The sequence below is a fragment of the Podarcis bocagei genome (genome assembly GCF_964188305.1).
Source record: "Podarcis bocagei genome assembly, chromosome: 18".
In the NCBI taxonomy this organism is placed as follows: Eukaryota; Metazoa; Chordata; class Lepidosauria; order Squamata; family Lacertidae; genus Podarcis; species Podarcis bocagei.
In genome coordinates, this window is record NC_138144.1 from 3,643,553 (window position 1) to 3,714,265 (window position 70,713).

The 70,713-nt window shown below is 49.4% G+C and overlaps 2 protein-coding genes across 3 annotated transcripts; both read left to right on the plus strand.

Moving 5' to 3' along the window:
• Positions 1-445: 445 nt before the first annotated feature.
• On the plus strand, positions 446-8,260 carry CIMAP1D (CIMAP1 family member D; the record flags this gene model as incomplete). The annotated part of the gene is made up of 4 exons (XM_081178042.1): positions 446-561; positions 2,576-2,686; positions 6,327-6,440; positions 7,776-8,260. Exons 1-4 carry the CDS (start codon positions 510-512, stop codon positions 8,258-8,260), a joined length of 762 nt encoding a protein of 253 aa, XP_081034168.1. The 5' UTR covers positions 446-509.
• A 6,468-nt stretch (positions 8,261-14,728) lies between these two features.
• Positions 14,729-57,555, plus strand: SHC2 (SHC adaptor protein 2). 2 transcript variants are annotated; one of them, XM_081177762.1, is made up of 13 exons: positions 14,729-15,354; positions 21,926-21,996; positions 25,160-25,220; positions 25,388-25,507; positions 29,683-29,736; positions 42,844-42,895; positions 45,434-45,560; positions 47,421-47,601; positions 48,543-48,609; positions 49,593-49,757; positions 52,312-52,628; positions 54,164-54,295; positions 57,183-57,555. In XM_081177762.1, the coding sequence occupies exons 1-12, from the start codon at positions 14,797-14,799 to the stop codon at positions 54,290-54,292; spliced, it is 1,902 nt and encodes a 633-aa protein (XP_081033888.1). In that variant the 5' UTR covers positions 14,729-14,796; the 3' UTR covers positions 54,293-54,295; positions 57,183-57,555. The 2 variants fall into 2 exon arrangements, with proteins under 2 accessions (XP_081033888.1, XP_081033887.1); XM_081177761.1 differs by having other exon boundaries at positions 54,164-54,274.
• The last annotated feature ends 13,158 nt before the right edge of the window (positions 57,556-70,713 follow it).

Here is a 70,713-nt window from a genome sequence, read left to right on the forward strand (position 1 = left end):
GCCCGTCGGCTGGATCCAGCAGGGAGCTCTTTTGACGTTCTCTTTGTTTACCTGCCGCTCACCCATTTCACGAGCGCAATGTTTAGAAACATGGAGCAGCCCAGCTCCCCGAGGGCATTTCAGCTGTCTGCGCCAGCGTTCCTTTTGTGCCACCCTATCGCTCTCTTCGGAAAGATCAGGAAGATACATTTACAGAGACAATCTCTCTCCGGCCACCTGCCGCGTATCCCCTTTCAGAGCATCCTTTTATCGGCAGATCGCCGGCAACCCGAATGACATCTCGCTGTCCCTGACAGCGAGACGTGAGCAGGCGCAAAGTCACTTCTCTTCTTCCTCGTCACGGGACGGTCCACCTGGAGAGAGAGAGAAACTATTCCCTACCCGTGCAAACGCCAAAACATTTGTGTCTTACTGGAAAGAAGGGTGTTTGTGTGTTTTTCCTGGGTTGGGAGGACAGACACAAGAAAGCATTATTGACCCCCGACGAACACCATATTTGCGGATCCAAGATGGAAGACTCTGGACTGAAAAAGACGCCAGCAATTGCTGCTCGCGAGACGGGTATGGAAGACCATTGCTTACTTTGTTTATACTGAACATAAAGGTAAAGGGACCCCTGACCATTAGGTCCAGTCGTGGCCGACTCTGGGGTTGCGGCACTCATCTCGCTTTATTGGCCAAGGGAGCCGGCGTACAGCTTCTGGGTCATGTGGCCAGCTGGACTGAGCCGCTTCTGGTGAACCAGAGCAGCGCACGGAAATGCCGTTTACCTTCCCGCTGGAGTGGTACCTATTTATCTACTTGCACTTTGATGTGCTTTCGAACTGCTAGGTTGGCAGGAGCAGGGACCGAGCAACAGGCGCTCACCCCGTCACGGGGGTTCAAACCGCTGACCTTCTGATCGGCAAGCCCTAGGCTCTGTGTTTTAACCCACAGCGCCACCTGTGTCCCTAACCAGAGGTACCACTGTATATTAAAAAAACAGAAGATTTTTTATTAGGAGTTGTAGGTACTGATACCCCAAAGGACCAGAAAAGACTTTTTATGTATGCAATGACAGCTGTACGGATGCTACGAGCCCAAAGTTTCTACCAAACGCAGCTCTAGGAACTGCCGAGTTCGTCAGAAGCCTGAAAGGAGCTTGTCAATATGATGATCAACAGCGTGATATGTGCCTCTAAAAGCTTCTGGGGTCCACGTGGGGTGACCCTGTTTCCCCCTGCTGCAGGAATCAAATGCCTTTTCCAGGTTTTTGGCGAGAGCGCCGTCCAAAGATAGAGCTGCGTGTGATAATAGGCTGTTCTGGATTCTCTGTTGTAATTTGTGGGGCAGAGGAATTGCGGGCAGCAGGGACGGGAAGGTGTTTCGCTGACATTCTCCGAGGGAAGGAGAAATAATAATAATAATAATAATAATAATAATAATAATAATAATAATAATTTATTATTTATACCCCGCCCATCTGGCTGGGCTTCCCCAGCCACTCTGGGCGGCTTCCAAAAGAATATTAAAATACTATAACACATCAAACATTAAAAGCTTCCCTAAACAGGGCTGCCTTCAGATGTCTTCTAAAAGCCTGGTAGTTGTTGTTCTCTTTGACATCTGGTGGGAGGGTGTTCCACAGGGCAGGTGCCACCACCGAGAAGGCCCTTTGCCTGGTTCCCTGTAACTTGGCTCTAGAAAGTCTCTAGAAAGCCTTTTGGCAGTGAGGGGAGTTAGCAGTGGCAGGAACACAGCTGAAGCACACTCTCCTATTCCAAAGACCTATTCCAAAGACCTTTGTTGCCAAGTTAAAGCCAAGGTTTTCCCAGTAGTGATGCATGGAAATGAGAGCTGGACCCTAAAGAAGGCTGATCGCCAAAGAATGGATGCTTTTGAATTCTGGTGCTGGAGGAGACTCTTGAGAGTCCCATGGACTGCAAGAAGATCAGACCTCTCCATTCTGAAGGAAATCAGCCCCGAGTGCTCACTGGAAGGACAGATCCTGAAGCTGAGGCTCCAAGACTTTGGCCACCTCATGAGAAGAGAAGACTCCCTGGAAAAGACCCTGATGTTGGGAAAGATGGAGGGCGCAAGGAGAAGGGGACGACAGAGGACAAGATGGTGGGACAGTGTTCTCGAAGCTACCAGCATGAGTTTGACCAAACTGCGGGAGGCAGTGGAAGACAGGAGGGCCTGGCGTGCTCTGGTCCATGGGGTCACCAAGAGTCGGGCACGACTAAACGACTAAGCAACAACAGCAACATTCCTAAGACGCGGGTGGCGCTGTGGTCTAAACCATTGAGCCTCTTGAGCTTGCAGATCAGAAGGTCAGCAGTTCGAATCCCTGCGACGGGATGAGCTCCCGTTGCTCCGTCCCAGCTCCTGCCAACCTTGCAGTTCGAAAGCACACCAGTGCAAGTAGATAAATAGGTACCACTGCAGCTGGAAGGTAAACGGTGTCTCCATGCACTCTGGTTTCTGTCACGGTGTCCTGTTGTGCCAGAAGTGGTTTAGTCCTGCTGGGCACATTCTTAGTCACTGAAACCTGTTTCTAAAATGTTTCCCCCCCCATCTTCATATACCATGCTAGGCCCCGGACCGGGATGCTACACCTTGCCCCCCACAGTTGGGTTTGTCAACCACGACTACACTCGATTCACCAGTCCAGCTTACTCCTTCCACCAGAGGTTGAAAAACAGACGTGAGTAGTTGAACCGCCGAGTGGTTACCTGTAAGGTAAAAGAGCAATGCTTGAGGAGGAGGAGGTTGTGGCTTCTATATGGGCTGTTGTTGCTTGAGTGGGTGGGTAGCAGTTGTTTGCAGTGATTAACAGCCATTTGTGAGGTGCTTTCACATGCACATGTGTGCACGCACACACACACTTTTCCAGGTGATCTGGGTAATGAAGTTTGATCTAGCAGAATTCATCTAAAAGCCCTAAACAGCCTCGGTCCAGTATACCTGAAGGAGCGTCTCCACCCCCATCGTTCTGCCCGGACACTGAGGTCCAGCTCCAAGGGCCTTCTGGCGGTTCCCTCCCTGCAAGAAGCCAAGTTACAGGGAACCAGGCAGAGGGCCTTCTCGGTAGTGGCACCCGCCCTGTGGAACGCCCTCCCACCAGATGTCAAAGAGAAAAGTAACTACCAGACTTTTAGAAGACATCTGAAGGCAGCCCTGTTTCGGGAAGCTTTTAATGTTTAATAGGTTATTGTATTTTAGTGTTTTGTTGGAAGCCACCCAGAGTGGCTGGGGAAACCCATCCAGATAGGTGAGATATAAATAATAAATTATTATTATTATTATTATTATTATTATTATTATTATTATTATTATTATTATTACAGTGTCAAGGAGGAGGGGCATGCTTAGAGAGGGCCCTACTGAGGCCATCTTACCCACATGGCCGCTTCTAAATAACACACACACACACATTCAGATACAGCAGTGCTGGGAAACTTCATGCAACAGGCTGGGAAACTTCCAAAATGCTTTTGAATATTTCTTCCAGGAAGTTCAAATGGGGTGTCCAGATGTGGACAGATGTGTTGGATTGTGTGGAAGGTGTGTGCATTGCCTCCAAAGTCAGAACAGAAGAGCACTGAAGGGGTGATATGATAGCCATGTTCAAATATATAAAAGGATGTCACATAGAGGAGGGAGAAAGGTTGTTTTCTGCTGCTCCAGAGAAGCGGACACGGAGCAATGGATCCAAACTACAAGAAAGAAGATTCCACCTAAACATTAGGAAGAACTTCCTGGCAGTAAGAGCTGTTCGACAGTGGAATTTGCTGCCAAGGAGTGTGGTGGAGTCTCCTCCTTTGGAGGTCTTTAAGCAGAGGCTTGACAACCATATGTCAGGAGTGCTCTGATGGTGTTTCCTGCTTGGCAGGGGGTTGGACTCGATGGCCCTTGTGGTCTATTCCAACTCTAGGATTCTATGATTCTATTCTATGATTCTATGCAGCGCAGCGGGATGAAGCGACGAAGCACAGGCAAAACTTTCCTAAATCCGCAGAAGGCACGGTTAAAATTAGCACATGAAGAGGAATAAAGGGATGTACATGTTCTCAAAGTTAACGGAGCTTTGCTTATAAAACAAATGAACATAACTGCAATGGAGACGAGATGAACATTTGACAGGTGGCATGAATAGCTGTCAGGATTCAAGTCTCCATGACAATTTTCAGAGATGGGGCCCAGAAACGTCTCTCTGCACTTGGCAGCCTTTGCCACAAACAGTATCCAACTTTAGCACTGCTCAGAGTAGTCCCATTGAGATTAAAGGACCTGTGTGCATTTTTGGCAGTGAGTCATCTCTGACCAGGGCCGGATTTTGGTTTGATGAGGCCCTCAGCTACTGAAGGTAATGGGGCCCCTTCTATGTCCAGCTATCCTTTGACAACAACAAACGGTCGCTGTTTTTTGTGTTGAATATAGGCTATATGGCAGGGGTCACCAACCTAAGGCCCGTGGGCCGGAAGAAGAGGAGGAGTTTGGATTTGATATCCCACCTTTCACTCCCTTTAAGGAGTCTCAAAGCGGCTAACATTCTCCTTTTCGTTCCTGCCCCACAACAAACACTCTGTGAGGTGAGTGGGGCTGAGAGACTTCAGAGAAGTGTGACTGGCCCAAGGTCACCCAGCAGCTGCATGTGGAGGAATCATAGAATCCTAGAGTTGGAAGAGACCACAAGGGCCATCGAGTCCAACCCCCTGCCAAGCAGGAAACACCATCAGAGCACTCCTGACATATGGTTGTCAAGCCTCTGCTTAAAGACCTCCAAAGGAGGAGACTCCACCACACTCCTTGGCAGCAAATTCCACTGTCAAACAGCTCTGACTGTCAGGAAGTTCTTCCTAATGTTTAGGTGGAATCTTCTTTCTTGTAGTTTGGATCCATTGCTCCGTGTCCGCTTCTCTGGAGCAGCAGAAAACAACCTTTCTCCCTCCTCTATGTGACATCCTTTTATATATTTGAACATGGCTATCATATCACCCCTTAACCTCCTTTTCTCCAGGCTAAACATGCCCAGCTCCCTTAGGAGCGGGGAATCGAACCCAGTTCCCCAGATTACGAGACTACCGCTCTTAACCACTACACCACACTGGCTCTGGTGTAGCCAGAAAAGGTCATTTGACCAGCCCATGAGCCACCCCCGAACTGAGCTGCCCGCTCACACACTGCTCAAAAATCACGTCTGTGTCTGCGTATGCACAGGTTCTGAAAATCGCAGGTGCACACACGACCTAGCCCTTGAAGGGATCTCTGCGGGACCGATCCAGCCCAGGCAAGATAAACTTTGCTGACCCCTGCTATACGGTAATGCAACCAGTCCATGCAGAATGTAGGCACCCTATATATAGAAAGGAGCAAACCAGGGATATTTTAGGGAGCAGGCTAGCAGGTGAGGCCCATGACTTACATCACAGGAGCCTACACAACACAAAACACTGTTGCTGTATGTAGGTTTTATTTTATTTGTTTTTTTATCTTATATCTTGGAAAGGTACATCCAGTTTTTCCCCCTTTAAATTTTTGTGGGGGCCTGAGGCTCCAAGACTTTGGCCACCTCAGGAGAAGAGAAGACTCCCTGGAAAAGACCCTGATGTTGGGGAAGATGGAGGGCACAAGGAGAAGGGGGTGAGATGGTGGGACAGTGTTCTCGAACAGTGGCGTAGCGTGGGTTGTCAGCACCCGGGGCAAGGCAAGTAATTTGCGCCCCCTAACCTGTGGATTTGCTCCCCCTAACCCTAACCCCCAGATGTTGCGCCCGGTGCGGCCGGCCCCCCCTGCACCCCCCACGCTATGCCACTGTTCTCGAAGCTACAAACATGAGCCTGACCAAACTGCGGGAGGCAGAAGACAGGAGTGTCTGGCGTGCTCTGGTCCAGGGGGTCACGAAGAGTCGGACACGACTAAACGGCTAAACCACAACAAAGCTATAGCTTGTTTAGTTTATACAGTGGTACCTCGGGTTACATACACTTCAGGTTACAGACTCCGCTTACCCAGAAATAGTACCTCGGGTTAAGAACTTTGCTTCAGGATGAGAACAGAAATCGTGCTGGGGTTAAGAACTTTGCTTCAGGATCTGTCCTTCCAGTGAGCACTCAGGGCTGATTTCCTTCTGAATGGAGAGGTTTGATCTTCTTGCAGTCCATGGGACTCTCAAGAGTCTCCTCCAGCACCAGAATTCAAAAGCATTAATTCTTCGGCGATCAGCCTTCTTTATGCTCCAGCTCTCACTTCCATACATCACTACTGGGAAAACCAGAGCTTTAACTATACGGACCTTTGTTGTTTCTAGTATATCCACTTTTGTTGTTTTTCCTCCTCTCCAGTAGACCTGAAGGATTCAAGTCCTGGGCCGTGTTACTTCGTGCACCCTGAACTCACGCGCTTCGGCCGGGCGAAGGGACCTTCCTACTCCATGCTGGCACGAGCGAGACCCCCAGGTAAGGGGGCAGACGGGCTTTTGAAACACCCATGAAACAGAGAGCACGCAAGATAGGGGAGGTTGGGTACCAACTAGATTGCTGCAAGACGCTCAGGCTGGGGCTGCCCTTGGAGACGGCATAAAAGTTGTAGCTGGTTCAAAATGCAGCGGCTAGACTATGAGCTTTACCCGGCTGCCGGTTTGTTTCTGGGCCCAATTCTGGTGCTCGTCTGGGCCCAATTCTGGTGATCAGCAGTTCCTCCACCCTCAGAGGCTTGAGGTGGTGCTGGCTTTGCAGGAGACGGTCTCTAAGTGGGAGATCTCCCCACAAAAGTGCTTCTGGTATCTTCATCGTACCGCTTTCAGCAAACCGCTGACGACAGACCTCTTTACCCCGGCTTTTGACACTTGAGATGGATATTTGGTGATGGGGAGGGGCTGCCGAGACCACATAACACCGGTCCTGAAAGACCTCCATTGGCTCCCAGGACCTTTCTGAGCACAATTCAAAGTGTTGGTGCTGATCTTGAAAGCCCTAAACGGCCCAGTATCCCTGAAGGAGCGTCTCCACCCCCATCGTTCTGCCCGGACACTGAGGTCCAGCGCCGAGGGCCTTCTGGCGGTTCCCTCCCTGCGAGAAGTGAGGTTACAGGGAACCAGGCAGAGGGCCTTCTCAGTGGTGGCGCCTGCCCTGTGGAACGCCCTCCCATCAGATGTCAAGGAAATAAACAACTATCTGATTTTTAAAACCCCATAGTCACCTTTGACTTAACCGTCCAGGGGTCATTTGCCTTTTTTTTTACTTAGTAATAATTTGACTCCTGGGACGCAGGTGGCGCAGTGGGTTAAACCACAGAGCCTAGGACTTGAGGATCAGAAGATCGGCGGTTCAAATCCCCACGACGGGGTGAGCTCCCATTGCTCGGTCCCTGCTCCTGCCCACCTAGCAGTTCGAAAGCACGTCAAAGTGCAAGTAGATAAATAGGTACCGCTCCGGCGGGAAGGTAAACGGCGTTTCTGTGCGCTGCTCTGGTTCGCCAGAAGCGGCTTAGTCCTGCTGGCCACATGACCTGGAAGCTGGACGCCGGCTCCCTCGGCCAATAAAGCGAGATGAGCGCCGCAACCCCAGACTTGGCCACGACTGGACCTAATGGTCAGGGGTCCCTTTACCTTAATTTGAGCCCCACATTGGGCATAAGATTCCTGCATTGCTGGGGGTTGGGCTGTATGACCCGCACAACCCCTTCCAACTCCTCAATTCAGCTCTGTGCTAAGCTACTTCCTGTTCTCTGACCACTACACCACACTGCCTCTGTGCCCAAGCTGTGTTCAATGGTGTGTATTTTCCCTCCAGGTCTGCCCCAGACTCCTGGGCCGGGGGCGTACAGCCCTGAGAGGGCCCCTCCTCCGTCACAGCCGAGACCGCCTTCCTTTTCCATTGGGGCCCGCACCAAAAGCCGCCTGGTGGACCCCGTCCCGGCCCCCAACAGCTACACCCTCCCCTCGCTGCTTGGCCCGCGGGTGCCCAGCAAGCCCTCAAGTCCATCCTTCACCATCCGTGGCTGGAACGCCAAGGGGAGCTACGCTGAAGACCTCTCCCAGACCCCCGGCCCGGGGCGTTACAACACCACGGACCCCAGCGTCTATCTCTGTCGGCCCCCGTCGTTCTCCATGTTGGGGAGGTTGAAGAAGCCCACACAGGTCTCCCACACCCCGGGCCCCGGGGCCCACAGCCCAGAGAAGGTGAAGGTTCATAGGGCGAGAGCCCCTTCCTACTCCCTCGGGGTCCGCCACTCGGAATTCCTCATGCCCCTCATCACAGATGTTCCAGAGTGGTAGAATCATAGAATCATAGAATCATAGAGTTGGAAGAGACCACAAGGGCCATCGAGTCCAACCCCCTGCCAAGCAGGAAACACCATCAGGGGCCACTGCCTCACCCGTCGCACATCTAGGACATGCGGATGATACCCAGCTCTACTTCTCTTTCAAATCAGAAGCAGTGAAGGCGGTGAAGGTCCTGTGTGAGTGTCTGGAGGCGGTTGGAGGATGGATGGTGGCTAACAGATTGAGGTTGAATCCCGACAAGACAGAAGTACTGTTTTGGGGGGACAGGAGGCGGGCAGGTGTGGAGGACTCCCTGGTCCTGAATGGGGTAATTGTGCCCCTAAAGGACCAGGTGTGCAGCCTGGGAGTCATTCTGGACTCACAGCTGTCCATGGAGGCACAGGTCAAATCCGTGTCCAGGGCAGCTGTTTACCAGCTCCATCTGGTACGCAGGCTGAGACCCTCTCTGCCTGTGGACTGCCTCTCCTTAGTGGTGCATGCTCTGGTTATCTCCCGCTTGGACTACTGCAATGCGCTCTACGTGGGGCTACCTTTGAAGGTGACCCGGAAACTGCAACTAATCCAGAATGCGGCAGCTAGACTGGGGACTGGGAGTGGCCGCCGAGACCACATAACACCAGTCCTGAAAGACCTACATTGGCTCCCAGTATATTTCCGAGCACAATTCAAAGTGTTGGTGCTGACCTTTAAAGCCCTAAATGACCTTGGTCCAGTATATCCGAAGAAGCGTCTCCACCCCCATTGTCCAGCCCGGACACTGAGGTCCAGCTCCGAGAGCCTTCTGGCAGTTCCCTCTCTGCGAGAAGTGAGGTTACAGGGAACCAGGCAGAGGGCCTTCTCCGTGGTGGCACCCGCCTTGTAGAACGCCCTCCCATCAGATGTCAAAGAGATAAACAACAACCAGACTTTTAGAAGACATCTGAAGGCAGCCCTGTTTAGGGAAGCTTTTAATGTTTGATGTATTACAGTATTTTAATATTTTTTTGGAAGCCGCCCAGAGTGGCTGGGGAAGCCCAGCCAGATGGGCGGTGTTATAAATAATAAATTATTATTATGAGAGACACAGACTGATTCAAAGCTGCAATGATACACTGGGCAAAGGATTTGGGAATGAGTAAATGAATGAATCTTTATTTGCGTCAGCCATCGGCCATTGCAATAAAACAACACTGCGATATGCAAAGAATGGAAATGAAAAGTCAATTGTATAAAATACATTTTAGGGTTTTGAGTCAATAGTCAAATAGTGGATCTTGTTCTGATTGCCCCTGCTAAAGACCTTGCCACCTTTGCTGTCGCCTTCTTATCTTGATCTGCCAAGAGAAAGGACACTGGGGCAGTGGTTGGACGACCCGGAATGGACAATAAAAGAGGGGTGATAATCTTATTCCTGTTGTCTTTGTCCATGGAGTTTTCTTGGCAGGGATACTGGCGTGGCTTTCCGGTTCCTGCTCCAGGTGGATCATGTTTGGTCAAAACTCTCCACTATGACCTGTCCATCTTGGGTGGCCCTGCACGGCATAGTTCATAGCTTCTCTGAGTTATTCAAGCCCTTTTGCCACGGCAAGGCAGTGATCCATGAAGGGGATGAAAGATGGAGGGGATGACAGAGGATGAGATGGTGGGACAGTGTTCTCGAAGCTACCAGCATGAGTTTGACCAAACTACGGGAGGCAGTGGAAGACAGGAGTGCCTGGCGTGTTCTGGTCCAGGGGGGTCACAAAGAGGCGGACACAACTAAACGACTAAATAACAACAACACAATCTTATTCCTCGTCTTTATAAAGGGGGCAAGCTAAAAGGGCATGTGCAACCAAATCCTAGTTGCTGTTGTGGCATACATAAATAGATTTTTCTGAGACCTAGCTGCGCCATTCCCCAAAAAAGTGCCTCTGGTTGTTGGGGTGTGTGTGTGTCTTTTAAACATGTTTTTCATCTTGTTATATATCATTTCCCAATTCTCTAACTATTTTGCATGTCCACCACATGTGGAAAAAAGTCCCTTCTGTATCCAACACACTGACACAGTCCCTACCAGAGAAGAATAGCAGATTAAACTGATGGACTATGCAGAGATGGCAAAACTGACCGGAAGAATCAGGAATCAGGAAGACCAACATTTCAATAAGGAAATGGGGGAAAATATATAATTTACCTATACATATAAACAAATAATTGTAAGCGATTAAAATTAGTAGTATTGGAATGATCCTTGCAGTTAAACATTGGGCTGTGGTTTTATTGGAGATTTATTAGAATTGGATTAACGAAGGAGATGCAGAAGGAAAAGTTAACATAAGGGTTAAATAAAGGTAAAGGACCCCTGGACTGTTAAGTCCAGTCAAAGGCGACTATGAGGTTGCGGCGCTCATCTTGCTTTCAGGTCAAGGGAGCCGGCGTTTGTCCACACACAGCTTTCCGGGTCATGTGGCCAGCGGGACTAAACAGCTTCTGGTGCAATGGGACACCGTGACAGAAACCAGAGCGCACGGAAACGCCGTTTACCTTCTTGCCGCAGTGGTACCTATTTATTTACTTGCACCGGTGTGCTTTCGAACTGCTGGGTTGGCAGGAGCAGGGACCGAGCAACGGGAGCTCACCCTGTCGTGGGGATTCGAACCGCCGACCTTCCGATCGGCAAGCCTAAGAGGCTCAGTGGTTTAGACCACAGCGCCAACTGCGTCCCTTAACATAAGGACCCACAAATTGGAGGAGGGAAGTCCAAGGGAACTTATGGGATGTGTTTTATTTGTTTGTTTGGTGTACGTTTGTAAATCTGAAAATTTAAACTATTTGGTGTTGCTTTTTTTTTTGAGATTTATGGGGTTTTATTTTTATTTTTTTATAATCATATTTATTAAAATTTCCAATAATAACAGAATAGAAAAAATAGAAAAGATAAAGAAAAGAAAGAAAAAGAAAGACCAATTTTAAACCCTTATTTTCATGACCTTCTTTCTGGGACTCCCTCCTTCCCCTCCCGGCTGTATTCCCCTTTCCCTACGTTGGTTCCACAAGTTCTCATTCCCAATTTAAACCTAATATGTTATACCTATTAGCCAATTTACATTACAATCTTCATCTTTAACAAAATAGAACAAAGATTTTTCCCCCAAGATCTGCCCCGTTTCCTTCCACGAATTCCCCCTTTTTTTTCCAAAACATATTAAATCAAAATACTAAAGTTATATAGAAAGATAAAAGATAGAAGATAGAAGAAGATTCCAAAAGTTGGTTACATAGCCTTTGGATTCTAGAATTCCCCCTCCCTTCCCCGGTTTGGATTCCCCATGTCCATCAGTCTGTATGTTGTCGGCCTGGAGGTCTCAAGTCCACAACCAAATTTTCCTCAGTCCATCTTGCCGGTTTTCTTTGAATTTGCTTGTTTTGATAATGTTTAACTTCAAAAATCCAGTCTAATAGAGGCCTTTAATTTCCCTTGGTCATTCAATTTGGTGTTGCTTTTTAAGAGCAAAATGGCACAAAACCTCGGGCAGAGGAGTAATTAATTCATCACTTGCTTTTTCCATCCCTCCCTGTTGCCTGGTCCCTCGACCTGCCGAGGAGAACAGCTTTCGCCTGTTTTTCTTGGCCTGTGACTGTGCTGCAAACTCAGAATCGTATAGCATCTCTCTCTCTCTCTCACCGCCAGAAGATAATCCGAGCCTCTGAGACGACAGGCCAGCTTTCTTCAGGCACCAGAGCATGTCCAACTTCGGACTGCGATTCTCTTTAATGAACTGTCTTTGATCCACTCTGAAGATAGCAGGGATTTAGAGAGCCAAAGATTTTGCTGCTTTCAGAATCACGACGCCCATCCTGCTGGCGAAGGAAGGAGCAAACAGGCCTGGTTTCCAAAACCAGAGGCTTACGGCGGATTCGCAGCGGCCTTCTTTGCTGGGGAGGGACGCGGGTGGCGCTGTGGGTTAAACCACAGAGCCTAGGACTTGCCGATCAGAAGGTCGGTGGTTCGAATCCCCGCGATGACGGGGTGAGCTCCCATTGCTCAGTCCCTGCTCCTGCCAACCTAGCAGTTCGAAAGCACGTCAAAGTGCAAGTAGATAAATAGGTCCCGCTCCGGCGGGAAGGTAAACGGCGTTTCCGTGCGCTGCTCTGGTTCGCCAGAAGCGGCTTAGTCCTGCTGGCCACATACCCGGAAGCTGTACGCCGGCTCCCTCGGCCACTAAAGCGAGATGAGCGCCGCAACCCCAGAGTGGGCCATGACTGGACCTAATGGTCAGGGGTCCCTTTACCTTTACCTCTTTGCTGGGGGGGTCAGGGGGAAGCTAACAGGGGGGTGTCCTAGCAAGGCAGGCAGACCCACACCCTGTATTCCAGACATATCAGTTCTACGATATTGTGTGGCCAAACGCCGTTTGCGTTTAGCCATGCATCAACGAAACCGCTTGTGTGTTTGCGAAGCTAAGCAGGGTCCGGTATGGATTCAGATTGGATGGGGGACGAAGTGTTGAGATTCCTACATTGCAGGAGGTTGAGCTGGATGACCCTTCCAGCTCTACAATTCTATGGTTCTTAAATTGAGTTCATTGTGTGTTTGTTGTTATTATTTTTTAAAATCATTCTCCCGACTCAGAAAACCCACGGGAGGCCAGTTGACTTCAAAGCTGGATGAAACCATCGGAAGTCAAATAAATTTAAGTCCAACCCCTGTTTTTTGCACCTAACTCCTTCCTTCCTTTTCTAAGCAATCAGAAGTCTATTTTATCTTTATCTACAAAGGGGACGCGGGTGGCGCTCTGGGTTAAACCACAGAGGCTAGGACGTGCTGATCAGAAGGTCGGCGGTTCGAATCCCTGCGACGGGGTGAGCTCCCGTTGCTCGGTCCCTGCTCCTGCCAACCTAGCAGGTTCGAAAGCACGTCAAAGTGCAAGTAGATAAATAGGTACCACTCCGGTGGGAAGGTAAACGGTGTTTCCGTGCGCTGCTCTGGTTCGCCAGAAGCGGCTTAGTCCTGCTGGCCACATGACCCGGAAGCTGTACGCCGGCTCCCTTGGCCAATAAAGCGAGATGAGCACCGCAACCCCAGAGTCAGTCACGACTGGACCTAATGGTCAGGGATCCCTTTACGTTTTTACAAAGGAACCACCATTTTTCAAGGCAACTCCCATCACAAGCCTGACAAATCAGCAACTCAACAATCAAATAATGGGAATATCTTTATCTGACGGCATCGTTTTTCCTCTTTCATGGCAGTTGTGGTCCACAACATTGAGACAGCACCAGGTCATTGCGGCGGAAAACTCTATGAAAGGGCTTTCTTAAAGGCACCAAGTTGGGCTACATAATCTTGGGAGGGGGGCAGAGGTGAATCCTGGTGGCAGCTCTCCCGGGGGCCAGGAAGAGTTAGTCCGCTTTGCCCCCAAATGGCAACAGGATAACCTGCCACCTGGCCTCCTCGTGGTTAAAAAGAGGCAGTGCTGTGCAGTGGTTAGAGCGTCAGACATCAGGGTTTGAACGTCACGGCGCTCGCTGGGTCTCGATCATTTCCCCAAATACAGCCGTACCTTGCTTCTCAAATACCTTGTGACCCGGACGTTTTGGCTCCCAAGACACCGCAAACCCGGAAGCGAGCGTTCTGGTTCGCGAACTTTTTTTTGGAAGCCGAACATCCGACGCGGCTGCCAATTGGCCGCAGGAAGCTCCTGCAGCCAATCGGAAGCTGTGATTTGGTTTCCGAACGTTTTCAGAAGCCGAACAGACTTCCAGAAGGGATTTTGTTTGAGAACCAAGGTATGGCTGTAACATCTTTTAGATAACCAAGCAGAAATATGGTTACAGTGGTACCTTGGGTTACATACGCTTCAGGTTACAGATGCTTCAGGTTACAGACTCCGCTAACCCAGAAATAGTACCTCGGGTTAAGAACTTTGCTTCAGTATGAGAGCAGAAATCGTGCTCTGGCGACGTGGCAGCATCAGGAGGCCCCATTAGCTAAAGTGGTGCTTCAGGTTAAGAACAGTTTCAGGTTAAGAACGGACCTCTGGAACGAATTAAGTACTTAACCCGAGGTATCGCTGTATATGAAACCCCTAAGGTAAACAAAAAACCCAACACACCTGAATCTTTAAAGTTTCCATAATGAAAAATAATAATAATAATATAAATTTTATTTATATCCCGCCCTCCCTGGCCGAAGCCGGGCTCAGGGCGGCTAGCAACAATAAAATTCTAAAATCTAAAATTCTAAAAAGGTGGGGAACGACCCCTTCTTTTCTTGGGGATGGGGAACGGCCGCAGGAACAGCGAGTTTATTTTTCTGCCAATTTGTCTGGGCAGCCTCCGATTCTGCAGCGGTTGTGTGTGGAAAGAAATAAATAAAAGGTAGCCAGAGAGAATTACGTCATGGTGTGTTCTCTGATCTTCCCAAGGGTTGGGTAGGAGAGGGATGTCTGCTGGAGGCCTGTGTTGGTGGAGGGGGGGGCATGCGGCAGGGGCGGCGTTCGCCCGGCCACGCTGCACAGAGCGACCGGGAGCACTCTAAAACCACTTAGCCAGACGAGCCGGGGATGCTAGCAGTGCCGAAATATGACCGTTTTTGGAACGACGCCCTGACTCCGTCGGAGAAACCAGCCATGAGCGGCAAGGTCGCCTCGGCCGCCGGCCCTTTGCCGCCCCCCACGGCCGCCCCCGTGGACCCCCCCTGCCCCCCGCCGCTGGGCGAGGAGCAAGAGGCAGTCACCACCTTCTGCATGCTAATTCCCAAAATGCCCCAGTGGAAATTTTCCAGCCCTTCGGGGTTTCTCAGCCGGAGCCCCTCGGGCAGCAGCAAGGAGATTTCGGCCGCGGGGAGAGAAGTCCGGGGCACCCCGCAGCCCCCCTCGTCGGGCCTGGCCGCCGTCCTCAGCGCCTGCGAGCCCGTCTGCGCCACGCCCTGCAGCTTGCAGGTGATGAGCCGGCTGAGGGGGGGTCCCGCCGGTGGCGGGAGGAAGGCCCCGAGGGCCGAGGGGGGCCGGCCGGCCGGGGAAGAGTGGAGTCGCAAAGGGAGCTTTATCAGCAAACCGGTCCAAGGCTGGCTGCACCCGGACGAGAGAATCCTGGGCCCGGGGGTCTCCTACATCGTTCGGGTGAGTAGCCGCCGGGCTCCTGCTTCCTTCACAAGGGGGGGTCGTTTGGGGGGACAACGTCTGGGGGCAGTTTTTTGGGGGGGCTTTTTATAGGTTGGGCTCTGTCATTTTTGGGAGGGGAGCAGAGACGAATCCAGGTGGAAGCCCTCCGCAGGGGCCAGGAAGAGTTAGTCCGCTTTGCCCCCAAATGCCAACAGGATAACCTGCCATTTGGCCTCCTCGTGGTTAAAAAGAGGCAGTGCCGTGCAGTGGTTAGAATGTCAGAGATCAGGGTTTGAACGCCACGGCGCTCGCTGGGTCTCGATCATTTCCCCAAATACAGCCGTACCTTGCTTCTCAAACGCCTTGTGACCTGGCCTTTTTGGCTCCCAAACGCCGCAAACCCGGAAGCGAGCGTTCTGGTTTGCGAACTTTTCCCGGAACATCCTACATCGTTCGGGTGAGTGGCCGCTGGGCCCCTGCTTCCTTTGCAAGGGGGGGGGCGTTTTGGAGAACAACGTCTGGGGGCAGTTTTTTGGGGGGGACATTTTTGCAAGAGGCACCAAACCCCACGAGCCCATCCACGGCCCAAAATCTGGAAGCGCCAGGAGTACTAATTCGTGCAATTTGGCGCAGTGGGGGCTGTCAAGCAGAAGGTTGGTGGATCGAGCCCACCCAGGGGGCCTTTCAGGGGGTTGGACTAGATGACCGCCGGAGTCCCTCGCAGCTCTACAACTCTATGATTCGAGGGGCATGGTGAAAAAAGTAGCGGACCTCAGGGGACATCCTGCCGATCAGATACCCGGTCTGACATACTGGTTGCAGTTGCTCTGTGGAGTGAAGAGTTCACTCTGCACGTGCTCAGAGGCCATCCCCGATAGTAGTTTCCTGCCCCGATGGGTCTTTTGTGTGCTGTGGAGCATTTTGAGAACGACCCAGCATATTTCCAGTCAGGGTAGGGCTTTCAGAACGAATCGAGCCTGATCCCCAGGACACCTCTTGCTCATAAGCTAGCGGACGGCGATCACTAGTTTGACTTTTTTTGGGCCCAGCAGCAAATGTACCCATTGCACAGACCGGAATGATGTACCAGGGAATGGGTACAGATGAACTCTCTCGCTCTTAGTCGCCGTTTTGAATTAATCGGGTGGGGGTTGAGGTTTGTGTGTTGGTGGAGGGGAGACAAAAAGACAGAGTAGGTTTTGTGGTTTATACAGTGGTGCCTCGCAAGACGAAAAGAATCCGTTCTGTGATTCTCTTCGTCTAGCGGTTTTTTCATCTTGCGAAGCAAGCCCATTGACGGATTAGCGGATTAGCGCTATTAGCGCTTTTAGCGGCTTTTAGCGGCTTATCTGCTGATCGGATCAGCTGATAAGCGGTTTAGCAGCTTAGAAAAAGGGGGGGAGGGAAAAAAACCAGCAGGAACTCGCAAGACATTGTCGTCTTGCGAAGCAAGCCCATAGGAAATTCGTTTTGCGAAGCACCTCCAAAACGGAAAACTCTTTCGTCTAGCAAGTTTTCCGTCTTGCGAGGCATTCGTCTTGCGGGGCACCACTGTATTTTGGTCCCCTCCACTCAGTGCAGGATCGAAGGGTGTAAAGAGGATCGGACCTCCAAGCGACTTACATGTAATAGCAACCTGAACTCACAGCGGCCTGTTTGTTGATGCCCTCAAAGTTCAAAAAAGAGTCGCCTCCCCATTTCGGCAGCCCCAGTGATTTGGGGCTGTCCTTTAAATATATAAACATAGGAACAAGCATAGGCGTTAAATGATCATTAGGACTGGTGTGGCACCTTGTGAGACGCGAGTTCGAATCCCCGCTCAGCGATGGAGCTGACTGGGTCAGCTGCAACCTCGCAGCCTGATCTACCTCACAGGGTTGTTGTGAGTGGATGGGAAAAACATTATTATTATTATTATTATTATTATTATTATTATTATTATTATTATTATTATTATTATTATTATTATTATTTTACATCACCATGAACTGCATGGAGGGATAGATAAATGCTGTAGATAATTATCACAATGCTGATATTCAGGAAACAGGACGTAGCAACCTGGGACGTGGAGTTATACTTTGGAACAAATGATTCTTTCTTTCTAGAGAGGTAGAGAGCACTCTAAGTCAGTTAGAAGATGGGCACCACTTCCTTGAAGGGCTCCCTCTTTTTTTTTTAACCCAGCGCTTCAGCCAGGAAAGAAACCCTACAAAAGCTGCTTGCAGATATCAGGGAAGGCGCAATCTCTGCCCTCCAGCGTAAAGCTGGAAAGACACGTAGAATCATAGAATCGTAGAGTTGGAAGAGACCACAAGGGCCATCGAGTCCAACCCCCTGCCAAGCAGGAAACACCATCAGAGCACTCCTGACATATGGTTGTCAAGCCTCTGCTTAAAGACCTCCAAAGGAGGAGACTCCACCACACTCCTTGGCAGCAAATTCCACTGTCAAACAGCTCTTACTGTCAGGAAGTTCTTCCTAATGTTTAGGGGGAATCTTCTTTCTTGTAGTTTGGATCCATTGCTCCGTGTCCGCTTCTCTGGAGCAGCAGAAAACAACCTTTCTCCCTCCTCTATGTGACATCCTTTTATATCACGTCACAAAAGAGAGCCAGTGTGGTGTAGTGGTTAAGAGTGGTGGACTTGTAATCTGGTGAACCGGGTTCGATTCCCCGCTCCTCCACCTGCAGCTGCTGGGTGACCCTGGGCCAGTCACACTTCTCTGAAGTCTCTCAGCCCCACTCATCTCACAGAGTGTTTGTTGTGGTGGAGGAAGGGAAAGGAGAATGTTAGCCGCTTTGAGACTCCTTCGGGTAGTGATAAAGCGGGATATCAAATCCAAACTCTTCAAATCCAAACAAAAGGAAAAGAGGGAGGAGGAGGGGGGAGGAGGAAACCTTTCATTAACCCCTTGTTCTTAATTCGTTTAAGGGGCCATTTATTTTGACAGGCAAATTGCAGCAGCAAAGCCTCTTTTTGTGGGGAGGGGAGGGAATCTTCCCTGCCTGGAAAATGATTATAAATCATTCCCTGTTAAGCTGGGTTTCTTGAGAAACATCTGTTGTTCCGAACCTCCGCCGGCTGAGAAGTCAGAAACGAATGGCATATGGAAATAAAAGAGGACAGAACAGTTCTGAGGGTCACAGGCCGGCTGTTGGTGTACATGGGATGTCATCCCCAGTGTGTTCAGATGGCTTTACTCTCGAGTAAGGATGGAGGGACATGGGTGGCGCTGTGGGTTAAACCACAGAGCCTAGGACTTGCCGATCAGAAGGTCGGCGGTTCGAATCCCCGCGATGACGGGGTGAGCTCCCGTTGCTCGGTCCCTGCTCCTGCCAACCTAGCAGTTCGAAAGCACGTCAAAGTGCAAGTAGATAAATAGGTCCCGCTCCGGCGGGAAGGTAAACGGCGTTTCTGTGCGCTGCTCTGGTTCGCCAGAAGTAGCTTAGTCCTGCTGGCCACATGACCCAGAAGCTGAACGCCGGCTCCCTCAGCCAATAAAGCGAGATGAGCGCTGCAACCCCAGAGTCGGTCACGACTGGACCTAATGGTCAGGGGTCCCTTTACCTTTAAGGATGGAGGAGAGAGTCAAATCAGCAAAACTGTATGAGACAGCTAGGTAGAGAAGACTGAGAGGTGATTGTGAGAGCCATCTTCAAATATCTGAAGGGCTATTCCAGGGGTCAGCAAACTTTTTCAGCAGGAGGCTAGTCCACTGTCCCTCAGAACTTGTGGGGGGGCGGATTATATTTTGAAAAAAGAAGAACGAATTCCTATGCCCCACAAATAACCCAGAGATGCATTTTAAATAAAAGGGCACATTCTACTCATGTAAAAACACGCTGATTCCCAGACCGTCCGCAGGCCGGATTGAGAAGGCGATTGGGCCGGATCCGGCCCCAGGGCCTTAGTTTGCCTACCCACGGGCTATTCCATGGAAGATGGAGCAGGCTTGTTTTCTCCTGCTCTGGAGGGTAGGACTCGAACCCATAGCTTACAAGAAAGGCGAGTCCAGCTAAACATTAGGAAGAACCTTCTGAGGACAAGAGCTGTTTGACAGTGGAACAAGACTCCATCGGAAGGTGGTGGAAGTTTTTAAGCAGAGGTTCGATGGCCATCTGTCAGGGATTCTTCAGCTGTGATTTGGAGGTTGGGCTAGATGATCGCTGGGGGTACCTTTCAACTCAACAATTCAATGATTCTTTTTTTAAAAAAAAATATTTATTGAATTTTCACAAATTATCAAAACACACACAATACACAATACAAACATACACACACAAAAACAAACATGTATAATTTCGAATCCTTTTTTTCTTAAAACTTACTTCACCGACTTCCCCATACCTCCCCTTTCTGCATTCCAATTCCCAAATTTATTTCAGCAAATCCTCCCCCTTAATTTTATCTAATTTTTTTCTTTCCTTTTCTTTTACTTAAACTTTTACAGCTATAATCCCTTACTTTCTATAACCACAACATTTTAACACTCATTAATTTTGCAATATTTCTTAAGATAAATTTTAAATTTCTTCCAATCTTCTCCCGCTGTCTCTTTCCCCTGGTCTCGGATTCTGCCAGTCATTTCAGCCAGTCCCATGTAGTCTATCACCCTCCTCTGCCATTCTTCCAGAGTGGGTAGATCTTGTGTCTTCCAATACTTTGCGATAAGTATTATTGCTGCTGAACAATTCAATGATTCTTTGCTCCTGTCAAACCCTCACTTTCCTGAACACCATACACAGCTATCCTTCAAAATTCGCACTTCCATGAATTTTGCGATGCAAGCCTCATTAACGAAAAAAAAAGTTGCATTTGTTTGGGCAAAGTGGGCATCTTTTCATACTCGCGAAAGCAACATCCTAAAATGCGTTATATAAAGGGTGGGGGAAAACTGATTTGCAAAAAGGCATGCATATAATATAGAAATGTGTCCGTCGGAAAGAATTCGCACTGAAACGCTGTAGAATTTTCATGAGGGCTCCCCACCCCCCGCCAGTCAAGATATAAACCGCAAATTGCCGCAAAGTTTGAAGAGCTGAAAATAAGACTGCAAAAATGAGAAGCAGGGAAGGCCAAAAGGGACGGCTCCTTCCATTCCTATTCTCAAGTTATATTTCCTGGTTTCAGATTAGGGAGATGGTGGGTTGTTATTCTTCTAGGATAGTGTCCTAAGGCAAATAGACTTTTTTGGGGGGGCTGGGGGAGGACCCAAGGGGAGTAAATCAGAGGAGAGCAAAACGAGGTGTGTGTAGCCAAATTTTTCTCAGAGTAAACTCATTGGAATTGATGGGCCTGAGTTAGTCATGTCCGTTAAGGTCAACGGGTTTTGTCAGTAGCAGAATTTAGCTGCAGACAAGGAAGGATGCGACAGAATTCTGATTCCACCTGTGGTTAGAGGTGAACCTACCGCATGGATGCTTCCCAAAACAATGTGTGAAAAAAGCATGGCTATCCTCTGAAATTTGCAGATTTCCAAATTTTGCAGTGCCCTTCTTCAGTCAAGGAATGTGTGTGTGTGTGAGAAAGAGAGAGAGAGTGAGAGAGAAAGAAAGAAAGAAAGAAAGAAAGAAAGAAAGAAAGAAAGAGAGAGAGAGATTAAGAGGTATAGAAATCTATACAATTTTCAAACTTCTCATTACTGCTTTACTAGCATCCAAAACCATCATTCTATCTATTTCTCGATTTAAATTTAATTCAAAACAATCCCTCAGGGCTTTTTTTTCTGCTTTTCATAAAACATTTTGATTATCTAAAAGCCCTTCACTTAATCTCCATCTAAACAGAGTGTGTCCCCCCCTCCTCTTAATTCAAGTATTACTGAATTAGGATCTGAAAGTGGAAGATGCGGGACAGATGGAAGGAAGCCCTTCTTCACACAGTGCGCAGTTAACCTGTGGAACTCCCTCCCACAGGAGCCAGCAATGGCTGCCAGCCATGGATGACTTTAAAAGGGGATGGATACAGTTATAGTTATAGCCGAAGCAGCTGTGCTTCAGAATGGCACCTGCCAAAGCCACAGGAGCCGAGCACGTTGGTCTGGATTCGAATCCTGATTTCTGGTTTCCCTGGTCGGCCACTGTGAGACCAGGATACTGGGCTGGATAATAAAAAAATAATAATAATTTATTTATACCCCGGCCATCTGGCTGGGCTTCCCCAGCCACTCTGGGCGGCTTCCAAAAAACAAAAAATTAAAATACTCTAATACATCAAACATTAAAAGCTTCCCTAAACAGGGCTGCCTTCAGATGTCTTCTAAAAGTCTGGTAGTTGTTGTTCTCTTTGACATCTGGTGAGAGGGCGTTCCACAGGGCGGGCGCCACCACCGAGAAGGCCCTCTGCCTGGTTCCCTGTAACTTGGCTTCTCGCAGGGAGGGAACCGCCAGAAGGCCCTCGGTGCTGGACCTCAGTGTCCGGGCAGAATGATGGGGGTGGAGACGCTCCTTCAGATGCTCCAAAAGGTCCTTCTTGTGCTCTTAAGGGACCCCAAGGGCCACTTAATGCAACCCCCTGCAGTGCGAGAGTTGCAGAAGTCAGAGTTGGACCACTCCACCTTTGCTGATGCCCCTTCTCTGCTTTTTCAGTACATGGGATGCATCGAGATCCTGCGGTCGATGAGGTCCCTAGATTTCAACACCAGGACGCAGGTTACCAAGTAAGTGTCATCAAACCCCGATGAGGTCAGGACAGGGTGGGGTGGGGGGCAGTTACAGACGACAGGGTATAGGGTGGTATATTGTTTAGTCGTTTAGTCGTGTCCGACTCTTCGTGACCCCCTGGACCAGAGCACGCCAGGCACTCCTGTCTTCCACTGCCTCCCGCAGTTTGGTCAGACTCATGTTGGTCTCTTCGAGAACACTGTCCCACCATCTCGTCCTCTGTTGTCCCCTTCTCCTTGCGCCCTCCATCTTTCCCAACATCAGGGACTTTTCCAGGGAGTCTTCTCTTCTCAGGAGGTGGCCAGAGTCTTGGAGCCTCAGGAATCGGGAGTGGGGACATGATGTATTCAATATGGCGTAGTGGTGCTGTGGTCTAAACCACTGAGCCTCTTGGGCTTACCGATCAGAAGGTTGGAGGTTTGAATCCCCATGACGGGGTGAGCTCCCGTTGCTCGGTCGCTGCTCCTGCCAACCTAGCAGTTCGAAAGCACCTCAAAGTGCAAGTAGATAAATAGGTACCACTCCGGCGGGAAGGTAAACGGCGTTTCCGTGTGCTGCTCTGGTTTTGCCAGAAACAGTTTAGTCATGCTGGCCACATGACCTGGAAAAACTGTGGACAAACGCCGGCTCCCTCGAATAGTAAAGCGAGATGAGCGCCGCAACCCCAGATTCGTCCGCAACTGGACTTAACTGCCAGGGGTCCTTTACCTTTACCTTTTTAGTGGTGCTTTCAATATTTGGTGTGGTTGTAGAGGGTTACAGCGGGAAAAGGTAAAGGGACTCCTGACCATTAGGTCCAGTCACAGACAACTCTGGGGTTGTGGCGCTCATCTCGCTTTACTGGCCGAGGGAGCCGGCGTACAGCTTCTGGGTCATGTGGCCAGCAGGACTAAGCCACTTCTGGCGAACCAGAGCAGCGCACGGAAATGCCGTTTACCTTCCCGCTGGAGCGGTACCTATTTATCTACTTGCACTTTGACGTGCCTTCGAATTGCTAGGTGGGCAGGAGCAGGGACCGAGCAACGGGAGCTCACCCCATCATTGCGGGGATTCGAACCGCCGACCTTCTGATCGGCAAGTCCTAGGCTCTGTGGTTTAACCCACAGCGCCACCCGCACCCCTAAAGCGGGATAGTTCTGCTTTAAACCTCTAGTGCAGACGGGAAGCCTGTGATGGGTCTTTGCCATAGCTGTCAACTTTTCCCTTTTCTTGCGAGGAATCCTATTTGGAATAAGGGAATTTCCCTTTAAAAAAGGGAAACGTTGACAGCTATGGTCTTTGCACGGATGCAGCAGCCAGGATCTTCTGAACGCGCTCATTTCTGAGATGAGGATTGTCCTGGGGAGAGCTTGACTCATCAGCCCTACAGGAAGGAGGAGGGAGGAGGAAGCACGGCGAGGGGGTAGCCCCCTTCTCTCGCCCGTGCAAAGTGCGGATCGATGGTGGGTAACCAGAGAAGGAAGGCGTCTCCACAGTGGGGCAGAAGGGCTATGCATTATTGAAGAGGCGCTGCCCCTTTCCCACCTTCTGACCCCAATGACTTTGGAGTACCAATGCGCAGACAGCAAGTGTGCTTGGAAATGGATCGCTCCTATAGGGATTCCTGCGCTTGTGGGGTAGGCTGGGAGGTGCCCCACTGCCGGGAGGTCTTCCTCTGTAGCATTTTTTCTCTCCCTCCCCGAACCTCTGCTCCAACACACACACACACAGTCTCTGCCTCTTTCGTTGCAAATTGCCTTCATTTTGTTGTTGTTGTTGTTTAGTCATTTAGTCGTGTCCGACTCTTTGTGACCCCCTGGACCAGAGCACACCAGGCACTCCTGTCTCCCACTGCCTCCCGCAGTTTGGTCAAATTCATGCTGGTATCTTCGAGAACAGAAGGGACGCAGGTGGCGCTGTGGGTTAAACCACAGAGCCTAGGACTTGCTGATCAGAAGGTTGGCAGTTCATATCCCCTTGACGGGGTGAGCTCCCGTTGTTCGGTCCCTGCTCCTGCCAACCTAGCAGTTTGAAAGCACGTCAAAGTGCAAGTAGATAAATAGGTACCGCTGTGGCGGGAAGGTAAACGGTGTTTCCATGTGCTGCTCTGGTTCGCCACAGGCGGCTTAGTCCTGCTGGCCACATGACCCGGAAGTTGCACGCTGGCTCCCTTGGCCAATAAAGTGAGATGAGTGCCGCAACCCCAGAGTCGGTCAACACTGGACCTAATGGTCAGGGGTCCCTTTACCTTTACCTTTAGCTTCGAGAACACTGTCCCACCATCTCGTCTTTTCCAGGGAGTCTTCTCTTCTCATGAGGTGGCCCAAGTCAAAAGCATCCATTCTTCGGCGATCAGCCTTCTTTTTGGTCCAGCTCTCACTTCCGTACATCACTACTGGGAAAACAATAGCTTGAACTATATGGGCCTTTGTTGGCAAGGTGATGCCTCTGCTTTTTAGGATGCCTTCATTTCGCCATCCCCAATTAACAGCCCCATAAAGAAAGCTGATCGCCGAAGAATTGATGCTTCTGAATTCTGGTGCTGGAGGAGACTCTTGAGAGTCCCATGGACTGCAAGAAGATCAAATGCATCCATTCTTAAGGAAACCAGCCCTGAGTGCTCACTGGAAGGACAGATCCTGAAGCTGAGGCTCCAAGACTTTGGCCACCTCATGAGAAGAGAAGACTCCCTGGAAAAGACCCTGATGTTGGGAAAGATGGAGGGCACAAGGAGAAGGGGACGGCAGAGGATGAGATGGTGGGACAGTGTTCTTGAAGCTACCAGCATGAGTTTGACCAAACTGCGGGAGGCAGTGGAAGACAGGAGGGCCTGGCGTGCTCTGGTCCAGGGGGTCACGAAGAGGCGGACACGACTAAACGACTAAACAACAACAAAATTAACAGCCAGCTTGGTGGGATCATGAATTTAATCACCCTCTTTCATAATCCTCTGCGTCAGGGAATTCCACAGTTTAGCTCTGCGCTGTGTAGAGAAGGACTCCCTTTATCCGGCCTGCATCTTCCCTGCTGAAAATGTTCAATACAATATAAATATGTTGGAAAATCTTACCACACTGCGCTTCAATGGATGTCCCAAGCTTGACTAGATTGAGCGGGGTCTAACACTGAGCCATTTATTATCTATCACTGATATTCTGGAACTGTTTCTTCCTTTTCCAGGGAAGCCATCAACAGACTGTACGAAGCTGTCCCGGGAGTCAAAGGAACCTGGAAGAAGAAGGTGTGTTTGATACCCTCTCCACCCTCTGCAATGAGATTATTGCAGAAAACAGTAATTTTGGACTGTGCCTCCATGGACAGCTGTGATGGAGAAATGGCCGTAAAGGATTGAGGGTTTTCACAAGATGTTTGGCATGACCCTCTCTCCCATTTCCTCTCTCCTCCCAGGCACCTAACAAAGCTCTCTTCTCAATTCTCGGCAAAAGCAACCTCCGTTTCGCTGGCATTAGTATAGCAGTCAACATCTCCATCGACGGGCTGAATCTCATGATCCCTACAACCCGACAGGTAAGCCCTGAATACCCCTCAATATTCCAATATTCCCAGTTGAGGGCCCTTGTCTCGGCTGGTGCTGAGAGGTGTCCACCACCCAGGCATGATCCTTGCCAATCAGGGCTCACATAGTGATGTCACTGTGGGCAAATGAAGCCAAAAGTCCACTTCCTGGACCAGCCGCAGGGTGTTCCTAGAAAATCAGGGATCTTGCAGTGATTGGGTGATGTCACTGAGGGTCAATGAAGCCAAGTTAGAGTGAGGACAACGCTTCCTGTGTTAGTCCTATGTGTGGTCCTAGTCAATCGGGGATCACAAGTTGAACGGATGATGTCACAGAAGGCGATACTTCCTCATCTGGTCAGATGATTGGTCTAGTTCAGAGAGGGCCAGATTCGATGAAGTGAACGTGTGTGGCCATCACACAGGGCCCCCGGACGTTTGACAGTCTATTGATCCTGTGCCACCACTGCGATTGCTTTTCCGCTGCCACCACCCCGTATCTCACGGGGACACATGGAGTCCAGTCAGTTGTTAACATAAACAAATAATCGAGTTTATTTTCAAATGCAGGAAAAAAGCTTATTATGGTTTCAGTTAATTTTTCACTTGTCAGTTTCTTATTCTTAGTTCCTAACAACTTCAAACTGATTATTCCAGCTATCTATCTGACGCCACCTAAGAATTCCTCTCACTCTCTCACAATACAACTCTACCAACCCACACCTAAACCTCCCTCTTCCTTCTTCAACTCTCAAACCTCAACTTCAACTGACTTTCAAAACCTCCCACTCTAACTTTTATTCCCCCCTGGCATTCTCACTGGCCAATCACATCACACCTATTTTAACCCTTTCCTTATGTCCCATCCTAGGAGGCAAACGCGCCACAATGTGTGAGGGCCAACCAAAGTTGTTGACCTTTTTTGAGGATTTGACCCCAATAAATAAGCTGCCACAAGTCCCCAAAATGGACTTTGGACATGCCTGGTCTAGTCAGGATCATGTGTTGAGGTAATGATGTCACCACAGGCTGACTGTGTGAAACACTTCCATTTCATTGCTGTTTTGGGGGGGGGGAAGACCTTTTGACAAGGACTACTGTATTTTTCGCTCTATAAGACGCACCAGACCACAAGACGCACCTAGTTTTTGGAGGAGGAAAACAAGTAAAAAAAATATTCTGAATCTTGGAAGCCAGAACAGCAAGAGGAATCGCTGCGCAGTGAAAGCAGCAATCCCTCTTGCTGTTCTGGCTTCTGGGATAGCTGCGCAGCCTGCATTCGCTCCATAAGACACACACACATTTCCCCTTACTTTTTAGGAGTCTTATAGAGCAAAATAATACGGTAACTTGTTTGTGAAAATAAGGCCACCCCTGTTTTTTTGAACCTAAAATTAAGAAATCAACATTTTAAACATCAAACAGAACAACCTTGGTATTTTCTTACTGCCTTACTGTCTCCGAGGGCAGCCCCAGCACTGCCTTTTTTGGGAGGGGTCGGGTGTCAGCCCAAATTCACAGGAAGAGGAGATAATCTGATGGCAACCCCCATCAGGGACTCTGTGCGCCCGTGAACCAGGAACCTCAGGCCTGGCTGGGACTGGGGGAAGAAATTCAACTTGGTTTGCATTTGAAGCCAAATCTATCGAATCCATTCTTTCCAAAAGAACATGAGAACCGAAAGACAGCCGTCTCTCGAAATCCGCACTGGTCTGAATTTTGCAATGCAGTTTTCCGACCAAGCAAAAATGTGTCAATTAGGGGAAAGGGTGCATAAGAATGAAAATCGCACAGAAAGTTTGTGCTATATTAGGGGAAAGTGCTTGCAAAAATGTGAAGAGTCGTCATAGGGGAAAAAGTATGTTTACTGGGGGAATTCCTCACCAAAGTGCTTGTGAACTTTCAAGATGTTTTTAAAGCGTTAATAATAATAATAATAATAATAATAATAATAATAATAATAATAGTAATAATAATTTATTATTTATACCCCACCCATCTGGCTGAGTTTCCCCAGCCACTCTGGGCGGCTCCCAATCAAGTATTAAAAACAATACAGCGTTAAATATTAAAAATTCCCCTAAACAGGGCTGCCTTCAGATGTCTTTTAAAGATAGGATAGCTGCTTATTTCCTTGACAGCTGATGGGAGGGTGTTCCACAGGGCGGGTGCCACTACCGAGAAGGCCCTCTGCCTAGTTCCCTGTAATCTCACTTTTCGCAATGAGGGAACCGCCAGAAGGCCCTCAGAGTTGGACCTCAGTGTCTGGGCAGAACGATGGGGGTGGAGACGCTCCTTCAGGTATACAGGACTGAGGCCGTTTAGGGCTTTCAAGGTCAGCACCAACACTTTGAATTGTGCTTGGAAAGGTACTGGGAGCCAATGCAGATCTCTCAAGACCGGTGTTACATGGTCCCGATGGCCGCCCCCAGTCACCAGTCTAGCTTCCGCATTCTGGATTAATTGCAGTTTTCGGGTCACCTTCAAAGGTAGCCCCACGTAGAGCGCATTGCTATAGTCCAAGTGGGAGATAACTAGAGCATGCACCACTCTGGTGAGACAGTCCGCGGGCAGGGAGGGTCTCATCCTGCATCCCAGATGGAGCTGGTAGACAGCCGCCCTGGACACAGAATTGACTTGCACCTCCATGGACAGCTGTGAGTCCAAAATGACTCCCAGGCTGCACACCTGGTCCTTCAGGGGCACAGTTACCCCATTCAGGGAGTCCTCCACACCAGCCCGCCCCCTGTTTCCCCAAAACAGTCCTTCTGTCCTGTCAGGATTCAACCTCAATCTGTCAGCCGCCATCCATCCTCCAACCGCCTCCAGGAACTCACAGGTTTTCAAGCCCCGCCCTCCAGGTGTAGATCAGCTCCTGGATTGGTTGAGCCTAGTGTGAGCTTGGACTGATGGGATTTGTAGTCTGAGTCATTGGAGGGCAAGGGCTTGACTTGTGTTGGCCCCTGACCATGGTCACCAAAGCTGGCCCAAGTAAGGTTGTGGAGGGTGGGAATTTAATTTCGTTTGCATTTATGGAATTGTCACTTTCCAGAAGAACATGGCCGTCCTTAGATACAGTGGTACCTCTAGTTACGGACGTAATTCGTTCCGGAGGTCCGTTCTTAACCTGAAACTGTTCTTAACCAGAGGCATGCTGTCGCTAATGGGACCACGGGTGCCAAAATGCTGGCGGATTTCCACGAGGGCTTTAAGGAATATGAATAAATCTCAGACTGACGTGGAGAGCTGAATTGGAGACTGGGGAAATGAGGAACCAAATGTGTCAGGGAACTGCCATCGGCTCAGGGGCGAGAGGGGAAAAGCCGGAGGGATTACACAGATTGCTGTTGGGGTACCAAGGGGTTGCTCGAGAGCAAGTAGGCAAATGCCTCCCTGCTCGGCTGTGAAGCCTTGCTTTTGATGCCAAAATAAATTTATCTGTGTAGAGCACCACTCTCCCGTGGCTGGCTCATTCACTGGCAGAATCTATGAGTTGGCGGTCCTTAAACCTTCCCCAGCAGAGTAGTTTCTTGACGCCCAGTCTGCGCCTCCCCTCTCGGCGCGATAGCCTACTGCGCAGGGAGGGTGTGGGTAACGGAAGACCTCTCTCCTCCCCGCTTTGCCCAGGTAAGGTGTCCTGGCACCGCCTCGCCTCCTCCGAGCCCTGCAACTCCTCTCCACTGGAGGCATGGTTCCTCTCCTCCGCTGAGGAGGTGCTGCTTCCCACGATCTTTGGGGGGCTCTTTGTAATCCAGCCGGCTTTTCCCCTCTCGCCCCTGAGCCCATGGCAGTTCCCTGACAAAATGGAACACGTCCGCTTGTGACATCAGAGAGCCAGGTTGTCTCTGTGGCGTTGGCCGCCGTTGCAGTGGCGCTCCCTGAGAAGACCTCGCCAGTCCTTTAGGGGGGTATCACGCCGCCCCAAGGTTGTCCTGTCCCCCGTTCTGTGCCGAAAGAGGACTGGGCGACCCCAACGTTTGCGAGAAAGGCTTTGCCCCTGAGAGACTCGAGTGTGGATTGATCTGCTCAGTCCCTCCATCTCTCTCTCTCTCTCCAATTGCTCTATCGACCCAGTCGCTGAGCGATGGCTAAGTCATCCCCATGACCTTCTTTGTCCTCCATGTCTGTCAAGCTCTTCTCAAACCCTCTCCCTCCCACCCACCTCTGCCTGTCTCTTTCCATCGCAGATCATCGCGAACCACCACATGCAATCCATCTCCTTCGCTTCAGGGGGTGATACGGTAAGGTGGGGGTTCGAAAGCTTTGCCGTGTGTGTGTTGTGTGTGTCAAACTGCGGGAGCAGTCAGGGAAGAGGCACAGGCCCTCACATCTGGGACGGACGAAATGCAGGACGATCATAGCACCATCACCATAGCTGTCAACCGTCCCTTATTTGGCGGGAAACTCCCTTATCCCAGCGCCGTGTCCCGCTGCTGTCCCTTATTGATGATGTCCCTTAAATTTCCCGGTTTCAAAGGAAGCAGCTCCTCTCCCTCCCTCCCTGCCGGCCAGGGAGGAGCGAGGCTCCAGCTGTGTTGCTTGGCTGCGTTGCTCACCCAATAAGGAGTCTAAGAACGACTGGGGGGTGGAGCTTGCATTCCTTGTGCTGATCAAATCAGCCATGTTACCTGGGGACTCACCTTTGCTCAGCGCTTCCCAGCGGAGAGGTGACGGTGGTTTTCCTTGCTGCATCCCCTTTGCCGGGTTGCTGCGCTGTGGGAACCACCGCTTGAGGCTTCATTTGGCTGCTGGCTGGGCTTTCTGCCTTTGGCTCGGAGGGGCTCAGAAGTCGAACATACCAGCACTCTGAAAATCCCTTATTTTGGCTGCTGGTCCCTTATTTCCGAGGCTGCTGATCCCTTATTTTCAAATCTGTAAGTTGACAGCTATGCCCATCACGCTTTTCCAAAACAAAACCGTGCCGGAAAGACTGTAGGAATGAGCATGCATGCAAAACAAGCATTAAGCAACAGAGCCTGCGTTCGACTGAGATGTTGTCAGGCTATAACTCTGCCGGGCGCAGCCAGCACGGCCAATGGAGGATGAGAACCATAGTCCAAGAACATCTGGAGGGCCAGATGTTTCCTGCCTGCAAGGAAACCATCTGCACTGTGCATTTAAAGCAGTTTCGTATCACTGCAAACAGTCATGGCTTCCCCCCCAAAGAATTCTGGGAAGTTGAGAGGCCTCTCTTCCCCTCAGTACAATACCCAGAGTTCCTTGAGAAGAGGGATTGGCCGTCTGGGAATTGTAGTTCCGTGAGCGGTAGAGGGGGTTCTCCTAACAAGCCCCAGCGCCCTTCTGAACTACAGTTCCCAAGATTCCTTGTGAGAAACCATGATTGTTCAAAGCGGCACGATGCTGGTTTAAATGGATAATACAAATGTGGCCTCAGACTGGGTTCAAAACCTCATTCAGCCTTGAGGCTCCCTGGATAATCTTGGGCCAGACACTGGGTCTCAGCTGGCCTACCTCTCAGGGTTGTTGTGAGGAGGCAGGAAATAATGCAGGACAGAGATAGGGAATAATAATAATGATAATAATAATAATAATTTATTATTTGTACCCCGCCCATCTGGCTGGGTTTCCCCAGCCACTCTGGGCGGCTTCCACAGAAACCAAAAATACACTAAAATATCACACATTAAAAACTTCCCTGAACAGGGCTGCCTTAAGATGTCTTCTGAATGTCAGGTAGTTGTTTATCGCTTTGACAGCTGATGGGAGGGTGTTCCGCAGGGCGGGTGCCACTACCGAGAAGGCCCTCTGCCTGGTTCCCTGTAGCTTTGCTTCTTGCAATGAGGGAACTGCCAGAAGGCCCTCGGCGCTGGACCTCAGTGTCCGGGCAGAACGATGGGGGTGGAGACGCTCCTTCAGGTCTCCTGGGCCGAGGCCGTTCAGGGCTTTCAAGGTCAGCACCAACACTTTGAATTGTGCTCAGAAACGTCCTGGGAGCCAATGTAGGTCTTTCAGGACTGGTGTTATACGGTCTCAGCGGTCGCTCCCAGTCACCAGTCTAGTTGCCGCATTCTGGATTAGTTGCAGTTTCCGGGTCACCTTCAAAGGTAGCCCCACAGAGCGCATTGCAATAGTCCAAGCGGGGAACTATTCATGCTTGCAATTGTCAGCAACGACTGGTCTTTGGAGGCATTTATTACACCCTATAGCCTAGCCGCCATTGGCCACTTGCCAGCAAACAAATATTCAAATATGGGAACGTCCGTAGCTCAGCGATAATAGCATCTATTTTACACGCAGAAGGCCCCAGGTTTAAGTGCCGTATTTTTCGCTCTATAAGACGCACCAGACCACAAGACGCACCTAGTTTTTGGAGGAGGAAAACAAGAAGAAAAAATATTCTGAATCTCAGAAGCCAGAACAGCAAGAGGGATCGCTGCGCAGCGAAAGCAGCAATCCCTCTTCCTGTTCCGGCTTCTGTGATAGCTGCGCAGCCTGCATTCGCTCCATAAGACGCACACGCATTTCCCCTTACTTTTTAGGAGGGGAAAAGTGAGTCTTATAGAGCAAAAAATACGGTACATGAAGAGCCTGGCTGGGTCAAAGGAAGTATTTTGGTCCAGCATCTTGGGCTTACAGCGGCCAATCCCCTAGTAGAAGTATGCAAACAAGGCCTGAGAACAACAGCCCCTCTCCCCTCCTGCGTTTTCCAGCAGCTGGTACCCAAAAACATCACTGCCTCTGGCGGTTGAGGTAGAACACACAAGTCATCAGACTTTCCAGAACTCCTGGGCTGACCTGAAGTCTCCATGTTGGCCTGGTCTCCTCCAGGTAGCAAGGAGGGGAGCATAAATCTCCAAGCGTTCAAGAAATAATAATAATAATAATAATAATTTATTATTTATACCCCGCCCATCTGGCTGGGCTTCCCCAGCCACTCTGGGCGGCTTCCAAAAGAATATTAAAACACTATAATACATCAAACATTAAAAGCTTCCCTAAACAGGGCTGCCTTCAGATGTCTTCTAAAAGTCTGGTAGTTGTTGTTCTCTTTGACATCTGGTGAGAGGGTGTTCCACAGGGAGGGCGCCACCACCGAGAAGGCCCTCTGCCTGGTTCCCTGTAGCTTTGCTTCTCGCAATGAGGGAACCACCAGAAGGCCCTCGGTGCTGGACCTCAGTGTCCGGGTAGAACGATGGGGGAGGAGACGCTCCTTCAGGTATACTGGACCGAGGCCAAAGGAAGGTTATTTGTGGAGCTTGCAAGCTTCTGTCCTGCAGGAGCTGGCGCCAAATGATTGCATAGACTCTTGAGCAGGCATAGGCAAACTCGGCCCTCTAGATGTTTTGGGACTACAACTCCCATCATCCCTGACCTCTGGTCCTGTTAGTTAGGGATCATGGGAGTTGTAGTCCCAAAACATTTGGAGGGTTGAGTTTGCCTATGCCGGGCATAGGCTCTCGAAAGTGAGGGTCTGCCCTGCTCCCCTCTCCCAATTAACTTCCGTCTCCAGGGATCAAAGGAAGAAAAAGAACTGGCTCAAGATGAGGACAGGGGCATGAATGAAATCAACCCCTGGGTCTTAGGCTGGGCCCTGAAATGATTGCACAGACTCTCGAAAAGGTATGGGCAAACTTGGCCCTCCAGATGTTTTGGGACTACAACTCCCATCATCCCTGACCGCTGGTCCTGTTAGCTAGGGATAATGGGAGTTGTAGTCCCAAAACATTTGGAGGGACGAGTTTGCCTATGCCGGGCATAGGCTCTCGGGGGTGAGGGTCTGCCCTGCTCCCCTCTCCCAATTAACTTCCGTCTCCAGGGATCAAAGGAAGAAAAAGAACTGGCTCAAGATGAGGACAGGGGCATGAATGAAATCAACCCCTGAGTCTTAGGCCTGGCCCTGAAATCTCAGCGTCTGGGATGCTCCAGGCCTGGCAACCCTGATCAGGAAAAATAGGCCCCCAAGGGGAGGCGTAACTGAAGGAGGAAAGGGAGATCCATCTCTGTCCAGGCAGAGGAAGGTCTTCGCTGGTGTTACGTACTGAGTTGAATATATACTCGGGGTCGAGAGTGGATTTTGTGCTCTTTATTCAGCTCATAGTGGTGAGGAGGAATGGAAGTTCCCTCAGAATGTCTGCTTTATATACATTATTTACACAATGGGCCCCACGTGATTGGCTAGTTCTGGGATTCACCTGTAGGCCAATCAGGTTGCGGATTCACTTCCACCTGGAGCTGGATTGGGTGGCTCCTGTGGACCAATCAGACTGCTGCATTCTGGATCGTATTGTTCTAGGACCAATCAGACTGCTGCATTCTGGATCCTATTGTTCTAGGACCAATCAGACTGCTGCATTCTGGATCCTATTGTTCTAGGGCCAATCAGACTGCTGCATTTGGATCCTATTGTTCTAGGGCCAATCAGACTGCTGCATTCTGGATCCTATTGTTCTAGGGCCAATCAGACTGCTGCATTCTGGATCCTATTGTTCTAGGGCCAATCAGATTGCTGCATTCTGGATCCTATTGTTCTAGGACCAATCAGACTGCTGCATTCTGGATCCTATTGTTCTAGGACCAATCAGACTGCTGCATTCTGGATCCTATTCAACTCAGTACATAACAGCTGGCCTTCGGAAAAGATCAGGGTGCAACAACGTTTGCTATTAGCCTCTTCATCCCCACTATTCAATGTGAACATTGCATTATTCATTCGTTAAAACAACATTCATTTCATTACCCGTTCATTCATATGAATGTTGTTTTCCACATTTTCTGGAGGTTTATTCTCTCCTCTCCTGTCAGGGAACTGCCATCAGTGCCGGAGGGAGAGAGCAAAATCCAGGGGGATCCCAGAGAGCGTCCCGGGATTGGGAGAAGCAGCCCATCTTCTGGGGAAGAGAATCAGCGTAGCACCAGTGGAGAAGGGGGGCAGATGGGGGAAGCGGCGAGGCGGTCCCATGACTCCTTGCCGGGGACCAGCGGGGAGAGTAAGGGTCCTCCGCTGCCCACGCCCTCCTTGCGCAGAAGGTTTTCGCGCAGAGAGAGTAGGAGGAGACTAGGCGTCAAAGAGCTTCTTTGCTGGAAGAAGTTTAAGAAACGCCCACTGACGGATTCTGCCAGCGATTGAGTCAGCCACGGGTGAGTGGCTGTCTGGACAGAAAAGGTTCACTCAGGAAACCCAGCCAGGTGTTGGCACCGGCTTACGCACGAGCAACCCCTAGAACCATTACATCTCCCCTTCAATTTTCATTCCTTTGGTGGCTACAGCTTGCGGCAGTGGCCCCAAAACCAGTTTCGGTGGCTTGCCACTGCCGCCATTTTGTTTTCCCAGAATCCCCCGGGTACTCTGTCATCCCAGGAAAACTTCGATGTGGGAGGGGAGAGAGGAATGGGAAGGCAGACGCCCCACCCTCTAACGACAGGTTCTATCAGTGACCGGCATTTTTTCCTACTCCTAGGGTGCCCCAGAAAGGAGGCAATGGATTGGCCCTCCTCAACATTAGTCTTCCTCAGAGTGAAAAGTAAAGGTAAAAGACCCCTGGACGGTTAAGTCCAGTTCAATGCAACTATGGGGTTGTGGCGCTCATCTCGCTTTCAGGCCGAGGGAGCCGGCGTTTGTCCGCAGACAGCTTTCCAGGTTGTGTGGCCAGCAAGACTAAGCTGCTTCTGACGCATGATGGAAACCAGAGCGCACAGAAACGCCGTTTGTCTTCCCGCTGCAGTGGTACCTATTTATCTACTTGCGCCAGCGTGCTTTTGAACTGCTAGGTTGGCAGGAGCTGGGACTGAGCAACGACAGCTCACCCCATTGCAGGGATTCGAACTGCTGACCTTCTGATTGGCAAGTCCTAGGCTCCGTGGTTTAACCCACAGCGCCACCTTCCTCAGAGTACACCTGTTGAAAGTGGTGGAAGTCTTCCCCTGCCTGGAGATGCAATTTGGGACTGGACTTGGATAATATAATAATAATAATAATAATAATAATAATAATAATAATAATAATAATAATAATAATTTATTTATACCCCGCCCATCTGGTTTCCCCAGGGTGGCTTTCAACAGAATATTAAAATACAATAATCTATTAAACATTAAAAGCTTCCCTAAACAGGGCTGCCTTCAGATGTCTTCTAAAAGTCTGGTAGTTGTTTTTCTCTTTGACATCTGATGGAAGGGCGTTCCACAGGGCAGGCGCCACCACCGAGAAGGCCCTCTGCCTGGTTCCCTGTAACCTCACTTCTCACAGCAAGGGAACCGCCAGAAGGCCCTCAGAGCTGGACCTCAGTGTCCGGGCAGAACGATGGAGGTGGAGATGCTCCTTCAGGGATACTGGACCGAGCAGCAGCACCTTTCTTGACAAACCCAACCTGGTGCCCTCTAGCTGTCTTGGCGTATGACTCCCACCAGCCCAACAGCCCCCATTTATCATTAGGCCTCTCTGGTTGCCGTGCTTAACAACCCTCCAGAGGGAATCTTGCTCGGCCCGATCACTTATTCTCGCGGGCATTTGGCCAAACCCCATCTGTTCCAGGAGGCTTTTAGCTAATTGCTCTTTCACCTTCCCTCTTCCGAGTGCTCCACCGTGATCGATGTTTTCGGATAGATGACCTTTGGTCGTTTTATAGCTGGTGAGCGAGATCCGGGGTGTAGAATGAGCAGGTACCCCTTTGTTCCACAGGGCTTCTTTCCCGTCTCCAGCGCACCATGAACCCCTCAAATCCGTCTCAGATGTCTGGAGCAGATTAGGGAGGTTGGACGCAGGAGCTGGAGCCCTGAAACCAGAGGTTTTGTTGTTGCTGGTGGAAGAGCCTAGTGAGAGGCAGTGTGGTGGAGCGGTTAGAGCAGGGGTCAGGAAACTTTTTCAGCAGAAGGGGACGGTCCACTGGCCCTCAGAACTTGTGGGGGGCCAGACTATATGTTTTTTTGGGGGGGAATGAACGAATTCCTATGCCCCACAAACAACCCAGAGATGCATTTTAAATCAAAGGGCACATTCTACTCATGTAAAAACACGCTGATTCCCGGACCATCCGTAGGCCGGATTGAGAAGGCGATTGGGCCAGATCTGGCCCCCGGGCCTTAGTTTGCCTACCCATGGGTTAGAGCAATGGACTAGGACCTGGGAGGCCAGCACAAACCCTGTCTTTGTCATGAAGCTCACTGGATGACTTTGCGGGCCAGTCACTGCCTCTCAGCCTAACCTACCTCACAGGGTGGTTGTTGATGAAATTTATTACGGCCAGAGACCAGCTTGTGAAGCACAAATGGATCTACAATCCCAATAGCAAAGCAAACATTTTAAACAATATACAACAATGGATTTTAAGTTTTAAAATGCCATAGGCATATAGGTAAAGGTAAAGGGACCCCTGACCATTAGGTCCAGTCGTGGCCGACTCTGGGGTTGCGGCGCTCATCTCGCTTTACAGGCCGAGGGAGCCGGCGTACAGCTTCCGGGTCACTGGGGAAGTGTTGTATTTGGTATAATATCATTTTTTTCCATTTAAAAGAAACACTCATTTTTCCCCCAGTATACAGAAATTGGTAAAAGATTCCACGATAATTGAATTCAATGGTTCGAATGTTTTCGATTAAGTTGTTTGTTAAATTATAGCGGAAGGGAAGTGAATAGACAACTAACTTGGTTTAAAAAAATAATTTCATAGCACTAAAAGATTATTAACTAAATATATATCGGGGTTTAATGATAGAAATGGAGTGGTGGTGGTTAAAAATCCGAGGTCTGAAAGCGAATTGGAATTGTTATTGTAGGATGGTGATTACTGCCAGTATATGGGAAGCTATTTTTGCAAATGAGCTTAAACTTCTCAATTTCTACCCCTTTGACGGAAAATTGTTCTGCAGGCTTACATAATTGGTATTTAACTCCTTTCAAATTAAGCCAAATGAATAGGTTAATGCCAGAGCTGTGCTGCATCTGATTTTCATATATGGCTATATAAAAAGCCCAAAGTTATTGGAAGGGAATTGTTCAGATTCTTCCGAGGGCTGATAAGGACCTGCTGCTGTCACCGCTGTTAAGGTCCACCCCACATCCCTCCCCACAATGCAATGCTAGTGCAAAATCCCTCGTACCTACGGGACCGCCTCACCCGGTATGCCCCACGGAGAGCCTCAAGGTCCATAAATAGCAACACCCTAGTGGTCCCGGGTCCTAAGGAAGTGAGATTAGCTTCAACCAGAGCCAGGGCCTTCTCAGTGATGGCCCCGGCCTGGTGGAACGCTCTGTCTCATGAGACCAGGGCCCTGAAGGATCTGATCTCTTTCCGCAGGGCCTGTAAGACAGAGTTGTTCCGCCTGGCCTTTGGCTTGGAGCCAATTTGATTCCCTCCCTCTCTTTCTTTTTCCTTTCTCCTCCTGCGATGAGGCCGCATTTTAATATTTTAACGTTTCAATATTTTAATGTTGTATTTTAATCTTGTTTTTAAGTTGTGTTCATTCAACTTGTTTAGTATTATTGCTTGTTAGCTGCCCTGAGCCCGGCCTTGGCTGGGGAGGGCGGGGTATAAATAAAAATTATGATGATGATGATGATGATGATTTAATGGGTAACTTTGGAAGCAAGTCGATTCTTCCTGGGAGGGTGTCTGAGGGTCTCCATCTCATGAGGTGGTGGAAGATTGCCACAACTTTTGCTGCGCCATCAGCTCTGAAGGTGGAAGGGCTAGAAGCCAGTGGGAGGTGGATTTGCAGGAAGTCTCAGAGCCCCTGGACCCCCAAACCACCCCCCTTGTACCCTGGACGCCTCCCTTGAAAGGGTGAAAAAGCACCCCAGCCCTAGAGCAGCACCCTTATTTGTGGCCATGATCCGTAGGGGGACACCATCGGGGAGAGTCGCTGGCACAAACAAGGGGAGCAGCGGTAAGGCTGCTTTGAGCAGGGCCCAGGCAAGGGGATGCAAGTGGCGCTGTGGGTTAAACCACAGACCCTAGGGCTTGCCGATCAGAAGGTCGGCGGTTCGAATCCCTGTGACAGGGTGAGTTCCCGCTGCTCGGTCCCTGCTCCTGCCCACCTAGCAGTTCGGAAGCATGTCAAAGTGCAAGTAGATAAATAGGTACCACTCTGGAGGGAAGGTAAACGGCATTTCCGCGCGCTGCTCTGGTTCGCCAGAAGTGGCTTCATCCTGCTGGCCACATGACCTGGAAGCTGTACGCCGGCTCCCTCAGCCAATAAAGCGAGAAGAGAGCGGCAACCCTAGAGTTGTCCACGACTGGACCTAATGGTCAGGGGTCCCTTTACCTTTATCTATCCAAACTTTCCATGTTGACAACACACTTTTTGGACGTGTGACACAGACAAGATGATCCTTGGGGTCTCTTCCAATTCTACAATTATATGATTTCACGAAACCCCCTGTTCCTGTTTTTGTGGGCAGAGGCTTTCGTAAAATCACAGAATCTTTAGAGCTGGAAGGGACCCGAGAGTAAACGGCGTTTCCGTGCACTGCTCTGGTTCGCCAGAAGCGGCTCAGTCCTGCTGGCCACATGACCCGGAAGCTGTACGCCGGCTCCCTCGGCCAGTAAAGCGAGATGAGCGCCGCAACCCCAGAGTCATCCACGACTGGACCTAATGGTCAGGGGTCCCTTTATCTTTACCTTTAGTACCTTGGATCCCCAAAGCCTTGCAAGTTGAAGCTGTGCATTGCTTTCTGAATGTTTTGGAAGTTGAACAGACTTCCAAAACGGATTCCCTTTAAGGCAAGAAGAAAACCTTGGAGGGAGGCTACAGCGATATAAGATCAGACTGAAGGAAAGATTAAGAAGACATATGTGTGACAGAACTAATTTAGAAGTTGCTGGAAAACTTTGGACATTGGGATGCAGAAAGGGGAGGTAGGGGGAGTCCGAGAAACAAGGTTTATGAAAAAAAAAGGTCATGAAACTATACGTGTTTGTATGTCTTTTTATATGTTTGTATTGTTTTAAATTTTTTTGTAAAATCAATAAAAAATTATATATATATATATATATATATATATATATATATATATATATATATATATAAAAGGAAACCTTGGAGGGAGGTCAAGGTGGGAGTTCAGGACCACGGACAGCACTCCAGCAGCTGAGTCCAGGTTGCCTCAGCAAAGCCCTTGAGCAACTGAGTCTGCTTTATAGCAAGGCGATGTAGTCACTGATAGGATGCCCCATCTGTCTGAGTGCAACCTGCTGGATCGTTAAAGGGCTGAGGTATTCTGTTGCACCTGCCAACTCCTTCAGCGTATTATTATTTATGTAAAAGAAGTGATTCTGGCAAGAGAAGCGATGCAAACAGACTTCATGAGCCAACAGTGTGACGCGGCAGCTAAAAAAGCCAGTGCAATTCTGGGCTGCATCAATAGGAGTATAGCATCTAGATCAAGGGAAGTAATAGTGCCACTGTATTCTGCTCTGGTCAGACCTCACCTGGAGTACTGTGTCCAGTTCTGGGCACCACAGTTCAAGAAGGACACTGACAAACTGGAACGTGTCCAGAGGAGGGCAACCAAAATGGTCAAAGGCCTGGAAACGATGCCTTATGAGGAACGGCTAAGGGAGCTGGGCATGTTTAGCCTGGAGAAGAGGAGGTTAAGGGGTGATATGATAGCCATGTTCAAATATATAAAAGGATGTCACATAGAGGAGGGAGAAAGGTGGTTTTCTGCTGCTCCAGAGAAGCGGACACAGAGCAATGGATCCAAACTACAAGAAAGAAGATTCCCCCTAAACATTAGGAAGAACTTCCTGACAGTAAGAGCTGTTTGACAGTGGAATTTGCTGCCAAGGAGTGTGGTGGAGTCTCCTCCTTTGGAGGTCTTTAAGCAGAGGCTTGACAACCATATGTCAGGAGTGCTCTGATGGTGTTTCCTGCTTGGCAGGGGGTTGGACTCGATGGCCCTGGTGGTCTCTTCCAACTCTATGATTCTATGATTCTTTATTATGTGTCTCATGGAACTAGTGTGAGGGACACGAGTGGTGCTGCGGTCTAAACCACTGAGCCCCTTGGGCTTGCCGATCAAAAGGTTGGCGGTTCGAATCCCCGCGACGGAGTGAGTGAGCTCTGTCCCAGCTCCTGCCAACCTAGCAGTTCAAAAGCACGCCAGCGCAAGTAGATAAATAGGTACCGCTCCAGTGTGGTACCAATAGGTACCACAGTGTTTCTGTGCGCTCTGGTTTCCGTCACGGTGTCTCGTTGCACCAGAAGCGGTTTAGTCCCACTGGCCACATGACCCAGAAAGCTGTCTGTGGACCAACTCCCTCGGCCTGAAAGCGAGATGAGCACCGCAACGCCCTAGTCGCCTTGGACTGGACTTAACCGTCCAGGGGTCCTTTACCTTTACCTTGGTGTGGTGTATTGGTTAGAGTGCAAGATTACATTCTGGTACGGCAGGGTTTGCATCCCCACTCAGCCAGGTACATGCACTCGGTGATGTTTGGTGACCCTCATCTCTGGCTAAGACGACTTTGCAATGGGAAGGGAGAAAACCACACATGCCTCATTGGGCTCCTTGCAGGAAATAAATATAACCATAAATGTAAATAAGTGCAGGAGCACTTTTTTTTTGTAGCTGGTGGTATGATTTACAACTTGCCATTTTGCAGGTATCTTCCATCATCCATAGGGACACGGGTGGCGATGTGGGTTAAACCACAGAGCCTAGGACTTGCCGATCAGAAGGTCGGCGGTTCGAATCCCTGCGACGGGGTGAGCTCCCATTGCTCGGTCCCTTCTCCTGCCCACCTAGCAGTTTGAAAGCACCTCAGAGCGCAAGTAGATAAATAGGTACCGCTCCAGCGGGAAGGTAAACGGCGTTTCCGTGTGCTGCTCTGGTTCACCAGAAGTGGCTTAGTCCTGCTGGCCACATGACCCGGAAGCTGTACGCTGGCTCCCTCGGCCAATAAAGCGAGATGAGCGCCGCAACCCTAGAGTCGGTCACTACTGGACCTAATGGTCAGGGGTCCCTTTACCTTTACCTTACCCATCATCCATTGCTGCTTCATTCTTGTGACCAAAGTCTACAAGATTGCTTGTGTCTTTCATCCCTGGGGAACTTGCGTTCCATAATCATTGTAACTGCGCCAAACAAAGCATTGTTGTTTGAATGTATTTATATTCTGCCTTTCTCTCAAATTGGGATTCAAGGCAGCTCCCAGCGTTTACAAACACACAGAATATTGGAAAAAAACTAGTTGGAGGTAATTTGGATTCAGCAGAACACATTTGAAACCGGGAATTAAAATTAAAAGCAACATCACCTTAGTTTCCCAAGGCCTGTCTGAATAAGGATGTCTTTGCCTACTAGTGAAAGTATAACAAGGAGGAAACCAATCTGGCCTCTTGGGAGGGGGATTCTGCAATATGGGGGCTGCCACAGAAAAGGCCCTGTCTCTCGTGCCACCACCAACCGTGTCTCTGATGTTGATGAGACCAGGAGGAGGTGCTCAACCGAGGACCTTAGCGCTTGGGCAGATGCATGCTGTGCTCAGATTTAAAACAGAAATCCTACATGAATACATAAATGTGTTTCTTCCTCCGCCTTTCTCCCTCTTCAGCTGTCGTTTCTGCTAATGAGAGTCAGTGGGGTAGAAGAGCTGGAAATAACGCAAATATATTTCACATTTGGCAACCGATGTATCCCTTTGGTTTCAGATAGTTTCTGTTGTTGTTTAGTCATTTAGTCGTGTCCGACTCTTCGTGACCCCCTGGACCAGAGCACGCCAGGCCCTCCTGTCTTCCACCGCCTCCCGCAGTTTGGTCAGACTCATGTTTGTAGCTTCGAGAACACTGTCCCACCATCTCGTCCTCTGTCGTCCCCTTCTCCTTGTGCCCTCCATCTTTCCCAACATCAGGGTCTTTTCCAGGGAGTCTTCTCTTCTCATCAGGTGGCCAAAGTCTTGGAGCCTCAGCTTCAGGATCTGTCCTTCCAGTGAGCACTCAGGGCTGATTTCCTTCTGAATGGAGAGGTTTGATCTCCTTGCAGTCCATGGGACTCTCGAGTCTCCTCCAGCACTAGAATTCAAAAGCATCCATTCTTCGGCGATCAGCCTTCTTTACGGCCCAGCTCTCATTTCCATACATCACTACTGGGAAAACCATAGCTTTAACTATACGGACCTTTGTCGTTCAGATAGTAGATGAGTCTCAAAAACCCGGGACATGCATCTTGCTCTCAGGAGGGTTATTTTGGTCAGAATTGAGTATAAATTCCAGAGTTAACTTCCTGTAAATGAAAATTGGTGTCCTGGGCTTCTTATATTTCTTATACCATGTACTGTCTGAAACCAAAGGGAGACAATGGCTGCCAGATGTGATTTCCTTCCCAGCTCTCCTGCTCCACTCTATCTTTCACCCCTTAACTCTCCTTTCTTCATTGGACTTTTGGACAGGACACAACTGACTACGTGGCTTACGTTGCAAAGGACCCCATCAATCAACGAGGTGAGAGAAACCCCACAATGAGGGGCTTGAGGAAAGGACTGGCACTCCCCCCCCCCCCGGTTGTTCTGAAAACTTGATCATGCAATACGAACGCTAAGTATTTCTTACAGCAATTTGCAAGGATCAAAATTTGTGCCCTGTGTGGTCCACCTGTCTCGTATCTCCTTCAGTCCCCCAACACAAGCAAGGGCACCTTTCCAAAAACCCCTAAGAAAAGGTTTCTTCAAAGCCTCTTTGCTATCAAAGAAGAGCCACCTACACAGGTGTCTAAGTGAGAAGAGAAAGTAAGCTTTGCTATTTAGCAGTTATATCTAATTTAAGGGATGCGGGTGGCGCTGTGGGTTGAACCACAGAGCCTAGGACTTGCCGATCAGAAGGTTGGCGGTTCGAATCCCCGCGATGGGGTGATCTCCCGTTGCTCGGTCCCTGCTCCTGCCAACCTAGCACGTCAAAGTGCAAGTAGATAAATAGGTACCGCTCTGGAGGGAAGGTGAACGGCGTTTCCGTGCACTGCTCTGGTTCGCCAGAAGCGGCTTAGTCCTGCTGGTCACATGACCTGGAAGCTGTACGCCGGCTCCCTTGGCCAGTAAAGCGAGATGAGCGCCGCAACCCCAGAGTCGGTCACGACTGGACTAATGGTCAGGGGTCCCTTTACCTTTACCTTTACCTTTAGCTATTTGTTTGGTACCAGAGCTTTCTCTGTCGCCACAAGGGAATGGCAGCCCAAATGAGATGGTGGAAGCAGAATCAGGGTTGCTCATCATTGTGCTTGAGTGAGGTCAGGACGCTGGACAGAACTTGGGGTGATGGGCCAGGGTTTAAGAGCAATTGCTTCAGGACAACGGACAGCAACCCCGCAGCTACCGTATTTTTCATCCCATAGGACGCTCCGTCCCATAGGACGCACCTAGTTTTTTTGGGGGGAAATAAAGGAATTTCCCCCCTTTATTTCCCCCCCAAAAGCAGGTCGGGGAAACCGAACAAGGTCGAGGAACAGCGGGATGGCGGCGCTGCGCCTCCCTGCTGTCCCCCGAGCTTGTAGGGCTGGCCGATGTCTGCCCGGCGCGAGGGGCGCTCTGTTTCAGGGCGCCCTGCCCGCCGGGCGGCAGGCTGCTACCCGCAGCGTGGGGAGCCCTGCGGGGAACTCCTGCAGGGCTCCTCACGCTGCGGATGTGTTCCCGAAGCCCCGGGCGCTCTGCTTTCAGCGCGCCCGGCGCTCCGGGAAGCAGGCTGCTATCCGCAGCTTAGACAGCCCTGCAGGAACTCCTGCAGGGCTGCCTAGGCTGCGGATGTCTTCCTGAAGCCTGGAGAGCGAGAGGGGTCGGTGCGCACCGACCCCTCTTGCTCTCCAAGCTTCAGCGAAAGCCTGCATTCGCCCCATAGGACGCACCCAGATTTCCCCTTCATTTTTGGAGGGGAAAAAGTGTGTCCTATAGGGCGAAAAATACGGTATTTGAGAAAGGGAACAAGTTGCATCAGCACCAGCTTCCTGCAAGCAGTTCAGGGGTGGATTTTATATATATATATATATATATATATATATATATATATATATATACACACACACACACACACACACACACACACACACACACACACGGATTTATATAATTCAGAAACAATGGAAATGGAAATGTTTAAATGATTATTTATGTAGACAAGGATTAAGTGTAAGGTATTGGCTGTGTGTTTAGAATAGATTTATGAAAGATTTAGAAAACTTCTTGGTTAGAATATTCGTATGAGATTGTATGGGGAAAATGCGGAATAACAGATTCAGATTTGCTTAAAATGCATATAGGAAGTGCAGTGTAAGCGGTGGAAGTCAAACAATGAAGTTTTATTGTTGAGATATTTGTGGAGTGAATTTGGAGGAAGTTCTTCCAGTTTTTCTTCTTTTTTGCAATTTCTTTTCCTTTTCTTCCTTTTCTCTTTTATGTTCTTTTTTATATATGTGTGCTGATCTGAAAAAAACACGTAGGTATGCATTTGTATGTATTTTGCTTGTATTTTGTAATAATTATGTTAAATAAAATATTTATATTTTTTTTAAAAAAAGCAGTTCAGGGTTGGGATAGCCCTGGCCAGAGTGTTTACCGTATTTTTTCCTCTAGAAGACTCACTTTTTCCCTCCTAAAAAGTAAGGGGAAATGTGTGTGCGTCTTATGGAGCGAATGCAGGCTGCGCAGCTATCCCAGAAGCCAGAACAGCAAGAGGGATCGCTGCTTCCACTGCGCAGCGATCCCTCTTGCTGCTCTGGCTTCTGAGATTCAGAATTTTTTTTTTCTTGTTTTCCTCCTCCAAAAACCAGGTGTGTCTTGTGGTCTGGTGCGTCTTATAGAGCGAAAAATACGGTATACTGTAACCTTCTGCTTCGAATGCAGTCTAAGTTTTACATTCAACCTTTGAGCAGCTGTGTCATTCTACTGGGTCGTGTTGAGCTTGTCATCAAGCTGTGTGAGTGTTGAGTAACTCATCTCTCTCTCTCTCTCTCTCTCTCTCTCTCTCTCTCTCTCTCTCTCTCTCTCTGATTGGCAGCCTGCCACATCTTGGAATGTTGTGACGGGCTGGCGCAGAGTGTCATCAATACCGTGGGGCAAGCTTTCGAGCTCCGGTTTAAGCAATATCTCCACAGCCCCCCCAAGGCTATGGGGCTGCAGGATAGGTATGTATCTCAGACTCCAAACCTCTCCAGGGCAATTCTCCAGCAACGATAAAAAAGTGCATATTGACACCAGCTGCGCATGAAAAGGAAAATATGAATTAAAATAGCATGAAATATGCATTACGGTAAGGGGGTGGGGGGACGCGGGTGGCGCTGTGGGTTAAACCACAGAGCCTAGGACTTGCCGATCAGAAGGTCGGCGGTTCGAATCCACGCGACGGTGTGAGCTGCCGTTGCTCGGTCCCTGCTCCTGCCAACCTAGCAGTTCGAAAGCACGTCAAAGTGCAAGTAGATAAATAGGTACCACTCCAGCGGGAAGGGAAACGGCGTTTCCGTGCACTGTTCTGGTTTGCCAGAAGCGGCTTATTCATGCTGACCACATGACCCGGAAGCTGTATGCCAGCTCCCTCGGCCAGTAAAACGAGATGAGCGCCACAACCCCAGAGTCGGCCACGACTGGACCTAATGGTCAGGGGTCCCTTTACCTTTACCTTTACCTTAAAGGGGTGGGGGAAGCAATGTAATTTCAAACTCTGTCAAAACATTTCATGAGGTCTTTAAAAACGTTTCAGTGCAGTTCGTGAAGAGATGTTGAAATGGGGCAAACCGAACTGGTTCGGGGGGGGGGGACTGAAAGAAATTGAAGCTGGAAGGTTCAGGGCAGAGAAAAGAAAGGATTTATTGATGCAACACATGGTTGAAACTGTGCAACTTGCAGCAGCAGTGGCCACCAGCTAAGATGGCTTTGAAAGAGGAGATAGCTCTTTTTATGTTTTTAAACTAAAATGAACAAACTCCTGTGTTGCGAAGAGAACATCAGCAATGTCTAGGCAACACAATGACCCTGAACATATGCAATAAACAATCTTTTATAGAATTCCTTCAAACCATAACAAGTCCAAAATGAATTCTTTAGTCTCAAAGTCTCTGAAAATCTTCTCTGAAGCGAGGTACCAGACTTTGCATGATGTGAAGATTTGTGTATTCACCAAATTTTTCATTTACATTCATTCATTCGAAATAAGATGGGTTTATGAAGCAATTCTATATCCTCCAACCACGCTGACGAAGAATTCTGCGAAACAGTAGTCAATATCTGCAATCACTCTTCAGTGTTGGACATCATATTTGGTGAATACACAAAGCTTCACAGCTTCTCTGTCATCGTACAAAGTGTGGTACCTCACTTCATTTGAAGATTTTCAGAGACTTTGAGACTAAAGATTTCATTTTGGACTTGTTACGGTTTGAAGGAATTTTATAAAAGGTTGTTTATTGCATATGTACGTGGTCATCGTGGGGACACGGGTGGCGCTGTGGGTTAAATCACAGAGCCTAGGACTTGCCGATCAGAAGGTCGGCGGTTCGAATCCCTGCAATGACGGGGTGAGCTCCCGTTGCTCGGTCCCTGCTCCTGCCAATCTAGCAGTTCGAAAGCACGTCATAATGCAAGTAGATAAATAGGCACCACTCCAGCGGGAAGGGAAACGGCGTTTCCGTGCGCTGCTCTGGTTCGCCAGAAGAGGCTTAGTCATGCTGGCCGCATGACCCGGAAGCTGTATGCCGGCTCCCTCGGCCAGTAAAGCGAGATGAGCTCCGCAACCCCAGAGTCGGCCACGACTGGACCTAGTGGTCAGGGGTCCCCTTGACCTTTACCCTTATGGTCATCATGTTGCCTAGACATTGCTGACTTAAACAAAAATGGGCAGGTTCACCCATCTGTACTTTGAGGGCAGTTCCACCGTTGCTGGAATGAGATAAATAAAAGATACTCAGCTTTGTAGTTCAGGTGGAATCTCATTGGTCGCTTGTTGTGTCACATGACCCCCTCCTCCCCTCCCAATTTATCTTCCCGGCCAGGGCAATGGGAACAGAAGACTCTGCATGGGGAGAGGACGAAGAAGCCTCAGAACACGACTATTACAACAGCATTCCAGGAAAGGAACCGCCCATTGGTGGGCTGGTGGACTCCCGCCTTCAGCGTGGCCCCTCCCTCAGCCGCGCCCATTCCCAGCTCTCCTGCGCCAGTCATTTTAGCCAGGTGACCACAAATTGCCCTTCACAAGTACAGTGGTGCCCTGCAAGACGAATGCCTCGCAAGACGGAAAACCCGCTAGATGAAAGAGTTTTCCGTTTTGGAGGTGCTTCGCAAAACGAATCTCCTATGGGCTTGCTTCACAAGACGAAAATGTCTTGCGAGTTCCTGCGGGTTTTTCCCCCTTCCCCCCTTTTTCTAAGCCGCTAAGCCGCTTATCAGCTGATCCGATAAGCCGCTAAAAGCCGCTAATAGCCGCTAATAGCGCTAATCCGCTAATCCGTCAATGGGCTTGCTTCGCAAGACGAAAAAACTGCTAGACGAAGAGAATCACAGAACGGATTCTTTTTGTCTTGCGAGGCACCACTGTATTATTCGTAAAAATGCAATCGCCTCCTTCCGAAAATGTACTTTCTGGGAACAGGTGTGTGAGTGCCACCTTTGAGCAATGGCCCCACGAGATTCGGAGCTTTGTAATCTTAATAATAATAATAATAATAATAATAATAATAATAATAATAATAATAATAATTTATTATTTATACCCCGCCCATCTGGCTGGGCTTCCCCAGCCACTCTGGGCGGCTTCCAGAAAAATATTAAAACACTGTAATACACCAAACATTAAAAGCTTCCCCAAACAGGGCTGCCTTCAGATGTCTTCTAAAAGCCTGGTAGTTGTTGTTCTCTTTGACATCTGGTGGGAGGGCGTTCCACAGGGAGGGTGCCACCACCGAGAAGGCCCTCTGCCTGGTTCCCTGTAACTTGGCTTCTTGCAGTGAGGGAACCGCCAGAAGACCCTCAGAGCTGAACCTCAGTGTCCGGGCAGAACAATGCGGGTGGAGATGCTCCTTCAGATATATTGGACCGATTGCCTAAGGAACCCACCTTTTTGGCCTTCCAGCCAAGCGTGACATCTGTTGTCTCCTCAATCTTCCGGTCTGTAGGTTGCGTCTCCGGCCAGGAGAGACCACAGCACTCCCTCCAACTTGAACTGGGACTCCGATGCTCACGGTAACTCATCACCACTTATTCCTCTTTCTGATTCTGTTCTCTAAGTGCTGCTCAGAGCTGGACCTCAGTGTCCGGGCTGGATGATGGGAGTGGAGACGCTCCTTCAGGTATACTGGGCCTTTGAGGCCGTTTAGGGCTTTCAAGGTCAGCACCAACACTTTAAATTGTGCTCGGAAACGTCCTGGGAGCCAATATAGGTCTTTCAGGACCAGTGTTATGTGGTCTCGGCGACCGCTCCCAGTCCCCAGTCTAGCTGCCGCATTCTGGATTAGTTGTAGTTTCTGGGTCACCTTCAAAAGTAGCCCCACGTAGAGCGCATGGCAGTACAGTGGTACCTCGGGTTACATACGCTTCAGGTTACAGACTCCACTAACCCAGAAATAGTACCTCGGGTTAAGAACTTTGCTTCAGGATGAGAACAGTCGTGGTGGCGCGGCGGCAGTGGGAGGCCCCATTAGCTAAAGTGGTGCTTCAGGTTAAGAACAGTTTAAGGTTAAGAACGGACCTCTGGAACGAATTACCGTATTTTTCGCTCTATAACACGCACCCAACCATAACACGCACATAGTTTTTAGAGGGGGAAAATCCGTAGGCATGCCACCCGTAGGCATTCCCTCCATAACACGCACAAACATTTCTCCTTACTTTCTAGGAGGAAAAAAGTGAGTGTTATGGTGCAAAAAATACGGTAAGTACTTAACCGAGGTACCACTGTAGTGCAAGCGGGAGATAACCAGAGCATGCACCACTCTGGTGAGACACTCTGCTGGCAGGGAGGGTCTCATCCTGCGTACCAGATGGAGCTGGTAGACAGCCGCCCTGAACACAGAATTGACCTGCGCCTCCATGGACAGCTGTGAGCCCAAAATGACTCCCAGGCTGCGCAACTGGTCCTTCGGGGGCACAGTGACCCCATTTAGGACCAGGGAGTCCTTATGGTGAGCTGCGAAAGCTAGACAACACGGTGTGGTTGTGTCTTCCAGGCCAGAGCTGTGATGGGTACGTCCAGGCAGATGGGAAACCCCTGGGCTCCCAAGACTATGAAGAGCACATGTATGTGAACACGCAGAACCTGGACAACTGGGAGGCGGAGGCTGGCTTGCACCGAGCGGCTGATGAAAGCCCCACAAAGGACCTCTTTGATATGAGTAAGAAAGTGATATGAGTAAGAAAATTTGCCTCGGCAGGACAGAACCTGACAGAAGTGTGCTACTCCCACCTGGCAGAACGGAACGATAATTTTTATTAATATCTCCTTCCCACACTGAATGGTGCTTGGGGCGAGTTGCGTAAGGATGGCAAGAGAAAATAAACACAACAGAAAGTGAGCCTGATGTGAGAGGGGGGAAGGAGTTTGTGGCAAGGAAAGGTTCTGGCCAGTGTGGTGTAGTGGTTAAGAGCGGTGGACTCGTAATCTGGGGAACCGGGTTCGCTTCCCCGCTCCTCCACCTGCAGCTGCTGGGTGACCTTGGGCTAGTCACGCTTCTCTGAAGTCTCTCAGCCCCACTCACCTCACAGAGTGTTTGTTGTGGGGGAGGAAGGGAGAGGAGAATGTTAGCTGCTTTGAGACTCCTTCTGGTAGTGATAAAGCAGGATATCAAATCCAAACTACTACTACTACTACTACTACTACTACTACTACTACTACTACTCTTCTTCTTCTTCTTCTTCTTCTTCTTCTTCTTCTTCTTCTTCTTCTTCTTCTTCTTCTTCTTCTTCTTCTTCCTCGTCCTCTTCCTGCCTCCCGCTCCCTTCATTGTTCTCCTCCTCTTTCTCCTCTCTCTCTTTTCTTTTCGATTCTATTTGTTCTAGATATTATTCTATTGTACAGTCGTACCTTGGATCCCCAACGCCTTGCGAGTCAAACGTTTTGGCTCCCGAACACCGCAAACCTCCCGGAAGTGCGTGTTCCAGTTTGCGAGCATTCTTTGGCAGCCAAACGTCCGACGCGACTTCCGCAGCTTCCGATTGGCCGCAGGAGCTTCCTGAAGCCAAGTGGAAGCCGCGCCTTGGTTTCCGAACGTTTTGGAAGTCGAACGGACTTCCGGAACGGACTGCGTTCAACTTCTGAGGTATGACTGTGTTGTGAAAAATTTGAAGGGCTCCTGGCGCCATTCCCTCCCCGACTTTCTGCGCTCAACGTGGACAGGGCAGTTGTCGCATTTAGGCCAAGTGCCTGAATTCTGCACCGAGAAAAGCTTCATCCAAGCCAGTGGTTCTCAACCTGTGAGTCCCCAGATGTTGTTGGACTACAACTCCCATCATCCCCGAGCTCTGGCCTTGCTAGCTAGGAGTGATGGGAGTTGTAGTCCAACAAGATCTGGAGACCCGCAGGTTGAGAACTGCTGATCTAAGCAAATAACAATGTAGTGGGTCAGGCATACTGACCACCCCTTGCACAGCCATTTCAGAAAATAGACCATGACTCAGTGCTGGAGCATCTGTGATTCATGCAGAAAGCCCGAGACTCAAACATAAACGGGATCTCCTTCTTTGGCGATCCCTCATAGCCAAGTAAGATTGTCTTCCACAAACACGGTTTGAACATGGAGCGACCTGGTCTGAACAAAGACATTGGATTCTTATCTCATTATACATGACTAAGCCATTTCTCACCTTCTCACCCCTTGCCTTTTCCTGTAAGACCTATTGCAGTGGTTAAGAGTCGTCAACAGGCTCATCTCAGCTATCTGCCAATCTCCCATTCCCACCACCCTTCTGAGTAATACCCCTCCCCACCTTCTCACTATATAGAAGGATCTGGCAACTTCTGTTTCAGTGTATCTGAAGAAGTGTGCATGCACACGAAAGCTCATACCAAGAACTAACTTAGTTGGCCTTTAAGGTGCTACTGGAAGGAATTTTTTTATTTTGACGGTTTTAACAGTGAGTCCGTAAGTGACTGCAGAGGCCAGTTCTGGATCCACACGTCCTTCCACAGTGGGGATGTAGGTTTCCAAGCGTGCCTTCCTCTTAGCACATTTCTCCCTTGCGTCCTGAGTTCGAGTGTCTTCAAAGCCCACAACACCTTTGGTCAAGGTTCTCCATCTGGAGCGCTCGCAGGCCAGTGTTCCCCAGTTGTCGGTGTTTATACTACATTTTTAAAGATTTCCCTTGAGAGAGAGTCTTTGAACCTCTTTTGTTGACCGCCAGCATTACGCTTTCCATTTTTAAGTTCGGAATAGAGTAGTTGCTTTGGAAGACGACAATCAGGCATCCGCACAACATGACCAGTCCAACGAAGTTGGTGTTGAAGAATCATCGCTTTGACACTCGGGATCTTTGCTTCTTCCAGGACACTGGCATTAGTTCGCCTGTCTTCTCAAGTGATGTGTCAAATACTTCGGAGACACCATTGATGGAATCAGAACTCAGGCAGTACCCCAGATCAATGTGCCGATGGTCTGACTCAGTGTTAGGCGACTTTCTATGCTCCTAAGGACAATGACCATAAGCTCACTCCAGATTTGACAGCAACAGCAAAGAGTCTGAGATGGCAGGTGTGGCTTCAGGACCACGGACAGCTCTAAGGCAGAGATGTGGGCATTCTAGGACCAGGATGGGGTGTGGAAACTAGTCTGCTAGTTCATTGCTCCACCCACTTTCTCCTCTGCCCCCATCCACCGCTGAAAAGTGGCCCCCTGGAAGGGAATGTGGCCCTTGACTCCCTGTCCTTGATTGAGTTCTTTTGGTTTCCCCCAGGGCCGTTTGAGGATGCTCTGAAGCTTCACGAATCCATGTCAGCTTGCGGCGCGGGTGTCGGTGGCGGCAGCCCGCCGATTGAGGACCAGTGGCCCAGCCCGCCCACCCGGAAGGCCCCCATCGCCCCCACGGAGGAGCAACTGAAGCAGGAACCCTGGTACCGCGGGAAGCTGAGCCGGAGGGATGCGGAGAAGCTGCTGCAGGTGGATGGGGATTTCCTGGTCAGGGACAGCGTCACTAACCCGGGACAATACGTCCTGACCGGGATGCAAAGCGGGCAGCCCAAGCACTTGCTCCTGGTGGACCCGGAAGGCGTGGTAAGCAGCCGAACCTCAATGAGTCTGGGTTTGCGGTTATGTGTGGCTGGACACTGAGGGCCCCATTGGTTTCAGTGGGTCTCCTCTGAGTCTGACGTGCCCTGGGCAGACGGGAGGGAAAAGGCACTTTGCACGCGCCTAGCGATACTTTTTAAAAATGTATTTTATTTAAGTTATTTGTATACCGCCCTTCATATATATATATATATATATATATATATATATATATATATATCCCAGGGCAGTTCACAATAAGAACACAACCATGCTGTTTAGATAATACTGAACATATACACAACCCAAAATCGGTTTTCAAATTCACCATGACACCAGTACCCACCCAGAAAGCAGAATTTTATAACATGGTCAAATTTCGGTGCTTAAAATAGAGCTTCCTTTGCTCTCAGATTAAATAAAAAGAAGTAAATTTTATTCAAAATACCTAATAACATGAAAAAGGAGCCCCAAAGACAACTTACGTTCTGCATAGAAATTTTCTGTATTTTAAGGCAACTTTTGTTTGGATGAAGACTTTTAGTATTTCATATCTGTATTGAATTTCCTAAGCATTCTGTATTTTATTGTCATAAATTGCTACTTCTGCCTGTCCGGAGCGATCTATAAATATAGGGGTGCATGCAGCGTTGCTCTTACACAGAGTAGACCCATTGAAGCGAATGAACACAGCGAACTTAGATTCATTAATTTCCATGGTCTGCTCCGAGTAGGACTTACCTCATTTCTTTCTTAAAATCTATACACAAAGGTGGTTTACCAAAAAAGATTATTAACCTTTCAAACTTTAATAACATCTGCCAGGGGGGTGGGCAGAGAGGATAAAACAATAAGATTACCAGGAAGAAAAATTAACAACAGGAATTTATAACTTATTTTAAAAGTCAAAATAAAAAGGTAAAGGGACCCCTGACCATTAGGTCCAGTCGTGGCCGACTCTGGGGTTGCGGCGCTCATCTCGCTTTACTGGCCGAGGGAGCCGGCGTACAGCTTCCGGGTATGTGGCCAGTAGGACTAAGCCGCTTCTGGCGAACCAGAGCAGCGCACGGAAACGCCATTTACCTTCCCGCCGGAGCGGTACCTATTTATCTACTTGGACTTTGAGGTGCTTTCGAACTGCTAGGTTGGCAGGAGCAGGGACCGAGCAACGGGAGCTCACCCCGCCGGGATTCGAACCGCCGACCTTCCGATCGGCAAGTCCTAGGCTCTGTGGTTTAACCCACAGCGCCACCCACGTCCCAAAGTCAAAATAGCAATAGGCTAAAAACAGATTCAAGCTCACATAAACTTTCGAAACATTTGGATGCATAACGGACTGGACCAAACTGGTGACCTGTTCCTTTAATGAAGGGCGTGGCCACAGGTGGGAGGGGACTGGGTCGGATGTTGGGTGTGGCTAAAGGAGCAGGGGGCGGAGCCTCAGGCCTGATTCTACCAATGCTTGCAAGATCTACGTGCTTGCGCTGTTTCTCCCATGGGCAAAGATTAAACCTCTTGCTCTCCTCACCTGTTTGCTTCAGGTGAGGACAAAGGATGCCTTGTTTGAGAACATCAGCCACCTGATAAACTACCACCTGCAGAACGAACAGCCCATAGTCGCCGCCGAAAGCGAGCTCCACCTGCGGCAGGCGGTAAGGTGGAAACAATGACGGGTAAGTACCCAATCTCTGCTCTGGTGGCATGATGTTGGTGCATCGTTGCATCGGTGGCTTGTGGAACTGACTGCCACTAGATGGAGGGGGATGCGCCATGAGCAGCGATGACTTCAAATAATGCTAAAATTAAACAAGGTTGCGCAACTCCATATAGAAGAGGCTTAGGTAAAGGTAAAAGGACCCCTGGCCATTAGGTCCAGTCCTGGCCGACTCTGGGGTTGTGGCGCTCATCTCGCTTTATTGGCTGAGGGAGCCGGTGTACAGCTTCCGGGTCATGCAGCCAGCATGACTAAGCCACTTCTGGAGAACCAGAGCAGCGCACAGAAACGCCCTTTACCTTCCCGCTGGAGTGGTACCTATTTATCTACTTGCACTTTGACGTGCTTTTGAACTGCTAGGTTGGCAGGAGCAGGGACCGAGCAACGGGAGCTCACCCCGTCATCGCGGGGATTCGAACCGCCGACCTTCTGATCGGCAAGTCCTAGGCTCTGTGATTTAACCCACAGCGCCACCCACGTCCCAGAAGAGGCTTACGTATAATTGAAATTGAAATATTGAATTACTTTATTGTCACTTGTACAACTTGTATACAGTGAGATTACATGAGCACCCCCCACTCAGCTCTCTTAGCCTTAATTCCCCTCGTTTACTGACGCACACCCACCAAACCTAAAAGTCAGTTGCCCTGTTGTTATCTTTTCATTCAGCAGCCTAACAGCCCACAAATATAATAATAATAATAATAATAATAATAATAATAATAATAATAATAATAATAATAATAATTTATTTGTACCCCGCCCATCTGGCTGGGTTTCCCCAGCCACTCTGGGCGGCTTCCACAAAGACCAAAAATACACTAAGATGTCACACATTAAAAACTTCCCTGAACAGAGCTGTCTTAAGATGTCTTCTGAATGTCAGGTGGTTGTTTATCTGTTTGACATCTGGCGGGAGGGCGTTCCACAGGGCGGGCGCCACTACCGAGAAGGCCCTCTGCCTGGTTCCCTGTAGCTTCACTTCTCGCAGTGAGGGAACCGCCAGAAGGCCCTCGGCGCTGGACCTCAGCGTCCGGGCAGAACAATGGGGGTGGAGACGCTCCTTCAGGGATACTGGGCCATTTAGGGCTTTCAAGGTCAGCACCAACACTTTGAATTGTGCTCGGAAACGTCCTGGGAGCCAATGCAGATCTCTCAGGACCGGTGTTATGTGGTCTCGGCAGCCGCTCCCAGTCACCAGTCTAGCTGCCGCATTCTGGATTAATTGTTGTTTCCGGGTCACCTTCAAAGGCAGCCCCATGGAGAGCGCATGGCAGTAGTCCAAGCGGGAGATAACTAGAAGCTGTTCTTTACCCTGTTGGTGCGACTAATCCTGCTTCTATATCTTCTGCCCGAGGGCAGGAGATCAAGAAAGCGCCGGCCAGGGTGTGACTCATCCCTGAGAATTTTCCTCACTCTCCTGAGGTAACGTTCTTCTGCTATTTCACCCAGCGGATTCATGGGACAGCCCATAACATCTTGTGCTGTATTCACCACCCTCTGTAGGCACTTCCTATCAGTTGATGTCAAACCAGCGTACCACACTGTGTTGCAGTAGAACCCTAAGACAGGGCGATATGGAGAACCTCAGGCCCTTGGAACCTTTCTATCTGGCCCTCATAAGTCTCCTCAGTCCACACCTCTCACTGGCCTTGCTTCACGCCCTTCTTGGAATTCTGACACTGCCTCATATTCATTTTTTAAGTATTTTTTTTTCCTCCAAGGAGGTCAGATTTGCTGTTTCCAAACACGCCACAACACGGTTCATCTGGTTTTTATTTGCGTCGCTGATTAATTTTTTAGAAAAACAAATGAGAAACACCACAAACTGATGCAGGAATGTGGAGGATCAAAGATGGAGACTGAAAAGATGAGGCAGAAAAAAATTAAAGGAAATAAGTACTGAGACCCCAAAGGTATTTTTTGGGGATGGAGACTATTCCCCCAAGGCAGATCTGAAAGAATCAGGATTGAGACTGCTGTTGTGACCACCCTGAACATCATACATACAGTGGTGCCTCGCAAGACGAAAAGAATCCGTTCTGTGATTCTCTTCGTCTAGCGGTTTTTTCGTCTTGCAAAGCAAGCCCATTGACGGATTAGCGGATTAGCGCTATTAGCGGCTTTTAGCGGCTTATCTGCTGATCGGATCATCTGATAAGCGGCTTAGCGGCTTAGAAAAGGGGGGGGGGAGGAAAAAACCCCAGCAGGAACTCGCAAGACATTGTCGTCTTGCGAAGCAAGCCCATAGGAAATTCGTTTTGCGAAGCACCTTCAAAACGGAAAACTCTTTCGTCTAGCGAGTTTTCCGTCTTGCGAGGCATTCGTCTTGCGGGGCACCACTGTAATGCTCTCTATCTTTTGAGAATTCAGCTAAACGGTGGTCTTGCCCTCGAGTTCTGCCTACTCAACGATATCTTTTTTATTTTCGTTTTTAATTTTTGGGCCACTGCCTCTTCTTTTCCAAGGATTTCGCGCCACGGCCCATAAACCTCCCCCTTTCCCATTTCCCACTCCTCCATCTTCTTGGCAACGTCTCCCTCAGAAGGACGGCTTGTCAAGTTACCTGTCAGTGCGCTGCTCTGGTTCGCCAGAAGCGGCTTAGTCCTGCTGGCCACATGACCCAGAAGCTGTACGCCGGCTCCCTCGGCCAATAAAGCGAGATGAGCGCCGCAACCCCAGAGTTGGCCACGACTGGAGCTAATGGTCAGGGGTCCCTTTACCTTTAAGGAAAATATCTTATTTTAAAAAGGGGGAGGGAGGAAGAAACCAGAGATCTGTGGAGCAGTGCAGAAACCACAAGGGGTCTTCCGTTGCTCCCCTTACTGAAATGTCTTTTTCATTAGGAATCTGGCCCTCTGCGCAGAAGAAGTCCCAGCCTTCCTACCAGCCCAATCTGAGACTGGAATCCTTGCTTTGCAGAAGCAGCAATCTATTGGCGGAGGAGAGGCATCGAGAGATCTGGAGTCAGAAATCCTGGATTCTGCCTGGATCGCCACCTTCCCGATTTGCTCTGCTCCAGCACCAGTCGCTCCCACTTTTTAACATTCTTTTTAAAGTCCAGCCATCTCCTTCTCCCACTCCAGATGTGGGGTGGAACGCTTTAAATCGGTCCAGGTGGCCTACACTGCAAGGAGGCCTGTGCCCAGCTTTCTAGCAAATCAGCTCAGAGTTGCTGAGGTTCCTCAGTTTTATTAAAAATGGGTTAGGGTTGGGGCAGGGAGCTGGGAGGCAGGAGGGAAGCTAAGCTAAGTCTCACTTTCTAGATGAAAATGGAGATTCCCGATTGGAATGAGAGGCAGCCTAGATGTTCTAGGGGCTGTCTGCCTCCGCCTGGGTTTGGAATCAACAACAGGCTTTTAAAATATATATATATAGGGCAATCCAGTTTCAAATCCAGTGAAGGGATCTTCTTCCCAAACAGCCTGCGACAAAAGCAGTCGAGGAACAACTGTGTGGTTCTCTAACCTCCTTTCCTGCAAAGTGTCTTCCTTTCTCTGAATTCTGGGGGTTTCTGGAGTCGCTGGAAGGGAAGAGAGAAGGGAGCAAATGATCTGGAACTGACCCTGCCTGTATTCCCCCCCCCCCCTCCTACAGACATTGGTGCTCCTTTCAGTTAATGGGAGTTTGGAAGGCTCCAACACGACATGTTTTATCTAAAAATTATCTCTTAGGACTGGCAGCTTTCGGGTCATGGTGGCTGAAAATTCCCCTCCTGTGCCACCAGGGGGTGCTGTGAGGCTAGGGCAGCATTTCAAAGTTGCTTCTCTTTTTCCAGTGCAAACAAACAAACCCGCCTTCTCTAGGCATGCCCCACTTGCTTCTCTCTGATCTATCACATTGCTGCCTGGATTTTTTATTTAAAAAAGAAACTCGTTTTGCCCATTCTCAGGCGAATGTCTTCAGAACTCTTAGCACATATATGAATAAATATGGCCTATTCTATCGCACAGTTATCCACGGAAGCATTTGATGTCCGGAAAGCACTGGCTGTTTTGAATATGTTTCTAATTAAACACGGAAATGCTTAACATTGCTCTTAAGTCTCTTTGTTTCCTCGTTTGTTTGATGGCTGTTGTTTTTCCTGCTCAAAAAATAAAATAAAAAAAATGTTCTGATGTACGCATCATTTAGACATTAACGTTTGATCTTCTGAATGTGACAGAAAAATCGAAACTCCTTTCTCGAAGACTTCTTTCAAGTATAGTGGTACCTTGGTTCTCAAACGCCTTGGTTCTCAAACACCTTGGTTCTGAAACGCCTTGGTTCTGAAACACCTTGGTTCCCAAACGCCTTGGTTCTCAAACGCCTTGGTTCCCAAACGTTTTTGCTATTTATTTTGCGTTTTTGTGGCTCTTTTGTTTTTGTGGCTGTGTGGGAACCCAGTCCAGCTACTGATGGACTGCTTGTGCGACTGCAGCACATTGTCTATTGCTTTCATTCTATGGATCAGTGGTCTCGTTTGACAGTAAAACCTATGTTAAATGGCTGTTTTAGGGGTTGTTTTTAAGAGTTTGGAACGGATTAATCCGTTTTGCATTACTTTCTATGGGAAAGCGCGCCTTGGTTTTGGAACGCTTTGGTTTTGGAACGGACTTCCAGAACGGATTAAGTTTGAGAACCAAAGTACCACTGTATTACTAAAGTTGGGTGCCTCTCCGCTCAGCAGTGGGACAGAAGGACAGATCCTGAAGCTGAGGCTCCAAGACTTTGGCCACCTCAGGAGAAGAGAAGACTCCCTGGAAAAGACCCTGATGTTGGGAAAGATGGAGGGCCCAAGGAGAAGGGACGACAGAGGACGAGATGGTGGGACAGTGTTCTCGAAGCGACCAGCATGAGTTTGACCAAACTGCGGGAGGCAGTGGAAGACAGGAGTGCCTGGCGTGCTTTGGTCCAGGGGGTCACAAAGAGGCGGACACGACTAAACAACTAAACAACAACAATAAGTCCCTAGTCTCGCAGGTCTTGATCTCACACTCTAACCATTGCACCATGCTGGCTGACATTTTTTATAAGGCATTCCAGCTAGATTTGGTACCGCACTGATCATCGACACCGGCGAATTCCTGGCCGCTTTGCCACAAAGGTGCGTTCGTAGCTTTCTGAGACGCCCACTTCTCTCTTTCAGCGTTCTTTTGTGCTGTTTGGCTTCTGCCAAGATAATTGCATCGTCCTCTGGAGTGGACGCTTCTGAAGGCTGCCTGAGACGGTCTCCTTGCCGGTCAGAGCCTTGGAATAACCTTCAGCCAATTACGGCGCTGGGCACTTGGCTGTTGCGGCCTCCTCCTGGCTCCCAGATCTGCTGCGGACACAGATCTTGGAGGGCTGTCTCTTTTTTGACTGCTACTCCCTTCCCACCCACCCCTCTGCCGCACTTTGCAGGGTTTTAATTGCCTAAGGTTTTTTCCTTTTCTTCCGCCTTCTTCAAGAGGTCTCTGCTGAAATAAAACAAAGATCAAATTGGTTTGGGAAAGAGGGAATCCAGCGATGAGCAGATGGCGGAGGGGAGAAGTTTATGTGTGCTTTTTCAAGATTGTTCCTCTCCTCGTCCGTCCCCCCCTCATTTTCCCACATCTTGCTTAGAAGTGTGTCAACACGAATCCTTCGAACTACCCAGAGATTTTCTTTTCAACGCCAGAGGCAATAATTCAGTATTGCAGCTTTCTCGGTTCTTCTCTGATTTGATTTGCCGCAATCTCGTTCCCTCTCTCTTCCCTCGCAACCTGCGGCCTTTTCTGGGGAGCTGATGAAATCCCACCCCCTCAATTTACATAAATTTGCTATTATTATTATTAAGCCTTTTCTCTTCTGTGTGGAGGAGAGAGCAGAGACTGTCAACAGGAGGGAAGGGGGAAGGATGGCCGGCAGTGGGATACTGTTAATATTATTATTCATTCAACTTATGTTGTTGTTGTTTAGTCGTTTAGTCGTGTCCGACTCTTCGTGACCCCCTGGACCAGAGCACGCCAGGCACTCCTGTCTTCCACTGCCTCCCGCAAGTTTGGTCAAACTCAGGCTGGTCGCTTTGAGAACAGTGTCCCACCATCTCGTCCTCTGTCGTCCCCTTCTCCCTGTGCCCTCCATCTTTCCCAACATCAGGGTCTTTTCCAGGGAGTCTTCCAGGAAGGGTCTCAGAAGATGCAGAACATAGGTGTGACCCCGGCATCTGGTGTTATAAGAATTCAAGGTCTCAAATATACAAATTAAATGTTCATAACTTGACAAAGCAGACACATACGTAAGTATATAAACCACTTGTCTGCAAATAGTACAGCGGTACCTCGGGTTACAGGCGCTTCAGGTTACAGACTCCGCTAACCCAGAAATAGTACCTCGGGTTAAGAACTTTGCTTCAGGATGAGAACAGAAATCGTGCAGCGGCAGCGGGAGGCCCCATTAGCTAAAGTGGTGCTTCAGGTTAAGAACAGTTTTAGTTTAAGAACGGACCCCTGGAACGAATTAAGTACTTAACCCGAGGTGCCACTGTACAGGAGAGCAATCCTGAAACCATTTTGACTCTCCCCAATTGACCTCAAATGTTTCTCTGCGAGGAGGAAGGAAATGGGAATAGCCTCGTCATTGTCTTTTGCTTACCTGCCTTTAGGGCATCTCAGTGTATGAACAGGGGGAGCCTGTGACCTGGATTCAGGAATTAATGTATTTACCATCACAAAAGAATGGCCCAGCTGCCTAAATAAAGCAATCACAGGCCATTGTCATTTCTGTTGTAGACTGATTCTTCTGTGATGTGTGTACGGTGTTTTGCAGGCTGGTCTTGGGCTACAGAGTGGGCAGTTTCAAAAGCCTATATAAGAGCTTGCACACCAATGTTCTGGGTTCCTCCTCCCTCTGGCGTGTGGTGTGTGGGGACCATGTTGCAACAGCTGAATAGAGATCAGGCTTACTAGCAGCTTTGCTTCTCAATCTTCTTCTTCTCCTTCTTCTTCTCCTTCTTCTTCTACTTCCTCCTCCTCCTCCTCTTCTTCTTCATTCTTCTTCTTCTTCTTCTTCTTCTTCTTCTTCTTCTTCTTCTTCTTCCTCCTCCTCCTCCTCCTTCTTCTTCTTCCTCCTCCTCTTCTTCCTCCTCCTCCTCCTCCTTCTTCTTCCTCCTCCTCCTCCTCTTCTTCTTCTTCTTCTTCTTCTTCTTCTTCTTCTTCTTCTTCATTCTTCTTCTTCTTCTTCCTCCTCCTCCTCCTCCTCTTCTTCTTCCTTCTTCTTCTTCTTCCTCCTCCTTCTCTTCTTCTTCTTCCTCCTCCTCCTCCTCCTCCTCCTCTTCTTCCTTCTTCCTCCTCCTCCTCCTCCTCCTCCTCCTCCTCCTCCTCCTCCTCTTCTTCTTCCTTCTTCTTCTTCTTCTTCCTCCTCCTCCTCTTCTTCTTCCTCCTCCTCCTCTTCTTCTTCCTCCTCCTTCTCTTCTTCTTCTTCCTCCACCTCCTCCTCCTCTTCTTCTTCCTTCTTCTTCCTCCTCCTCCTCCTCTTCTTCTTCTTCTTCTTTGATGATCCCTCATAGCCGAGTAAGATTGTCTTCCATAAACACGGTTTTAACAATGAGTCCATAAGTGACGACAGAGGCCAATTCAAGTGACTATAGAGGCCAAATCCACACATCCCTCCACAGTGGGGACATTGGTTTCCAGGCAGGAGTTGATCCCAGTGAGTGTTTGCCAAGCGTGTCTTCCTCTTAGCACATTTCTCCCTTGCGTCCTGAGTTCGAGTGTCTTCAAAGCCCATGACACCTTTGATAAAGGCTGCTGTCCAACTGGAGCGCTCGCAGGCCAGTGTTTCCTCTGGTTGCCCTCTGTTATTTTCTCCTACCAGTAGGGAACCCACTTAAAGACTCTACAGTGGTACCTCGGGTTACATACGCTTCAGGTTACACACTCCACTAACCCAGAAATAGTGCTTCAGGTTAAGAACTTTGCTTCAGGCTGAGAACAGAAATCGTGCTCCAGCGGCGTGGCAGCAGCAGGAGGCCCCATTAGCTAAAGTGGTGCTTCAGGTTAAGAACAGTTTCAGGTTAAGAACGGACCTCCGGAACGAATTAAGTACTTAACCCGAGGTACCACTGTATAAGGGCTCTGGAATATCCCATAAGGGAACAGGAACAGGTTTTTTCCTACATCATCTGGCTATATAGCAAGTTTCTCAGCCACGAGCAACAGGTGAGCCATAAGCTCTTTATTAGACGAATCCGGAGCAGCCGGGAAATAGTAGGAAAATAAAGCTATCTTAGGATCTGGTGAGGCAGATTGTTTGGTGACTTACCCGTTGAAAGACTTTGCCCCAGAAAGGGAGACAGCTTAAAAAAACAACAAACCCTCTCTCATAATCTGAGTACCCAACAGAGTCAAAGCTGAATGCTGGGAGACAGACAAAAGGCACGATTTGCTCACACAGTGCATACTGAAAATTATGGGATTCCCTTGCAAAAGAGGCGACAATGGTCTGGACAGCTTTGAAACAGGATCAGGCAGAGGGAAAGGCTATCCATAAGTTACCGTATTTTTCACTCTATAAGACGCACCAGACCACAAGACGCACCTAGTTTTTGGAGGAGGAAAACAAGAAAAAAAATATTCTGAATCTCAGAAGCCAGAACAGCAAGAGGGATCGCTGTGCAGTGAAAGCAGCGATCCCTCTTGCTGTTCTGGCTTCTGGGATAGCTGCGCAGCCTGCATTCGCTCCATAAGACGCACACGCATTTCCCCTTACTTTTTAGGAGGGGAAAAGTGAGTCTTATAGAGCAAAAAATACGGCATGTTATAAGGATTCTAATCTCTCAAATATAGAATAAATGTTCACAATAAATGTGCAAGGCAAACAAATGCATAACTTATATAAAACCACGTGTCTGCAAATTGTACAGGAGAGCAATCCTGAAGCCATTTTGACTCTCCCAAATGGACCTCAAATGTTTCTCTGCAAGGAGGAAGGAAATGGGGAAAGCATTTTTCGAGTTGTCTTTGGACTGTAGGGGCTTACGCCTCCCTTTGCAAATACAGCCTGGCAAGTATCTGTTAAGCTGAGTACACTCTCAATATCCCTAAGAGATTCAGGAACTAATATTTACTATCTCCAGGGAATGGCCAGGCTTCCCAGAAAATGCAGTCAAGTAAGGCATTATTATCAGGTATCCTGAAAGACAGGAGAGAAGCAAGACACTCAAATTTCTGCTGCAGACCGCCTCCTTCTGTGATGTATGTATGTTTTGAGGGGTGGTCTTGGGCTACAGGGTGGGCAATTTCAAAAGTCTATATAGGGGCTTGTGCACCATTGTTCAGGGTTCTCCTCCGTCCTGCGTGTTGTGAGTGGGGACCCTGTTGCAACAGTTCCTTGAATAAAGATCAGGCTAAGTAGCTCCTTTGCTTCTCAATATTCTCTGGCTGGCTTCATGTTATTTTTCTCCTACCGACAGGGAACCCACTTAAGGACTCTGTACAGGCTCTGGAAATGCAAGATTTAACCTTCTTCTGCCGGGCCCGTAAGACAGAGCTATTCCGCCTGGCTTTCAATTTGAACTTGGCCTGATCTTTTATTCCCCTTCCTTCCCTCCCCCTCCCCTTTTTATGAAGATTACCCGCTCTGGGATCCCACAGTTAATTCTCCCCTGGTCTCCTCGCTGGCCCAGATAGGACTAATTTAGCCAGCTAGCCCTGGTGATCATCTAGTGTTTATTGGATGGATTTTCCCCATCAATTGATTTTTGAATTCTGAACTTATTGTTGCTGTTGTTGTTGTTTAGTTGTTTAGTCGTGTCCGACTCTTCGTGACCCCCTGGACCAGAGCACGCCAGGCCCTCCTGTCTTCCACTGCCTCCCGCAGTTTGGTCAAACTCATGCTGGTAGCTTCGAGAACACTGCCCAACCATCTCGTCCTCTGTCATCCCCTTCTCCTTGCACCCTCCATCTTTCCCAACATCAGGGTCTTTTCCAGGGAGTCTTCTCTTCTCCTGAGGTGGCCAAAGTCTTGGAGCCTCAGCTTCAGGATCTGTCCTTCCAGTGAGCACTCAGGGCTGATTTCCTTCAGAATGGAGAGGTTGGATCTTCTTGCAGTCCATGGGACTCTCAAGAGTCTCCTCCAGCACCAGAATTCAAAAGCACCCATTCTTCTTGATGGTCCAGCTCTCACTTCCATACATCACGACTGGGAAAACCAGAGCTTTGACTGTACGGACCTTTGTTATCCACTGTATTTTATGCTGTTTTTTGTTGCATCAATTAAGTGTTTTAAATTTGTTGTTAGCCACCCTGAGCCCGGTTTTCTGAACCGGGAAGGGCGGGGTATAAATAAAAAATTATTGTTATTATTTATTATGGAAGACCCTGTAAGGGAAAGGGAGCAGTTTTTCTTTGTTATAACAGCTAGCGATCGTGATGTCTCCAAGATCAGATGCAGCGAGTGTCACCGAGTGAGAAAGAGTTGCCCTTTTGCTTGGATCCTGCCCATGGGCATCCCATTTGGGGCATGTGCTTAGCCACAGCAAGAGCAGGAAGCTGGAACAGACAGGCCCCCTTTGAACTGGTCCAGCAGAGCTCTTCATATACCCTTAAAGGTAAAGGTAAAGAGACCCCTGACCATTAGGTCCAGTCGTGGCCGACTCTGGGGTTGCGGTGCTCATCTCGCTTTATTGGCCGAGGGAACTGGCGTACAGCTTCCGGGTCATGTGGCCAGCAGGACTAAGCCGCTTCTGGTGAACTAGAGCAGCGTACGGAAACACCGTTTACCTTCCCGCAGGAGGCATAAATCCATCCAGCCCAGATGAAACTCACTGTGGCTTGCTTTTCGAAGATTCAGGCGTCTGTCTCACTGTGGGCTGTGTAAGGTAAAGGTAAAGGGACCTCTGACCATTAGGTCCAGTCGTGACCGACTCTGGGGTTGTGGCACTCATCTCGCCGGCGTATAGCTTCCGGGTCATGTGGCCAGCAGGACTAAGCCGCTTCTGGCGAACCAGAGCAGCGCACGGAAACGCCGTTTGCCTTCCCGCCGGAGCGGTACCTATTGATCTACTTGTACTTTGACGTGCTTTCGAACTGCTAGGTTGGCAGGAGCAGGGACCGAGCAACGGGAGCTCACCCCGTCATTGCGGGGATTCGAACCGCCAACCTTCTGATCGGCAAGTCCTAACCCACAGCACCACCATGCATCTGCTGGTGGGAAACCCAGCGATGGGAAATTTCTGTGGTCCTTCACTAGATGCCTTCAGCACGTGCTTATTTTGCACCCGATTGAAGTGCAGAGTGTTTGAGGACTCGGACATTCGCAGGGAAAGAAAAAGGCTTGTTTGCAAAAGCTATTGCACCACCAACCTTACTTTATGCTTGTGAAACGTGGATCACTTATAAACGCCACCTCCAACTCCTCGAAAGATTCCATCAATGGTGATGGCGAGGCTACAGCAGCAGCAGCACCTAGGACCCATGAGCATATAGGAAGAAGCCACTATCACGTCTAGTCCAGCTCCTTTTTTGCAAAGGGGTCACCCAGCTGCCCCTCAGGGAATAGGAGAAGAGCTTCCTGGATCAGACCAGGGACCCATGTCTCGACCCAGAGCTGCCCACTCACAATCAGAACCGGAAAGCCGCCAACAAAGCAACCCCACGGGTCCTGGGATCTCCGAGTCTCCCCCCCCCCCGTTTGGCGTCATGCCTTTATTCATTACCAGGAAGCGATTTCCAGCGCAGCGGTTTAAGACCGGGCTGCTTTTCATCTCGCCTTTGTTCCTTGCACAATGGCAAAGCGAAGAGAGAGAGAGAGAAGTTGCCGGATAAATAGAAAATAGGAAGCATAAATCAAAGTCCGGGACCTGTTCTTGTTCGGCGCTCACCTTTACCTGGGGGCGGTGGGACGGTGTCGCAGGATATTAAAATGAGAATGATCAAAAGGCGCTGGAGTTTCCCCCCCGCTCTCCAAGGAAATGCCTGCTGCTTTGCAATTGAATGGGGGAAAGAGGGGAGGGGAGAAGACTAAGGGGGATAAGAGACAAGATGGAATCGTAGAATTGCGGCGTTGAAAGGGAGTCGAAGTGTCATCTAGTCCAACCCCCTGCGAGGACTGAGGTCTGCAAAAAGGAGCAGCCTGTGTCCCAAGGGCAGGATTTGACACCTAATAAGCCTTCTGAAATGCCCCATGGCCGAAATGCTTGTGGGTTTTCTGAAGTGCTGTCAGGAGAACAGGTTCCCAGCTTGATAACACAGTAAGCGTAGATAATTAAAAAGGAGGATTTGTTGCAAAAACGGAGAGCTCCAGACGCCTCCGGCATCACGACTCAAGATGACCCTTCTGAAGACTCCTTCCAGCGTTGACAGAAGATCTTGAACTTACGACCCTTACGTCTCTTGTTTTGCTTCCTGTCTAGCAGCCCTCCCATTCATCGACTCTTCGGACTTAGTGGATCCACTCCAACCTCTTCCTTTTCGGAGAGGTTTGTTCGCGCCTGTTTGTGCTTCCGGTGAGCTTTGGCTGTGTTCAAGCCTGCTCTCAGCGACTGCCTTATCAGCTTGCCCATCAAGGTAGGAAGAGCCGAAGTCTGCAGCTGCCTGCTCTTTCCTGCCTGACTAATGTCAAAACCTCTCTGTTCCTGGCTGCTTTCTGCAGCGAGCTGCAAACCTTCACTTGGAGCTGGCTCATTCCTGACGAGTGCTGAATTACAAGGTGCTGTTTCGAAAGTGGGAACTGACAGAGAGGCAGTGTGGTGCAGTGGTCAGAGTGCTGCAATGGGACCTGGGAGAAGCAACCGGGGTCCTCCATCCATCCCCACTCGGCTAGGAAGCTCACTCAGTGCGGCCAGCCACTCAGTCTCAGCCTTACCTACCTTACAAGATAAAAAAATTCCTTCCAGTAGCACCTTAAAGACCAACTAAGTTAGTTCTTGGTATGAGCTTTCGTGTGCATGCCCACTTCTTCAGATACACTTCTTCAGATACCTTCTTCAGATACATTTCTTCAGATACCTTACAAGGTTTTTGTGGGAATCAAACGGACCATGTATGCCAGCTTGAGCTGTCAGTGCAATAATAATAATAAAAGAATGAAAATGAAAATATGTAAATAAGCATTGCGTAAGGGACACGGGTGGCGCTGTGAGTTAAACCACAGAGCCTAGGACTTGCCGATCAGAAGGTCGTGGTTCGAATCGCCGCGATGGACGGGGTGAGCTCCCGTTGCTTGGTCCCTACTCCTGCCCACCTAGCAGTTCAAAAGCACGTCAAAGTGCAAGTAGATAAATAGGTACCACTCTGGCGGGAAGGTAAATGGCATTTCCGTGCGCTGCTCTGGTTCGCCAGAAGCGGCTTAGTCCTGCTGGTCACATGACCCGGAAGCTGTACGCCGGCTCCCTCGGCCAAGGAGCTTAAAGGAAGCCCCTGCTGAGATTCTCCAAGCCATTGGGCTGTAGTGGTTAGAGCATGGGTAGGCAAACTAAGGCCCGGGGGCCAGATCCAGCCCAATCGCCTTCTAAATCCAGCCCGCGGACGGTCCAGGAATCAGCGTGTTTTTACATGAGTAGAATGTGTGCTTTTATTTAAAATGCATCTCTGGGTTATTTGTGGGGCATAGGAATTTGTTCATTATTTCTTTTCAAAATATAGTCTGGCCCCCCACAAGGTCTGAGGGACAGTGGACCGGCCCCCTGCTGAAAAAGTTTGCTGACCCCTGGGTTAAAGGTAAAGGTAAAGGGAACCCTGACCATTAGGTCCAGTCGTGGCCGACTCTGGGGTTGCGGCGCTCATCTCGCTTTACTGGCCGAGGGAGCCGGCATACAGCTTCTGGGTCATGTGGCCAGCAGGACTAAGCCGCTTCTGGCGAACCAGAGCAGCGCACGGAAACGCCGTTTACCTTCCCGCCGGAGTGGTACCTATTTATCTACTTGCACTTTGACGTGCTTTCGAACTGCTAGGTTGGCAGGAGCAGGGACCGAGCAACGGGAGCTCACCCCGTCATTGCGGGGATTCGAACCGCCGACCTTCTGACCGACAAGTCCTAGGCTCTGGGGTTTAACCCAAAGCACCAGAATATGAGCTGGGAGATTAGATTTTGAACCCCCACTTGGCCGTGAAACTCACCATGGATGGTGCTCTAACCCACCTCGCTGGGTTGTTGTAACGATAACAGGAGGAGGTTGGGGTGAACTGTGTATGTTTATGCCGCATTCCTTAGAGGAACGAAATGGGAAAGCAATAAAATAAATGTGGGCAAACAGTACAGGCTTTCTTCCTCCTCCCGTGCCCTCTGCCAGCCCCTGCAGGGCATCGGTTGCTTGCCAGCTGTTGCAGTTGGGCAAGGCTGGACCTTTGCCCAGGCCTTGTGTTTATCCAAAAGGGAACCTGTTTGTTTTCCTCCTGCTCCTGGAGTCGATGCAAACACTCTTTCCTTTTGTTACCTGGCTGCTGCCCGCCCTCCCACCTCGCGGGCCCCAGTTACCGTACTGTCTGCAAAAGGGAGTCTTGCAAGACTCTGCCCAAAAAAGAAAGAAAGGAAGAAAGCCTGTTATAAAAGAGATGAAATTGAAATCAAACTTTGCTGGGCACAGAAGGATCACCTGGAAAGAGAAAGGGACACAGAGGTCCTGGAAGAGATGAGATGCTTTGATCTACGTGTTTTTTGCTCTATAAGACTCACTTTTCCCCTCCTAAAAAGTAAGGGGAAATGTGCGTGTGCGTCTTATGGAGCGAATGCAGGCTGTGCAGCTATCACAGAAGCCAGAACAGCAAGAGGGATTGCTGCTTTCACTGCGCAGCGATCCCTCTTGCTGTTCTGGCTTCTGAGATTCGGAATATTTTTTCCCTTGTTTTCCTCCTCTGAAAACTAGGTGCGTCTTGTGGTCTGGTGCATCTTATAGAGCGAAAAATACGGTACGTCTGATTGTCATGCATGAGAAAGTGGGCAAAGGAAAGCTTTTCTCCTCCTCTCCTAACGCCAGAACAGCTGACAGATAAAAGAAAGAGTTAAATTATGGAATTCAAACCCAGGAGAGGCACAGGTGTGGGGTTGCCATATGTTCAGAAGCTGAACAACTTTGAGGTTGATTTCTCAACCTTTGGGCCATTTCCCCTCCCCTCCCGCCTCCCCAAAAACTTTTGTGTCTGGATTTTTTTACTTCCTGAAATACATCAACCCTACACAGATGGCCGGGACGCGGGTGGTGCTGTGGGTTAAACCACAGAGCCTAGGACTTGCCGATCAGAAGGGCGCAGTTCGAATCCCTGCGACGGAGTGAGCTCCCGTTGCTCGGTCCCTGCTCCTGCCCACCTAGCAGTTCGAAAGCACGTCAAAGTGTAAGTAGATAAATAGGTAACGCTCCGGCGGGAAGGTAAACGGCGTTTCCGTGCGCTGCACCAGAAGCGGCTTAGTCCTGCTGGCCACATGACCGGGAAGCTGTACGCCGGCTCCCTCGGCCAGTAAAGCGCGATGAGCACCGCAACCCCAGAGTCGTCCACAACTGGACCTAATGGTCAAGGGTCCCTTTACCTTACACAGATGGCCACTGTTGTAGAAAACTGGGCGGGGGGTTGCTCTTTGCTGCCACAAGTGACTCTGAGCCCATGATTGGTCTGAGAAAGGATAGAGGCAGCTTTCAGTGAAAGCAAACAAGATTTTACTTTTTCTGTTGCAACAGAGTTCTGCTCCCTTCTTGCTAGGAGGTGAACAAACTGCAGGAACATTTAAGACTTTAGACATTGCCCCGGGAACTTCTGGGTTAGCGCCTCCAGCAATGGCGGATTTCCTCTGACCGGGAGGAATCCGCTTCGTGGAAATTAGGGTCTGGACCGCCACGGCGAGGCGGAGACCCACTAAAAACCACAGGCGGGAGAAGCCTGTGGACGTGGGATTCGGCTGACACCTTTTGCGCCTCCCCTACTCGCGGGGAAACCCGGTTTCGGGGATCCGGAGCGACATGGGGTGAGCGGCGCAGTGCTTCGAATCGACTGCTCTTTTCACCAAGTGAAGCCGCATTACTGTTGCTGGAGAGCGCTGACTTTTTCCTGTGGACAATTGGATTTTAAACAACTACCCGTGAGTAGAACAGAAAATTGGACTATGAAACATCTTAATTTGGCACCGAAGCGGGAAGGTCTAAACAGGAAGTCTGCCTTCCACTTTTGTAAATAGATTGAAGCAAAGACATTGCAAGCTAAAGTCTGGAAAGTCGCTTGTAAAGGACTAAATTTCCATCAGCTAAAACTACCAAACCCCCTTTGGAAGCAGGAGAAGATGGGGGAATCTTAGACTGTTTAAACCTGCAGGAGAGAGAGTAAAAAAGATAAATTTCCACCGTCTTGAACCTGGGAACGGGGTGTCAGAGACAGACGCTTTGGGGAAGTTCATTGACTGTGAATAAAATGTTTTTTGACAGATAGTTAAAAAAGAGAAACATATTGATTC

Bases quoted from the DNA above. Each gene is read 5' to 3' on its own strand.
- SHC2 (XM_081177761.1), top strand. From the start codon at position 14,797: ATGCTAGCAGTGCCGAAATATGACCGTTTTTGGAACGACGCCCTGACT. The intron at 25,221-25,387 runs GTGTGTTTGATA...CTCTCCTCCCAG, and splicing joins AAGGAACCTGGAAGAAGAAG to GCACCTAACAAAGCTCTCTT. The intron at 49,758-52,311 runs GTAAGAAAGTGA...GGTTTCCCCCAG, and splicing joins AAAGGACCTCTTTGATATGA to GGCCGTTTGAGGATGCTCTG.